The following is a 72,089-nucleotide window of genomic DNA, read 5'->3' as shown; positions in this document are numbered from 1 at the left end:
TTGTCTTTTCTGCAGGAAGTTTACCTTCCAAAGTGTTTGCATTGCCATCGGAACCAATAACCACAGAATTCTTCACTGCTCATTCAGATGGTGAGGATGAAGAACTATTACATAGAGGAATACATACATCTAGCTGAAATAAGGTACCTCTCCTAGTACCCCTTGCAAGCACTATCGATCCTCTCATCATCTTGCATCCTTCTTTCGAAAAAAACAACTTGCACACCTACATCATTCAACATACTTATAGATAATAGGTTTCGTGTCAAACCTGGAATGTGCATAACTCCATTGATTCCCTTTACTCATCCATCAGGAAATTTGATAGTGACCCTTCCACGTCCAACTATCTTTAGGTGAGAATCATCACCCAAGTACACCTTTCCACCATCGAACTCTTCATATTTTGAGAACCAGTTTTGATGAGAGGTCATGTGAAAAGATGCACCTGATTCAACCAACCACACATCATTAGATGCATGGGCAACCAAAGCTATGATGAGTGCATCACCATCTTCTTGAGATCTTTCCGAAGCTGAAGCTGAACCTTTCTTCTTCTTCTTTGGCTCTTTGCAATATTTACGGAAGTGCCCAGGTTTATCACAGTTCCAACATTTTTCCTTGGACTTATTGGAAGTCTTTGACTTCCCACATGATTTGGATCTACCCTTATTGTCATACTTATTGTCATTTTTCTTTCCTCTTTCCGTGGATCTCCCATGAACAACAAAGGCTTTTTTTTTGAAACAAAAGCCTTTCTTCGCATCTCCTCTGATAGCAGCAAAGACACCACATCATCCATTTTGAAAGTGACTAACGTGCTTCTGAGAGCCATCACAAGATGGTCCCATGAATCTGGTAAAGAACACAAAAGTGTGTAGCAATGATCCTCCTCCTCTAACTTGACACCAGCTGATGTCAATTGTGTAACCAATAGATTAAATGCATTTAAATGATCTGTTAAGGATCCACCTTCCTCCATTCATAGAGAGTACAACTTCTTCCTCAAGAACAACTTGGTCACCAAATATTTGGCCTGATACACGGCCCCAAGTCTTTCCCACAAACTATATGTAATTTTCTCATCTAGAACATTCAGAAGAACTGCATCGGTTAAACAGAGTCTTATGAGACCCTTAGCTTTACAGTCTTTGATATCCTAGTCTGCTTGAGCTATAGTTTCTGGTCTTGTAGCACTTGAAGTCGCTTCCCATAGGTCACGATCTTCCAACATGTCTTCCATCTTGAGTTTCCACAACTCAAAATTAGTGCCATTAAATTCCTCCACCTCCATTCTTCCATATGATGAACTTGCCATCTCAATCTGCAAATAAGATTCAGGATGCTCTGCACAAGACTCCCACTCAACTTGAGATTAGCTCAAAAAACCCTACCCAACAACTAGGATCAAAAGTTGATCAGGCTCTGATACCACTTGTAAGAAAATTTAGGTGCGAAAACAGCTTCCTACACTAATCTCTTAAGAGAAGTATGGTGCAAATCCTATTAAAATCTTTTACACTTACATATTCAATATCATGTAAACAACAATGTTTCAGCCAACCAAGCATAAAGAAAATATATAGAGAAAGAAACACATAACACAAAGATTTGCCGGTGGGGAAAAACCTTTCAGTAAAACAACCCCACCCCTCAAGAACCTGCACAATATATTATCTTCAACACAAGGTTACAATATACTTGCAATGCAAGTTCAACAGCGACAACATAAGACTTCAGTAGCAACTCACAGTACCAACAATACACTTTCTCGCATCACTTCTCTTCGCAACCCTAAAAACACTTATAAGATGTGCTTCACTTTAGGGCTACTCCCAAAGGTAACCGTATTAGGGTTTTACCATTCTTCGAGAAAATAGGAACCCCAAAATTTTTTTTTGGGGCGCCCATTATTACGGTAGAGTGTACAGTACTCAAATTTATTAGTTGCCACATGTCTTCACCTGTCATTGAATCTTCCTAGCATAGCTCTTACGTGTCATAGGAATCCATCATAATTGTTTTAGTGATGATCTCCTTATACACAATTCAAGATGTTGACACATCAACATTATTTGCAAGAAATACATTTTACAAAATAAATAATAAGAATAGGAATTATCCAAGGTTGAGACACCTTATTCCTAACAAGGATCACTAGAGGAGAAAGGAGGGGGGAAATAGGCAACAAATACACACAACCATTATCTAACCAATAATCAACCACAAAGATACCAAATCTATCTTTACAAGAGCTTTTCTACACAACCATCTCCCTAGAGTTGACAAGTTTCACACCTAAAATCCATTCATCTTCCCAAAATTTGACTAAAGTGCCTCTATCGAGTTTCTATTAAAAACTAAGAGTCATAGTCCCTCTAGCTTTAAGGACTCCAAATAGCTAGCCCATTTGGAATTTGGGGAGGGAAGAGAAAAACTTGAAGAGGAAGATCATGAAAAATATATTTGGAACCAAGAATATCTCTCCACTCACCAACACGTTTGAATATCCTCCAAAATTCCTTAGCATGAATAAATCGATTGAAGACCTTAATCTTTCTTAGGCCAAAGCCCCCTCTATTCTTCAAAAAATACACTTTTTCCTAAGAAATGGGAGGAAGATGTTTTCTCTCTTCAGTACCAAAACAAAGGAAACACTTTTAAATTGTTTCAATCACTTCAACAAATTTGGCAAGAATGACAAAAAGGCTTAGAACATAAGTATGTAATTTTTAGGGAGTGGACCATAGAATTTGAAGCTTGCTCGCTTGGCTAAAAGAATGCCCTTCCAACCTGCTATCTTTTTGTGGACCTTATTAACAAGACTGCTATAGAAAGAGTTAGGGGGTTTGGAGAAAAGAGGAATGTGAAGATAGGTAGTTGGAAAAACAAAAATATGTGAAGACTTTAGTTGTGATTGATAATTTAACTTAGATTGATTACAAAGTTAACAAGGTTGGTTGCTTTGTCAACAAATTAGATTTATTTTTTGAGAGAATATATTGATTAATAATAGAATGGATGAGTGAGTTGATTGAATTTCAAATTGATTTCTAAGGGAGGAATTAGTCAAAATTGTGATTGATGAGTGAGCTAAAAGTTAGTATGAGTTAGCTTAGGAAAAATGATTATGATAAATAAATAACGGATTATTTTCACTTGCACATTTGAGAATTATAAATAAATAATTACTTATTTTCTTTATAAGAGAACAATAAATAATTTGATTAATTAAATATAACTTATTTAATTATGAATGTGGAAGTGATTTAATTATCACATAAATGTAATAATAAGAAACATGGAATAATGAGGCAAGAGCATACAACACATTAGTAAATTGTACGCCTCTCATCGGGGAGGTCTTGGGTTCAAATTTACTCAAGATTAATACATAATAATAATTAATCTTAACAATAATAATAAAATGAATAATAAATAATCTAGGCTTCAATCGATTACCTATTAGTGAAAACATGGAATAATGGCCCATTAACGGGATTTTGAGGGATATTCCTCTTTTAATTGATAAAGTGAAGATTTAGTGGGGCCCAATGGATCTAGGATGGATTAAGATCAATTTTGATGATGCTTTAAAAGGAAATTATGGTCCCTTGGGAGTCAAAGTAGTTGCTAGGAGTGAGGATGGTAGTATCTTGGTTATGGTGATAAAAACAGTACCATATGGAACAAAAAAATCAAGTCAAATGCCTTGTTGCAGTTGAAAAATCATTTCTTGGTCTTAAATTAGAGGGCCACAAGGTTCACCTTGAAGGGGACTCATAATTGGTAGTAAAAAATCTTGCTAAAGGAGATATGGACACTTGGTATTTGAATAAGCACATCAAATAGATTCAATGTTTGTTGGAAAACATTGAAGAGTTTAGCATTTCTCATGTTCCTAGGGTAGCAAACAAGCTAGAAGATAAATTGTTGAATGTGGTAGTAAAAGGATCCTTGATTAAAAAAATTAATTTTTTTTAAGACTTTTGGGATATTATCCCATTAGAAAACTCACGGTACAACACCCCCCCCACACACCCCCCTACCTCTCCCCCCCACCCCCCCATAATCAAATGGAGGCAGATGTTACAAAGGATGCATATCGTATTGAAAATTTGGCATTTATATTGTGCTAAGCCAAGTCTAAGTAATGATGAAGTTAAAATTGGAAAGTGAGCCATCTTGAGGCTTCACTAGAGTTGTTTTAAAACTATTTTGGCTCCCATTTTGAACTTGCAGAGAAATAAGTGATTGGAAACTTTAGAGGTTAAGGTTTGGGATAATGGAGGCAAATTTTACACTATGTATAACATGACAAATTCTTTTTTTCAAAGGTCTGATTATGGTGGAGCAAATGCAAAATATTTTCAAGTTTGATGATGAGATCTTTTGGGAGCTTGTCAAAATAAATTTTGGAGAGGATTATTTGGTGTATGATTGGAGGCCTTGGTTGAACTTTGACATAGCATCCCTATTTTTTGTAGTGGACTTAATGGTGGAAAATGTAAAGGTTCAAATCTTGGATGCAACAAGTGAGTGTTTGGAGCTGAAGTGGGGTGTGGGCTTAGAGGATGTCATGAATAGAGTTGAAATTGGGTTTGGGTTGCACATGGGACAACACCTGTGGTGACTCATTGGTGGTGGTATGGGTGAATAGCAACCCCTCCCAGTATGGTCTTCAAGCACTCCAACAAAGGTTCATATGCCATTGGTTAGAATGGGGTGGTGCAAGTTGCTATTTTATTTGCAGTTGTGTGTGTAGGTTCATGCCTTAGGAGGTGGTCAAGTGTAAAGAAAGAAAAAGGTTACTCCAGTGAATTCATCAACACCAATGGGAGAATGTGTTCATTCATTGGTTTGTTGACAACTCCAAAAAAATAACATAAGAAAGGATTGTGGTGGCTCTACTTTGAGCATGGGAGGTATTGTGTCAGGTGTAAATGTAGCATTGCTTCTAGACCATAAGGGTGTGACTAGTAGAGTGAATGGTAGGGGTGGAGTTTATGTTCTTGGCGTGCAGGAGGATGATGAAATCCCCAATTTCTCCCACGAGGAGGTTGTCAGGTGGTTCAAGTGATGCTTTGGTATGGACATGGTCTAGTTTTTCGTGTTTGGGGGATGTTTTAGTTTTTTGATGCTATCTAACATAATTTCTTGTAGTGACATTGAAAGGGTACAGGTAGCAAGCGAGTTTTGGTGGTGTTTGTCATTACCACATTTTGGAAAGCAACCTATATGTAATCTTTATTTTTTATCAATACAAAAATTTGAATTACCGAACAAGAAAAAGGAAACATAGAATAATATTAATTAAATATGAATATTTAATTAATATAATGAGATAAGGTATAACTTAATAATATAAATTATTTAATTATATTATCGAAGAATAAATGATGAAATAATAGATTGGGATTTCAATAATAAAAGTAATTAATTAAAATCACTTAATTATGAAATTAAAGACACATGATGAATTTAAATATAGGGTACAATAAAATGAAACAAATTGATCAAATAATAAAGATTATTTGATAAGTTAAGAGAAATGTTAGTACAATTATTGTGTTAGAACAATTAGCTAATTTTAGGTGTTTACACCATCTTTAACCACTCCCTTTCTCCCTTTGAAATATTTGCTATGATACAAACCCTAGTTGTAGCCTCCTAATTAGTATTGCATTTTCCCCCACAAGAGGGAAAATTTTTTGACCATCTAGATTTATTTGGGTTGCTTTGAAGTAGCAAATATTCCTACTTTTCTCTATGCAACATTGTGCTCATTTTTTATTATAATATATATATTCTTGTAAATAAAATGTTTTACCATGTTATATCATTATTTCTATTATTACAAATATACATATTTTATTATTTTTTAGTAGTAACATGATTGATTATATTAATATGTGAAAAAAAGTTACAAATAAGTGATAACCAACTAGTGACAACTCTGAAAAAGCACCAAAAGTCCTATTACTACCCATGCAACTGATACAAACATCTAGTTACATTGACAAAAACACCAAATCCAACCCAACATAAAAAGATCATGACAACCATCCACATCACTTAAACCAGGTACACACCTCATCTTGGGAGAAATTAATAAATTCTTGAACCCCTTAACCACCAACAGACCAATAACCACCAGTGGCCAAATTCCTATAGGCACCGCCATGGTCAAATAAGAGAGAAACATCCACCTTAACATTACCTTTCCTAGCTCCATACTAACAACACTACTTGAAACTGCATTCACCTTCTAATGTTTTCCACGGAGTTGATGATAAATAAGTTGATAGCCCTTCTCATTCATGGGCAGTAAGGACTTTTCTTAAGTAGATTTTTATTTTCTATGACAACCATTGAACCCTAGAGCCTCTGCTTGGTCACAAGAACATAGGTGAAAAAGAAGCTTCCACCAACCAAAGTGTTTCATTGGTAAATGCACCTCCCCTAGATTAGCACATACCACACAAGTTGAGGTTGCAACTCATCTAGTCCTCTGCTAATGAGCCTCTAAGGTTGGTTATGTTAGCATTGATGCTAATGATGTTCCTTTAGGAGAGTATCCTAAGCATTGGAGAGTATTGACATGTTGCATTCATGACTGTGTTTTTCATTGATGTTAACATAGTAGTAAGTTTGTGAAGACTGGTAGAGTAGCTGACATAGATCTTTGTTGTACATGCAAGGTTGTGATTGTTTGATGATGCATGGTCATGAACATGTTCTATACTATGTTCTAATGATGCGGTTCAATGTGTGTAAGTGAAAGACGTATGAAAGTTGTACCTAATCTACTAAGAGCAGTACATAGATAAAGTGCCTAAGAAGTGGTTTATGATGTTTGCATTATATCTTCTAATAGAGATATGATATGGTGATGTGCAGTCAGCCAGTGACATATGAAAATTTGATGATGATGTCAGAAAATGTGCAAGCCCTAGTATCACACATATGAGAAGTTATATAAAATGCGAGCTGACATTGCTATTGTAATTGTAAATTAATTAATTATCTTATTATAATTAATTGGGAAAGCCTCAAGGCCAACTCAAGGAATTATTTTGAAGATATGGTATATAAAGGAAAGTTATTTTCCTTGTTTGTAAGGGAAGAGACATGTGAAGTAATTAAGGAAGTGCAAAAAGGAGTAGAGTGTTTACTAAAAATGAGTAAGTGATCCAAGGGATTAATGGATGCGAGATTTGTGATCTGGTTACAAGATTAGAAGGAGTAAAAGTCCAGTTGACAAGATATAGAAAGAAGAAGGATAAGTACTATTTATTTCTATTATTCTGCAAGGAATAATATAGAAATCATTTGGACAATGGGTTCATTGGTCTTTGTCTTGAAGTTGTTTGGGTAGTGGGTCCAGCTATCTTCCACAACTCCTAATAGGGTTGGAATCTCCTAACAGGGATTGATATGTATTGAATGTTGTTATAGACTCCTAATAGGGTCCATCCTATAACAAGGAATATTTATATTAGTACATCATCTTGTTGGTACAATCCCCATTGGGGTTTTCCCTTCGATCAAGGGTTTCCCTAGTTAACATATCTAGTGTCAATTGTGCATGAGTATCTTGCTGTGATTTCTGATTACGTTGCTCATATGGTTTGGTTTAAGTTTATTAAGGTTGATGTTTGTGATATTATTTGTATAACTAATTCGCTCCCCCCCCACCCCCAGCTCAGTTATATTGGTGGACTATATATTCTAACAATTGGCATCAGAGCATCAGGTCCTTGAAGGAAAACCTTAACAACTTTGGGAGATCATGGTGAGAAATATTAATCCTAAGTCATTTGGAGGAAAATTTCTCCCATAAAAAATAGAGCTTCTTGGTGAATTATTAGATATGTGTAAAGGTCTAAACATTGAGTTTCCTAATCTAGAATCCTTTCGTTACATACAAAAGAATAGAAGCAAAGATAGATCCACATGCAAAGAAGACAAGAAGATCGAGGAAGGTATTCATATGCTTATGCAAGAGAACTAGAAGGTATGAAAAATTTCATTTGTTGGACATGTGAAGAGTTAGGTCATTTTTCATCTAGATGTCCTAAAAGAGTAAGAAATTATAGAAAAAGTTCACTTTCTAATAAAGATGAAGAATTTAAAGAAAGTATTGAAATATTCATGAACGACTGTGATGATATAGATAATGAGCCTGAATTGGTTAAGAAAGAGGAAGTAGTAGAAGAGATAGCTTTGGTAACTATTATTGATCCAAAGAATAACATTGAGACTAAAAATGATTTGTAGAATGATGTGCAAACTATTGAGCAAAGAGGAGAACAAAGGTTTGAACCAAGAGATGAGATAAGAGTTGAGATGGTGAATCCTACCTCTAACAAGAACATGACAAAGAATCACCCTCCAGAGTAGATAATTAGAAGCAAAGACAAAGGTATAATGACAAGAAACAAAGTTAATGAGGAATTATATCTAATTTCTCAAGTTAAACCTAAGAGTGCACATGAATCATGTAAAGATGATCATTCAATTCAAGCAATGAAGGAAGAACTAGATCAAATTGCGAAGAATGAAACATGGGAATTAGTTCCTATACCTAAAGACAAGAATGTGATAGTAACCAAATTGGTATTCAAAAAAAAGATGAATGAACAAGGTGAAGATGTGGGAAATAAGGCTAGACTTGTGTGCAAATTTTATTCACAGCAAGAAGGAGTAGATTATGAGGAGACATATGCCCCTGTAGCTAGAATGGAAGCAGTAAGAATGTTCTTGGCTTATGTAGAAAATAAGAAGTTTAAAGTATATTAGATGGATGTTAAATCAACTTTCTTGAAAGGAGAACTTGAAGAAGAGGTGTATATTGAGCATATTAAAGGTTTCCCTCTAATAACAAACAAAGACATGGTATGCAAACTAGAGAAATCCTTGTATGGTCTGAAGCAAGCGCTTAGAACCTAGTATGCAAGGTTGGATAATTATTTGACAAAGCTTGGATATGTCAAAGGTATGACACATAGTAATTTGTATTTAAGAGCAATTGAAAATGGTTTGTTGATAATAGTAATATTTGTTGATGACATAATATTTGGAGGTAATGATAAGCAAGTGATAAATTTGCTAAAGAGATGAAGAATGAGTTTGAGATGAGTATGATAGGAGAAACAAAGTTTTTCCTAGGATTATAGATTGTGTAGCATAGTGATGGTATTTTTATTAAGCTAAGTACTTGAAAGATTCGTTGAAGAGATTTGGATTGGAAAGTTGTGAGCATGTTGGTACACCTATGAAATCTAGTCACAAATTATCTAGCAATGATGAGACACCTACGATTGAGCAAAATAAGTACAGATCCATGATTGGAGGTTTGCAATATCTAACTCACACCAAACTAGATATAGAAAATGCAGTTGGGATTGTAGCTAGATTTCAAGTTGATCCTAAGGAGTATCATTATATAGTAGTAAAAAAGGTATTCATATATTTGAAAGGAACATTTGACTATGGAATATTGTATGACAGACCAAGTGATTTCACTCTATGTGCTTATACTGATGTGGATTGGGTAGGTAGTATGGATGACAAAAAGAGCACCAGTGGTGGAGCATTTTTCCTTGGAGGAAGATTGGTTTCTTGGCTAAGCAAAAAAAAAAGATTGCATTTCATAGAGTACAACTGAGGCAAAGTATGTAGCAATAGCAAAGAATTGTAATCAAGTTATGTGGATGAAGTAGATGTTGAAGGATATTGGGATTGAGTTTTCAGAACCTATTATCATATAGTGTCATAACATAAGTACAATAAGTATGTCTAAGAATCTTGTATTGCATTCTAAGACTAAGCATATATCTATTAAGTATCATATCTTGGGAGAGAAGACAACTAAAAGGAGATTATATTGGAATATGTGAGTACTAAAGAACTGAGACTGGGATTATATTGGAATATGTGAGTACTAAAGATTAGATTGTAGATATCTTTATGAATCCTTTACTTAAAGATACAATTGAGTACTTGAGAGGTATACTTGGGGTTATGCCCCTGCCTACTTCTGAGTAGATGATGCAGAGAGTGCATTAGTCTAGTGGTACAGAGCACTATTGTTAGACTAGACTGAATGTTGATGCTTCTCGTATGGGGTAGTATTTGTGATGAGCCGATTCATTGAGGACCCTTGGTATTTGGTATTGAATAGTGTCTTTGGACACTCGAACTGGTTGTAAATTGAAACAAACAATTGATACAATGAGGCCTTTGTCATTGATGTCAATGGGGGAGATATGTACATGAAAAACACCCTCTAGTTGAATAGGAGAGAGAATGATAAGAAAAGTATGAATGAGGGAGAAATCTCTACTTTGTTAGGGTGATTTAAAAAGATTCATGTAAGAATGAAAGAGAATTATCTCTATGGGGGGGATATGTAGCATAAAAGAATTCTGATGTATGGAAAGTTGTTTAATGAGAACAACTATTGTTGATCCTAAAGAAGAAGAAGAAGAAAAAATCAGTGTTCTAGAGGATTGTAGATTTGATTGATGAAGAGGCTTTGAAAAGATGAGAACAATAACAACAATAAAAGTATTATTTGGTATTCTTGGAACTTAGATGTTTTTCATCTATGTTGCCATCAATGCCAAAGGGGGAGATTGTTAGCATGAATGCTAGTCGTATTCCTTTGGGGGAGTATCCTAAGAATTGGAGAGTATTGACATGTTGCATTCATGACTATGCTTGTCATTGATGTCAACATAGTAGTAAGTGTGTGAAGATTGGTAGAGTAGCAAACATAGATCTTTGTTGTATGGACAAGGTTGTGATCGTCTGATGATGCATGGTCATGAACATGTTCTACACCATGTCCTGATGGCATAGTTCAATGTGCAACAAGTAATTGAAAGATGTACAAAAATTGTACATGATCTACTAAGAGAAGTATAGAGACAGAGTGCCTGAGAAGCAGTTTTTGATGCTTGCATTATATCTTCTAATAGAGATATAATCTGGTGATGTGTGGTCAACTAGTGACATATATGATGATGACATCGGTGAATGTGCAAGCCATAGTATCATACATATGAGAAGTTGTATAGACTATGAGCCAACAATGCTATTGTTATTGTTAATTAATTAAATATCTTATTATAATTAATTAGGAAAGCCTCAAGACTCACTCAAGGAATTATTTTGAAGATGTGGTATAAAGGAAAGTTATTTTCCTTGTTTGTAAGGGAAGAGACAAGTGAATTAATTAAAAAAGTGTGAAAAGGGGAAAAGTGTTTACTGGATGTTAGTAAGCAATCTAAGGGATTATTGGATGTGGGATTTGTGATCTAGTTACAAGATCAGTAGGAGCAGATGTATGGTTGATAGGACAAAGAAAGAGGAAGGAGCAATACTATTTATTTCTATTATTCTGCAAGGAATAATACAAAGATCAGTTGGATAGTAGGTTCATTAGTGTTAACCTTGAAGCTACATGGGTAGTGGGTCCAACTATCTTCTGCAACTCCTAATAGGAATTTAAAGTCTCCTAATAGGGACTGATATGTACTAAATGTTGTTATAGACTCTTAACAAGGTCCATCCTCTAAAAAGGAATATTTATATTAGTAGATCATCTTGTGCATACCATCCCCATTGGGGTTTTCTCTCTGATCAAGGGTTTCCCTAGTTAACATATATCTGGTGTTAATTGTGCATGAGTATCTTGTTGTGGTTTCTGATTACATTGCTCATATGGTTAAAGTTTATTAAGGTTTATGTTTGTAATATTAGTTGAATAACTGATTCACCCCCCGTCTTAGTTATATTTGTGGACTATATATTCTAATAGGTTACCCATATGCAACCCGACTCCTAGCTCAACCTTGCTCACAACTTACTCTAAACCCACACCCCATTTGGGTTTCAAACATTTCCTCTCCACACTCACAACTTCTAGTTTTGAATCCACCACCATCAAGGGTAGATCCATAAATAAGGATGAGATGTCAAGATTGGACCATGATCTCCAATCCTTCCCCTAATATTCTTGGCCAAAGATCAATTTCAAAAACTCCCAAAATGCCTTATCATCTAGTTTGAAAACATTTTGAATTCATTTTACATAGGTCACTCCTTCAAAGGAGGGGATTTTCCCCATATTTTTCAATGATAAATAGCCTCCATGCTGTTAAAACTACTCACAACACAAAAACTAGCATTGATGACCACTTCTAATGCAAAAAATGTAAATTGTGACCTGTTCTAAACCAAAATCTTATGTCTCTAGAATGGCACCGCTCCGAAGTATGCTCCATCATTACTTGAAAATACCCAGAAGCTCACACATGCCAAACTCACTTTCATCACAATGTGCAATACAAACCGACCCCCATTTCATTATAAGTTGACACCTTATGATCTTCCAATGAGTTGATAGATTGAGATCCGATGGGTATATGCCCCTATAGCCTTCAAAAAGTTTGAATTTGTTATCTAGTGATCCCTTTACTTGAACATTTGGCATTTAAGTATCTGCTAGGGTATTAGCTTCCCTAGGTACATGCATGATTATGAACTTTTCCACACTTTCCAACAAATCTCAAATTTGTTTGATGTATTTATCCAAATACCATGTGTCCATCCTTCCCTTGGCTATCCCATTTACAACTAGTTGTGAGTCTCCTCCAATGTGTAATTTGCTAGACCTAACTTGAGCCCAACTAGAGTTGCTTCTATGACGACCAAACAATATGCTTGGTTGTTTGTTCCATCCACAACTCACTTAGCCACTAGCGTGATAATACTACCATCTTCATTTCAGGCGATGACTCCAATTCCGAAGGGACCCAAATTACCTTTTTATGCCCCGTCAAAATTAATCTTTATCCATCCCAAATTTGGTGGTACCTAGTTCACCTTCTTTGCTCTAATTTGAAGAGGTTATTATATTTTATGATTAACTCTATATAAAATAAATAATAAAGATAAGTTAATGAAGTCCATGTCATAAGGGTTGAAATTTTATCTAATATAAAAACAACAAATTATAAAGATTTTAATGATGTAAAATAAAAATATAATTAAATATATATTATAAATACGTACAATTCTATAATTTTTCTTTTATATTAAAAATATTCTAAAAATTTCATAATAGATAAGATTATAATATATAATAACATATTATAATTTTTATAATAAAATGACATATACATAAATATTAAATTATAAATATATTTATCTCTTCAATCTCAATATACCCCCCTCTCCCCTCTCTCCCCTCTCTCTCTCTCTCTCTCCCCCCTCTCCCTCCTATCTTTCTATCTCTCCTCAAATCAATCTTCATCTCCATTTCTAGATCTTTAGTCCTCTCTCTTCATTTCATTCCCATCTCTTCCACTCTCTTCATATCATCTTCCTCTCCCTATCTCAATATCCCTCCCCATATCTATCATCTCTATTTCGATAATATTTAGTTCTCTCTCTCTTTATCTCATCCATATATATAAGACTACTTGTTTTCTACTTTATCTCTCCTCCTTTGTCTACTCTCTAGTTCTTACTATTATATCACTTCTTATCTTATTCAAAAGCTTTATTTCAATTATCTTTTGGATCCTTATAATTCAATGTACTTGTTTTGAAGATATCACTTATAATTGTAACTTTTATTACATAACACCAACATTGTCTAAATGTTCTACTAATTGATCTCTTGTCCTAACCAAATATAAGAATAAACAAACCATTTTTTTTTTCCTAATTGATCCTTCAAACCTCTTCTATATACCCATAACACACCAAAATACAAATGCTAGTCATTATAACTATATATATAAGAATATTTTTGTTTACTTAACTAAGCCACCCCTAATTTAAGACTTCTTTCCTAATTGACACACCTCTTCTATATACTCGTTGCACGCCAAAACAGAGGTGCCAGCCACCGTAGCTATATCTATTCCGTTCCTTGGCCCCTCTTCCCAAGCAACGCGAGCATGTGACCGAAGCCTTTAAGCCCCCCGTACATTAAGCCTTGCTAGAGCAAAAGTTGATAGAACAGAGGTTGACAACGACCGAGATTGTGAAGGGCATTACAGAATAGAATGGCTTCGGCAGTAGCATCCACAGCAGCCGCCCCTTTCTGGAGGACAGCGGGAATGACCTATGTAGCGTATGCTAATGTATGTGCTACAATGCTTAGAAATTGCCTTAAAGAGCCCTATAAATCCGAGTCTGTTGCTCGTGAGAGGGTTCACTACTCTGTGAGCAAATGGGTCGACAGCAAACAGGAAAAACCAGGTAACGAATATATCTTTCTCTAAAATAATGTTTTGGATTGTCCTAATCCACGCCTACACTCAATTATAATACACGATTGCACTGCGATTTTATGCTCTTTTTCCCGTGAAAAACCAAACGGGAACAACCAAGTACCCAATGCATTTATCTCTATCAGTGTGTTATCTGCTTTCCTAATCCGTTCATACAAGAATCTAATGCATAATCAGAACACCGTGTTTTCCCGTTTCTTTGTTTTCTGGTTAAACTACCCTTAACCTAACCACAAATCCCCGTTGAACTCTTGGCACTTTTGTGATATTTAGGTGCTATCCTATAGGAAAAGTCATGACGCCCATCAATGGCACTACATCATTAATATTGTTGTTTATCTGACAAAGGATCTTACAGGAAGAAATTTCCTGATATTTGATACTGATGATATAATGCTTATTGAAATTCACGGAAAACTCATTGTCCCTGTGATGATGACATAAACAATGGAATGATTTATAAAATTAAAGAATGTAAGATTCATTTCGTGGGGAAAGGAGTGCCACTATAAAATTCATTAGTGAGTCTTCATATCTCGTTGCCTTTATAAATTATACCTAGTGAGTTTTCAACTTTGATTTTACGTTTTTCTCTGCAAAACAACTCCTAAGTATTGTGGAGGAAAATTATCACAAAGCAATTAGATCTACAAAATGGATTCGGGAGGATTTCAGCGTACACTCTTCTCAGCGCCCTATAGATCTCAGTCCTAAAGTTCTATATTCCAATTTTTGCCTATCTTTCCGAGTTGACCGATATATCAGATGATTTGGTGTATGGATATTGGAGCGGGAGTATTTTATGAAATTATGGTCCATGAGACCATCCGAGGTCGATAGATTGGTGTAGTTTTAACCTCTGTCATGAGCTAATGTCTACACACATGGGAATGTTTTCCATTAATGTGTGAATAGTGTAAAACTTGTACTATCTACAAGGAAATTCATTATGTTCAGCTTGCATGCTTATAATCTAAGGTTGGACCTTCTCCAGTGCTGAAATTGCTAGAAAGTCCTAATAGGAGTTAAACGCACAAACAGGATATAATTTAAACATGTTAGCATTAATGCGTTTATACTAATGTATTAGAGGTATATGCACATGAAAAATATTGATGTAAGCATTAAATTTATACCAGCAGGATAAACTACAGCACATGCTATCATCTATACACAAAAATGCTTGCGCTAATTTTCATCTAACAAGTTTTGGATTCTATCACAGCACTGCAAAGGACCCATGGCCTTCCACTCTTATTTTTGACTGGTTTTGTGTAATAACTGTTAAATTGTTTATATTATGACAGTATAAGAATATTGAGTCACCTGACTTTAATACTTCGTGCATACTAATTCACTGATAATGAACATTTTAATAAAAAGAGATTACTGAAAACTTGAGCAAATCCCTAATACCAGATTATAAAAGAGACAATGAGCTGTGCTTTCTAGCAGATGTAAAGCTTAGGAGTGTACAAATAGTATACAAGTTAGTTTTATTAATAAGAATCTACTCAGCCAAGTATGCTTGTACGTTTGTAACCCATCTTTCCAATGTGGGTTCAATCATAATTATTCCTGTTGCTTCACATAATTTCCATCTTGCTCTATGCTAAAATGATGTAATTTTGATATCTATGCTAGAATAGGTTATATCTTATTGTGTTATATCTCGCCCTCTTGGATGGTTAGAATTTAATTTAAACTGTTTATTAGTTCAAGATCAAAATGAGAACCTGCAAATTTGGGGTAAGAGGGATTAGGGAAAATACTTCAAGCTATGACTTGCATTTCTACAGATGGTTGTCTGAAGAGTTATAACTTATTTATATCATATTAGGTAAAGTGATGATGCAAAACAAGGTTTGTGTGGAGATAGCAGTGTGCCCTTGACTCAGTTTCAATAGATGGAACCTTCGAGTTTATAGTTATTATATCTTTATCAGAAAATTGGTGAAGCATATTCTAAGCCAGATAACAGATGGTGCCCTTAAATATTAGGGCATCTATAACTACTCAGCTACAGAGGCAAGTGCCCTTAAATATTAGGGCATCTATAACTACTCAGCTACAGAGGCAAGTACAGTTTTAATAGTTTGAAGGATGGTTTTAGGTTACATTGATGGAATTTATGTATCAGTACAAACATGGCACTTTGAGGCTAAGCCAAAAACATACGATCATCCTCCACAACTATCTCGTTATCATGCTGAAGGGTTATTAGACAGCTGATATTATATTCTGTTATGTTATTAATAACGGTTTCAAAGTCTCTTGTATTAGAATGCCACCAAAAGAATAGAGTTTTTGACACAAGCTTCAGCTAGTTGTAAGCTGGAGGAAAGCCCCGATCCAGACACTCTACAATGATTGCTATTGAACACATGCATCTAATAAATAAAGGCTTATGCTTGAGTCTTAAGCCTCTTGAAATCAAGCATCTAGATCCACCCACACGAGTATGCAATTATTTTGTCATCATTGTTGATTAACGATCAAATAAATTATTATTTTTCTTCTTATTATAGGCAGAGTATTATTTTTCTTGTTGATTAACGATCAAATAAATTGCAGAGTATAGTTTGTTCTCTGCTATTTTCCTTAGACACTTGGTCTAAAGTGATCCAGTCTTGAAGAGCAATCTTGGGGGATGCACTATAACCAACAAACAGAATGAAAATGTAAAACCAATCATATACTATGCACACATAAAAAACCAATATTATTCAAAGTGGTGAAGGTTTTTATTAGCCGATAGGCTTATTCATGGGGGAATCCCCGCTGGAATTGTCTCACCCTACCAGTGAAGTTATTTTTTTGGCAGATGGAAACGGTCATCAGTTGTCGCAAAAGGTGACTGATATTTAGAGTGAATATTATATGAGAACCGGTCCTCCATCCTTGTCAGAAATGTTTGTTGGACAAACATGACTGTCAATTCGTGCAGCATGTTCCAGCAGAGAAATTCTGTTAAAATATAACGATCAACAAACACCCCGGCCCCTCAATTTTTTTTTGCTTTTGTGGTCTTTAATTGGGTGTTAGTGTTCTTCCCTGGAAACAATGATAATTCAAAAATCTTGTCAGAAATGTTAGTTGGACAAACATGACTGTCAATTTGTGCAGCATGTTCCAGCAGAGAAATTCTGTTAAAATATAACGACCAACAAAAACCCGGCCCCTCAATTTTTTTTTTTTTGCAATAGTGATAATTCAATAATCTGAGAAATTAGCACTCTCAAATGCAAATGGATGTCGACAAAGAGAACCTTCAAAGCTGCAATGTTGCATTCTCAACTAGAATTCCATCATCCATGGCATCTCTCTCAATGATAATTCAAAAATCTGAGAAATTAGCACTCTCAAATGCAAATGAACGTTGACAAAGAGAACCTCCAAAGCTGCAAAGTTGCATTCTCAACTAGAATTCTATCATCCATGGCATCTCTCTCAACATTATGTCTGTTTGTATTGTAGCTATTGCCAAGGCCTGAGGAATTATCTGTATGGTGAGACAGAGTTTTCCACAGCTGTGCAAATGATGGGTTTTCCCCTAGCATGATAATCAATGACATAACTTTCTCCAGAAAAATTCTTGTAGCACTGCTGGTCTTTTAGGCTCAGATGACCTGCTGTTAAGCTCAAACTTTCTTGGTTATGATAAGACATGGACAACAACAGATTCTGGAGCATTATATGGGATGATATAATGGCTTCCTTGAAGTGCACACGATTATACTGAGAGGGAGGGGTGAATTAGTATGATAAAAACTTTGCCAATTTAAGACTTTTATCCAAATAATAACTTCAAATACTGAAATAAACAATTATGCACTTGAACACAATAACACAAGATTAATATGGAATCCCAATGGTGGAGCAAACCATGGCAAATTAATGCTTTCCTATATAAACTGTTCTTTTACAATGTTTTGTAGGCTACAACCTACTCCAACCCCTATGTTTATGAGCACCAACTCACTGGAAGCTCCAAACTCCCACTCTTCGCAGGCAACGACCTACCAGAAACACCAACCCCCATTGCTTGTCTGTGTGAGCACCAACCCACTGCACATAAACTTCTTTTCCATCTTGATGATGTTGCTTGCTCATTTGATGGTGGACATTTTACTTTGCACAATTTTTCTTCTTTCAATCTGGTAATTATATCTGGATGGATTCTTCTTTCAGCACATACACAATCCTCTCTCCCGTAGAAATCAGCCTTCAACAATGAAATATCTTGATTTACAATATTCTTCTTGATATACACACGCACACACAGATTCTTGTAAATACTTTTCTATTTCTGAATATATATATTTCTTTTATTTCTGCATTATTCCTCTTGTATTCTTTTTATGTCTGCTCTTCTCATTCATTCTTTTTCTCCATATTATAATCTTCCTTCACATTTTCGTCTCTCCCACATTCTTCTCTGCTACTTTTTACAAGTAAATGAATATTTATATCTTTCAAATAGAAGTCATGCCTCTTGCCAAAAGAGAAGTCTCATGTAAACAGAATATCTTTTCATTTTAATTAATTTCTTTTCATTACAATTAATTTCACCTTAATGTCTTTATTATTTTTATGATCATTGCTCATAATATATAAATTCCACCATGGGCTGATCGTATCTTTATTTTAATCATTTTATTGAAGGCATCCCAGATGACTTTGTATGCCGCAAGCTATTAATGTTATTTTCTATTGATATAATCCGGTACCCATAATAGCATATTCCAGGCAGATCATAACCGCAGAGTTTATATTTTTTGTTTGGCTGGGACCTGGACACCCAATAAAGGCCTCTGTGCTGATCTTTCACCTTGATCATATAGGCCAAAACAAGAAATGATGGTGGGACGTGTGCTATAGCCTATAATGATGACTATGTAATATATTCCATGCTTTCAATAGTCTTGCAGCACATTTCTTAATTGACTCTGCGTAGATTTTCTCAAGCCAGCTAACAACAAAATGATGGGAACTTAAGATAGAAATGGTTTAAAATTTAAATCTTGTTGGTAAACAGATTTGTCACTGTGAAGTTTTCTTTGAAAGTTGATCCTGTTCATCCTGTGAAAAGTGACAACTGTGCCAACCGCTGGAGAGACTACAACCGATCATTATCAGATTGCAATCTTCCTGTATGTTTGAAAGGGGCAATTCCCTTGTATGATGTGGGTATATGGGATTTTTGCATACTTTTCACCTAAAAGCATGAAAAGGAGAAAAACATAAAACTGAACAAGATGATCAACAAAAATCCCCGATGATAGGCATCAAATAGGATCTCACAGAGGATAACCATTACAAAGGGATTTGAGCACATAAAGGTACTGATGACAAAATGAGAATAGCAGATCTTGACATACGAAAAGATAAGTCATTCTAATATATTCACTTCAAGATATCAAGAAAATGAATCCATTTTTGCTAAACCAATCACATAAATTAGAAAGACTATTGGAGTCCGACAACACATAAAGAGATTACTAAATTGACATACAAAAGCTCAGTAATATTAAATCGCGAACACATTTGAGAGATTCGATTAAATGCGTTCTTCATTATATCTTTGAAGATGTACAAATTCAAAGACACTTTGTACATAATAAAACTCCAAAAGTCTTTGAAGAAAATTGTACGTAGTTTTCTCCTTTGTCAAAAATTTCTCCCCCTATTACATTTACAAAGCCCTGTATTTATAGGCTCTAGAAGGTAACTACCTAGAAGCTTCCCCTTTGAGTTTGTAACCACCTAAAAAGTTAAGAGTTTGAAATTTTGAAAACCATTTTATAACTAACTTGAACCTTTTGCCAACTCATAACTTTTGAAGCCTAAAATTAACTAAGGAAAAATTAAGATCCTAGCTTATGAGTTACAATAAGTGACATAAGTTACATTTATAAATAAGGTATTTTGGAGCATTTAACTTCGATGAAAAATCGAGACATGAATCATGACGAAATACTTTGTGCATCTCTTCCCACTTCCCTGTAGATGCCTTTTGAAGTTCTTCTTGAAACTGGCCATCATCTAAATTTCTCGACTTTGTTGTATAGCAAGAATGTGATTGGTCAATGATGACAAAGAATTTGTTTCAAGACAACTTATGTATCATCTAAGTAAATACATTTAGAGGGAATTTTGTTACTAACTCAACCCTCAAGAAAATAAATTCCTGCTTCATTTGGTAGGCATTTCTCTTTTCAATGAGCTGAGATTTCTCACATGCATTCTAGTAACCAAGACAGAGGGGTTGTCTATGGTTCCACATGTACAGTGCTCATAACTCAAAATATGATAATAATTTTTTCCAAATTTTTGCAATACTTTCTTGAGAAATGTCTAAGCAACATTAGAACGAACCCGTCCACTTTCTCATCTTTCAACCATTCATTTGCAACCCGAAGCTTACATAAATGATTTGAAGTTGAATGTACCATGCTATCCCCATTTGTCAAACCAATCTTCTGTAGCACTTATAACTGTTTGTTCATTATCTCAAAGCTCTTATTCTGTGGTACACAAGGCTCAGAATTTCATGCCCAACAGAGGAGATGCCAGAGAGGTTTGCCGAACTTGGCTTTACACCCGACAATTGAGTACAAGTTTCAAATGATTTTTCTTTATATATCTATCTTGTGCGTATCAGACATCTATGACATGGCATCTCTTTCAAACTCTGTGAAAGCAATTGAGTTGTGCGTAATTAATTACTTTCTGTTAATTTGCATGCATGTCTGCTTGAGCATCACTACAACTGACACTTTGTCAGGCATTTGACATCTTTTCTTTGTTCGTTGACATCACACCCTGTATGCTGTGGTTGTGCTTTTACATCTTGGTACAGAATGAACGTTCCTGCAACACAAGATCTATGAGGTCATTGCAAGCGTCTCATTATGTGCTGCCATACACTTTACATTTTGCATAGATCTCAATGTGGGGATTTTGACTATAACATTTGACTGATCCAATTCTGATACAATTTGATTGATGTCCACTTATTATCCAAAAGCCTCTATTTCAACCTGATTGAAGAGAAATGATGATGCACATTCATTGGCAAATTCATGTTGGCTTTTGATGATCTAGCATAAAACTCTCTTTTCGGTGGTAGATACTGACTTATCATTATGTCAAACAATTTGGGTGCATCATCCATACCCTGATTTCTTTTCCCTTTATCAGTTGTGCTCTGTGAGACGACATTTATCTGAGAATTTCTGTCAAACAGTTCATGATACACCTTACTACATTTTCTTGCTTTGCAGGGGCATGAAATGAAATTCTGTGGATTATTTTATCAAACAGTTCGGAGCATTGTACATGTGTTTCTGCATCTTACATGCCTGTCGATGGTCGGATATTGCATGCTTTTGATAGAGGCTCATGCTATTTTGAAAGCTCCCACTTTGGCATGTTGGTATAAAGCTGAGGATGCAAGTTGCATCTTTAAAGTTATGAAGATCTTCTCAGTATATGCATTTTCAGCAGAGCCCTATAAGTTGCATCCCATAACGTGACATCTATTACAACCAATCTAATAGCATACACGAAATATTCTTTACCCAAAGTCTTCTTGCTCCTGCACATATGGTGATCCTTATCTTTCTTGAAATGCCATTGCTTTGGCATTTGAATGAAATTTTAGACAACGTTTTATCAGATTTCATGGTGGCATTCATTTGAGACTTTATGTCAAGTGCTGTAGCAGAGAATGTAGGTCTGAGACACCATCCCTGTGAGGTATTGAGTCAAACAGTTAAGTTGCAACTTCCATGCTTTCATGGTTTACTCATTCTCACATATCTCTTTCGACATTATGTTGAATAGTTGAGTATGCTTCAGATAATGTGGGTGTTCTATCAAATAATTTATGTGCACAGTCCATTTACAGATAATTTGGGTGTTCTATCAAATAATTTATGTGCTCAGTCCATTTACAATTGACATGCCTATTCAAACCATGATGCTTAACTCTGCTCTTAAGAATTTTATTGGCAGATATCAGAGGGCACGTGTTCCACAAGGCAATGTTTTCATTGATCCAAGTTACCGAGCTGTGTTGTATGTGTCGAACTGAGCAGAATCCCCATCTATTCCATGCGATGTTAGCTTACAACGAAGTTTCCTCAAACATTTGACGTAGCATTCGTATGATTCTCATTTGATATTGACAAAAAGAGACAAAGTTATCAATGCATTTGTGCAAGGTAGCCATATCAACAACAATATGAAGTTTGACTTCACCAAGAATATTTACACTGTTATTTGATGAATAAAATTGCCTTGGATGAAGGAGCATTGTTCAATATCATATGTATAGGCTCAATCATGTATCTGTTTGCAGTATCTGCTCAACCCACTCAATCTGCGTCGAACCCCCCAAATCTTCTATCAAATGAGACGTCGCAGGTTCTATTGAAGGCATATTCAAGAACCATATCACTCTCAAGTGGTATTTTTTCAATTCTGTGCATATCTTCTCTATCATTTGTGGGTGGCATGTAGCTTGGCAATCACCGCTGCTTCAAATGCATCAAGATCTGCCATCGAGTCGATACACATCTCCCTGTCTTTTTCCCAGATAAGAAAGTATGTATAATTCACTGCTGTTCACTTCTAGAGGATAACCAAGGAGTATTTATGTAAAGTTGGAGTCGGGGTTTTGAAATTCCCAGGTTAGGATTAGGGCATAAATTTCAACTAAAGCTCACATCCTAACTTCTAAATCTTCTGAAAGATAAGGTTTGGATGAAAACCAAAATATTGAGAATGTGTCATTAACTTATTCATTTTTGCCTTCATGTAATCCATACTCCAACCATTAATCATTAACTTTTCCAAAAGTTATGGTTTGGGAGAGAGGGAATGTTGACTGGGATGAGGAAAAGCTGACCATCAATCATTAACCTTTTTTAAGTTAAGGTCCTAACCTTTTAGTTAAGACATTAACCTTTATATTAACCCATATGTGTGTTAAGCAAATGAAAGATACCACTTCAACTTCAAACCCACATAACTATTACCCCGGGACTATGACTTTGGAAATTCAAAATGTGACATAGAGATGGCAAGGAGTCAGAGGATTTGGAGAGATGAAACTCTCAGGAATCCCATGAAGTATTGGGGCTTTTGAAGCTCAAAGTTAGATGTTCTTTGCCCATTTTAACTAATTTTCTTGAAATCTGGTTATGGTAAATACCAGGGCAACAACTGGCTCTGATTGGGGACAAGGACTGCAAAGGATGTAGGATGAATTTAGCAATTTGAAAACTAGTGCATTATCATAGGGTCAAAGGGTCAACAAGGGGACTACGTTGGAATTGACAGGAGAAACTGGAGACAAGCCAAAAATGAGACCAACACAAGAAAACTTCTAACATATTTACATGGTAGGAAACCCCCACCTCTGATAGCTCCAGAAAAGTTATGCAAACGCATTGAAAAAGGGAAACATCATTTTCACATTTGCAAAGGAGAAGAGCAACAAGAGGAGGAGCAGATGGTCAATGAGTTCACAATAGTTGAAAGAGGAGGTTATGGCATCAAATCTACTTTGTTTAAACTCTTAGACCTACCATCTACTGATAAATTAATTATGTTACATGTATGAATATTTATGCTTCAAGAATTGTCATTTGTAGGAGAGGGATCAAGGGGCCAGGCATTGAGACAGGGTTTTAACTATTCTCAGAAGATGTCATTTGAAACTTCTATATATTGTTTGGTTTATGTTGTCACTTAGGTTTGCACCCTTGTCCAAGGCCTATGCACGAGGACAACCTAGTGAAACATGGAAACAACCTCCAAGCTGTGGGACTTGAACTGTGAGGTTGAGTCTCCGGAGAAGGCCGGCTTCCTCTTACTATCAGGGTGCACCTAACTACTCTTGGAGAGGAAAAGGGAGAAGGAGAGCATGAAAGCAAATCTACCTAGTCTAATCTAAAGAGGTGATGCACCAAAATAGAGTGTTCAGACCAATCCCTGCCCATATATGCACTACTAAACCAGAATGAAACTAAGGATATACACATCCAGACTTGCTTTGATCTAATAACCACATGCAGATCAGAAAACCAAGATGAATGACACAAGGAAAGAGGTTCACTTATATATCATTCACAGGCCAGCAGAGATATAGTCATGCAGATTACAGATTTTCACAAAACAATGGCGAAGGCAAAGAGTTCTTGCACTTTCATACCAATGGCTGAAGGAGATAAGTGGAGAATCATACAGTTCAGAGGCACAGGGGAATTTACACTGGAATTGCAGAGCAACAGCAGAGAAAAGTCAGAGAAAGGTCGACCAACAAAATTTTACAAAAGTTGCCTTTATAGTTCAGGCATAACTGGGATTTTTTGCTCTGCAATTACTGCTCAACAACTCTCATTAAGCCTCGCCCACTGAAAATCTGATCGAGGCATGGGTCTTTGGTACAACACAATCTGATATCTCACTAAAAGAGCCTTGAGAAGACAGAACGGCGCCGATGAATAACTTCTGATCAGGTAGATGGATTCGCCATGATGATAGAATGTCCCTTCTACATTTATCACTCATTTTGGAGTAGCTGAGCATTGATCACAAGATCAAATTTTGTGGCAAACTCGACTTCTTCTGTTTCTGGTTCACGAATCAGCAGGTTGAAAAGTCAACAAGGTCCCACAAGCCAACTGGGCCACGCGGGCCAATCACCTCCCTTCGTTTTGCCACCTGGGAAGTCTTTTTGCGGTTGACCACCTTCCTTTTATTGACTGGGCGCTATGTCGCTATGGGCGAAATACTCGAAATTCGTGATAGCGCCATAGTGCCTAGTGGTGAACTTCTATTCAACTAACTGCGCCACCCTTTAAACTGTTAACGTTAACTGTGACGTCTCCAAACCTGACTGCAACATTAACTGTCAGCCGTTAACTGTCAACCTTGGCCGAGCTAGCAAGACACGTGTCATCAAGGCGCTATGTCGCTATGGTATCCACCGTGCAACTTTCGATGGCGAGATAGCGCTAACCATCGATCTTTCTGAAATCTGACGATCGTGAAGACTCGTCATAATACTGTGCTTGTTCTTACCCGAGCCCATCATACTTGGCGCCATCTCGACAACTGCACCACACTTAGAATGACACCTGGCAATCCTTGGCACATACACCTTGGCGAGACTTGGCCCCCTGATCCACGTGGCGAAAGGGCGCTATGTCGCTATGGTTAAAATTCTCGCAGTTCTCCATAGCGAGATAGCGCCTGCCGTAGATCTGCCTTAGATCTACGGTGCTCCATAAAACTGTACAACTACATCTTGAACTGGCCGAAAGGACCAATGAGAAAATGCCACTGTATTCTGATCCATCTGACAACTGCCATGGAAGACAAGCCACCTGTATTCTCTAGCAGCCCACAAGACGAAAACGGACCCACCTGCCACGCGTCACCGAGGCGCTATGTCGCTATGGTATCCACCGTGCAACTTCTCATGGCGAGATAGCGCCCATCGTTGATTTGAACTGATTTAACGACGAGCACCCTTGTCTAGACTTCTCAGTGCATAGCCAATAAGAACCGGGCACGTGCCAACTGTTTGACAAATCCTCGTTGATATTTGACGGAGCACACCTGGGACTCACCGGACACACGACAGAAGGGCGCTATGTCGCTAACGTATTCACCGTGCAATTTCTCATGGCGAGATAGCGCCAACCGTCGATCTGCCTTAGATCTACGATGGAAGGCTTGCGGGCCGCAGAACGTATTATAAGGTTTGATCGGGTATTAAAATAATACTAACTCTGTACACTAGCCGTTGGCGGGTAAACATTTAAAATTTGAATCCTGGCGGGGCATAAAAAATGATAACATTTCTGGCGACTCACAGGGGACACAAGCCTGCTATGTGTATGACCAGTGGCCTTATGTATCCATTGGGCTATGGAGTCAAAAAATGGGTCCTGTGCATACTGTGAAACCCTAACCCTACTTGTGAGAGGTCAAAACATGAAAACCCTGAAAAACTCTGCAACCGCAACTGGAACCAGAAACAAAACTTCCTTTGCAACTTGAAACACCTCAAAATCTACTACCTCACAGGAAAACAGCTGTGCCCGTGCACTTCTTGAAAAGCAGGAAACATCAAAAGGAAACTAAACTACTTATATACAGGAACTCGACCTTCATCAGAAGCAAGCTTTAAGATAAATCCCATTGATTGGAATGGGCAAAACTTCACCATTTGGCCTGCTCAATTGAAACGCATTGGCTTGCTTGCAACTGGCAATCAGATTGGGGCCACTCCATAATGCATCAAATTTCGAGTGTCTTCCTGGTTTTGCCCTATCTGCATCCCACTTTAGAACTAAATCTCCTTCTCTGAAGATTCTGACCCTAGCCTTCTTATCAAAGTTCCTCTTCATCTGCTGCTGATGTATCTCTAGGGTCTGCATAGCGTTATTTCTTTTTTCTTCTAGCTCCATCAGCTCTGCCATTCTTACTGTCATAGCATCATTTTCAATTAGTTCCAACTGATGAGCTAACTCCAGGGTTGGGAACTCCAATGAAATTGGAAGCCTTGCCTCTCTACCATATACCAGTACAAATGGAGAGTTCCCCAATGATCTTTTAGGTGTTATCCTGTCCGCCCATAGTGCAGTCTTCAGCTTCTTATGCCAACATCTTTGGTTATCTTCTATTTTCCTTTTCATGATCTTGATCAGGTTCTTGTTGGATGACTCAGCTAGGCCATTACCCTGGGGGTAATAATTTGAGGATGTACTCAAATAGATATTGTGATCCACTGCCCATGCACAAATCTGAGCTCCAACAAAAGACTTTGCATTATCTGAAATAATGGTTGAAGGGGCACCAAACTTGGTCACAATTCCATCAAGGAACTCAACAACTGAAGATTCAGTGGCATCCTTCAATGCAACTGCCTTTGTCCATCTGGTGAAGTAATCTGTAGCAGCTAAAATCCACTTGTGACCAGAACTGGAAGAAGGATTGATAGGACTTATGAAATCCAATCCCCATCGAGCACAAGGTTGATCTACCTGGATAGGATGGAGGGGAAGAGCTGCAAGCTTCTGTTTACCAGAGAAGAAGGCACATTTTTCACACTTCCTCACACGTCTATGGCAATCATGGAACAGAGATGGTCAATAATAACCAGCCCTCGTGATCTTCATTGCAGTTGTCCTTGCTGAGAAGTGACCACCATCAGGGCCATCATGAAGCTCTTTGACTATTCTTTCAGCTTGGTCTGTTTCAATGCATCTTAGCAGGGCTCCATTAAAATCTCTCCTAAATAGGATACCATCAATCATGACATAAGGGATTGACTGTAATCTATATTGTCTCCTTTTAGTTCTGTCCAATCCATGAGGGTATCCATTCCCTAATAAGAAACACCTCATGTCATCTATCCAGCTCCTTGGATCATCCTTTCTTACCTCTTGCTGTTCTGTTAACACCATAGCAGCCTCTTCATCAGATTCCTGGCATGATAACATCTGTTTGCACAACCCCTTTCCCCTTACCAGCTTGGTAATCTGGATGTCAACGTCATATTCCATCACTTTAGTAATCCAGCCAGCTCTCTTTTCACTAATATCCTTGTTTAGCAGGAAATCCTTTACACTGGCATGGGGTACTAACAAATGGATTTTATTATGGGATAGGAGGTGTCTGAACTTTTTAAAGGCTCTGATGATTGCAAGGGCTTGCTTCTCTACAAAGTTGTATTTATCTTCATATTCTTTAAGCCCTTCACTGAAGAAAGCTATGGGCTGCTCTTCATCCTTATCGTTTGTTTGAGTCAAAACAGCAGAGATGCTCGACTTACCACCTAGGGTATAGAGGATGAAATCCTTTTCAAAATTTGGGTTCATGAGAGTAGGGGCTGAGGCTATGGCTGCCTTGATCTCTTCAAAAATTTCCTTCCCTTCCTTGGTCCATGCAAAGACCATACCCTTCTTGAGCATAGCTGTAAGAGGTTTCACCATGGTAGCAAGATTGGGAATAAATCTTCTTACAAAATTTATTCTACCAAGGAAACTTTGTAGCCCTTTCTTGTGTTTAGGAAGAGGGAGGGCAAGTATTGCTTTTGTCCTTTCCGGATCAATGGTCAGACCGTCCTGAGATACAATGTGTCCCAATAGTTTCCCTTGATTGGTGGCAAAGACACACTTGCTTGGGTTAAGGGACACCCCAAACTCTCTACATCTTAGGAATACCTGTCTTAGATGATCAAAATGATCTTCTGCATTCTTAGAATACACTGTAATATCATCAAAGTAGACTAAGACAAACTTGTCAATCAATTTTTTGAAGGCCATCTCCATTGCCTTCTGAAATGTAGCACCTGCATTGGTTAGCCCAAATGGCATCTTGCAATAAGCATAGGTGCCCCATTTAGTGGTAAATGCAGTCTTATATTTATCAGATTCTTTAACCAGCACTTGATTATAACCAGAGAATCCATCAAGAAAAGAGAATCTCCTTGAACCATTGACCTTGGACAGAATTTGCTCCATGGAAGGGAGAGGATGGTGATCTTTAAGGGAAGCCTGATTAAGGTCCCTAAAGTCCACACACAGTCCGATTTCTCCATTCTTCTTCCTAACAGGGACTAGGTTGGCTACCCATGATGAGTGCTTGATGGGAAAAATTATATTAGCCTCAATCAACTTGGATAGCTCTTTTCTCATTAAGGGTTCAATTTTAGGATTCACTGGTCTTTGTTTTTGTCTTACTGGTTTTACATCATCAACTAGATCTATGGTATGCTGAAATAACCTTGGGCCAAAACCCTTTAAATCATCATATGTCCAAGCAAATACATCGTTAAATTCTTGACATAGATGAATAAAATTTTCCTGCTCAATTTCAGAACATACCTTTCCCATATTTAAGGATCTTCCATCAGCAATCGTGACTGGAGTGTGATCATTTCCATCAGCAGCTAGGTTTATGCCTCTACCTCTGGTTTGGTCATCAGGATTAAAGACACTCTCCAAGGTAATGAGACCTTTAGGCAACTTATTGGAATTGAGGTTGATGATCTGATCGCCATACTGGTCTTGCAGTCTTGACTGGTTTCTATCTGAGAAATCTGCCTCATTTTGCAAAAAACTCACAATTTGCTCATCATACTCAAACACTTGCCAATGAGTGTTGTTGTCAGGGATGGCAGGCCTCACTACCACCTTGATTTGCTGCTTCTTCTCCTCCTCAAGATTCCCTGGCACATCATAGGATGCACCTATTGCTGCAAGTCTATCAGCATGTCTATTTTCTTTCCTAGGGATGCTTTGAATATTAAATGCATTGAAACCTTCAAGCAAATCCCATACTCTATGTTTATAAGATTTGAGCAGACCATTCTTGGTAATGTTCTGATTTCTCACTCGGTTAACTACCAACTCACTATCTCCATATACTTTCAAGGCTTGAATTCCTCTCTTTTGGGCAAGTAGGAGACCTTGAATCAAGGATTCATATTCGGCCACATTGTTGGTGCAACTGAACTGGAGCCTAAATGAGAAGTAGTATCTTATTTGTGCAGGAGAGATCAACATAATACCAGCCCCTGATCCATTTCTATTCCTTGAGCCATCAAAGTACATACTCCATATTCCACTCATATCTCCATTAGTCCCTACAAGATTGGGGACTACATCATCCTTTTCTAAAATACAGTATGTACTAAGGCCTGTCTCAAGAGTTTCTGACATAGGCTCAAACTGATATGCATTTGCCCACTCATCCAAGAAAAAGTCAGGTATCTCTGCTAGGGAAGTGGTGGGCTCATTCACTATGTCATTTTCATCCATCTCTAGGATTGGGTAATTCATGTTGATGGGATTAGGGGTGTAAGTTTCAGTATGATGGAGGGCTTGAGGCTCTGCTCTGATTGAAGCATTGGCTCCATATCTTGTTTTAAAAGACATATATGACCAATCAGAAGATATGAAACCACCTATTTGGGCAGTGAAGTCTCTTGACAAACAGATGGCAAAATATGGCTTGACTTCAGCAATAGAGATATCTTGGATTACAGTACAACCAGGGCATGCATGTAGGGCCATCTCCACATTCCTAAGGATCCCTACAGTCTTGACAATACTATCGTCCAACTGTAATACATCCCTAACAATGGGCTCATATTTCATTCCCAAAGCATCAGCAACACACCTAGGTATTACTGAACTACTGGCCCCTGAATCAATCATGCAATTATGGACTAGTTTGCCTCCTATAATTAGGGAAACATAGAATGGAGGAGGTCTAACCTTTTTGCTTGTTTCTACTTCCCTTGATGGTTGTACTAAGCTTGTGGCACTTTCCATACTAGGTGTCTGATCCTTTGGTTCAATTCTTTCTAACTCTACTTGCAGCAACCTCCTTTGCATTGGTATAGTAGCAACAACATCCCACATGGAGATATTCACATTTGTCTTCTTCATTTGCTCTACCACACTAAATGGCATAGCAAATGTTTTGGTAGAAACCTTGGGGGCTGCAACTGTATGAGGTTTTGATGGAATAACCTGAGGATCACTTGTATCTTTTCTGCCCTGATTTTGTCTTTGCTGCTGAAAGGCACTTGATTGATTGTTTTCTGTTTGCTCATGAGATATTGCATTTAAAGTTGAGGCCTGATTGGGAGGAGGAGGGATAACATCTTCCATAGCTCTTCTTTTGCTTTTAGTGTTATGAGCAATGGAATCCTGGTTTACATTACAATGCTCCTCCATCTGATGATTCATAAAAGAGCAATCACCTTGTCTTTGCATATCTGAGGCATCCTTAAATTGTTCCTCCTTGTATTCTTGCTCATGAGATGCTGCAGTTTCTTGGACTGTCAAGGCCATAAAAGATTTAGCCTTCTGACACATGCAATAGGCATAGGAGTAATTGCAGGAGGGACAAAAATCTTGATCCTGAGCCATATTGTTTTGAGGGACTATGGCTTTACTTTGGTTTACATTTGAGGTTGAAGTATGGCCACCCTGCCTATTTTGATCGAAAGAATTGTTCCAATGATTAGGATTTGGGAGCCTACCACTATTTGGAGTTTGATATTCCAATTGATGAGGTTTACTGCCTTGAGCCTGCTGCGTTTCTAAAGTCACCACCTTGTTGCTCACTTTTTGCATCATAGAGAAATTATCCTCCAGCCTCTTTCCTTGATCTTCTAACTTCCTCCCTTTATCTTGCAGTTTTTTATCAAGGTTCTTCTCTCTTTTGTCCATGTTCTGCATCAGAGATTGCATCATTTCTTTGATTTCATCTATCCCATTTGAAGATGTGGAAGCTTGAGGGACTGGAGTAAGAGATTGTGATGTGGAAGTTGTGTGAAGAGGAGCCATTGCTGGTTGGTGATTTGGGATATCAGGAAAGAAGGGCATAGGAGGCCTTGGAGCTAGTTTGCCTCCTTGTATTAGGATGATCTCTGATTTTATTGCTATATCATAAGCATTAGGCAAGGTATCTCCTTCCATAGTTTGGATTGTAGTGGCAATATCACTGTTAAAAGCTCTAAGGTAATGCAAGAAGGCATTACCAGGGGTAGGTTTCACCGAAGTAGGTATTCTATCCCATGTCTTTTGAAATCTATAGTTAAAATCAGTCATACATTCATGGGGGGCTCTTTTAATAGTAGTCAACTGCTCTAAAAGTGATAAATAGTCACTTTTATCCTCAAAATGTTTGCATAATCCTGCTCCTAATCCATCCCAATCTGTTATAGAACCATGAGCTAAACCTCTATACCATTGCAGTGCTTTTCCTTTCAAGGATGAGGCTAGGAGCCTAACTGCAATATCATCCTCTGTAATACCATGGATATTGCAGACGTTTGCAACCTCTTGAATGTGCTCTGAGGGAGAGATAGAAGTTTCACTAGTAAACTCTGGTATACTCTTGAGTGCAGCTATTGGTATGTCATGTCTTTGGGCTAACAAGAGAGGGCTCCCACCATTAAAGGTGGCAAAAGTATGAGCTCTAGGCAATGCCATATAGACAAGTGGTCTATTGATATGTATTGATGGCAGTCTAGGTTGAGATCTAACAGCAGGAGGAGTAGAGATAGATCTTGTAGGAGTATTTGTTATTGTTGCGCTCCTAACTGGTGATAAGGATATTCTAGTCTTCCTTCTTCTAGGGTTTGATAATGAAAGCTCTTGGTAATGAAACTTACCTCTAGAAGATGCCCTTGTCTCAGCTCTGGGCATGAATCACTGCAACTTTGGTCTGGAACCATATATATATTTGAAGCTCAGAGTCGCCAAGTACTTTGAAGAATGAGCCTCTTGAAGGCTTGAATACTAAAGCCAGTACTATCTCTTCAGTATTAGTTTTGAAATCTTCTTTTGACACCAGTAGACTTTAAATCTTTGATGGTTTGTCCCACCGAGCGTGCCAAAAACTGTTGTCACTTAGGTTTGCACCCTTGTCCAAGGCCTATGCACGAGGACAACCTAGTGAAACATGGAAAGTTGGAAACAACCTCCAAGCTGTGGGACTTGAAATGTGAGGTTGAGTCTCCGGAGAAGGCCGGCTGCCTCTTACTATCAGGGTGCACCTAACTACTCTTGGAGAGGAAAAGGGAGAAGGAGAGCATGAAAGAAAATCTACCTAGTCTAATCTAAAGAGGTGATGCACCAAAATAGAGTGTTCAGACCAATCCCTGCCCATATATGCACTACTGAACCAGAATGAAACTAAGGATATACACATCCAGACTTGCTTTGATCTAATAACCACATGCAGATCAGAAAACCAAGATGAATGACAAAGAGGTTCACTTATATATCATTCACAAGCCAATAGAGATACAGTTATGCGGATTACAGATTTTCACAAAACAATGGCGAAGGTAAAGAGTTCTTGCACTTTCATACCAATGGCTGAAGGAGATAAGTGGAGAATCATACAGTTCAGAGGCACAGGGGAATTTACACTGGAATTGCAGAGCAACAGCAGAGAAAAGTCAGAGAAAGGTCGACCAACAAAATTTTACAAAAGTTGCCTTTATAGTTCAGGCATAACTGGGATTTTTTGCTCTGCAATTACTACTCAACAACTGTCATTAAGCCTCGCCCACTGAAAATCTGATCGAGGCATGGGTCTTTGGTACAACACAATCTGATATCTCACTGAAAGAGCCTTGAGAAGACAGAACGGCGCCGATGAATAACTTCTGATCAGGTAGATGAATTTGCCATGATGATAGAATGTTCCATCTACGTTTATCACTCATTCTGGAGTAGCTGAGCATTGATCACAAGATCAAATTTTGCGGCAAACTGTACTTCTTCTATTTCTGGTTCATGAATCAGCAGGTCGAAAAGTCAACAAGGTCCCACAAGCCAGCTGGGCCACGCGGGCCAATCACCTCCCTTCGTTTTGCCACTTGGGAAGTCTTTCTACGGTTGACCACCTTCCTTTTATTGACTGGGCGCTATGTCACTATGGGCGAATACTCGAAATTCGTGATAGCGCCATAGCGCCCAGTGGTGAACTTCTATTCAACTAACCGTGCCACCCTTTAAACTGTTAACGTTAACTGTGACGTCTCCAAACCTGATCGCAACATTAACTGTCAGCCGTTAACTGTCAACCTTGGCCGAGCCAGCAAGACACGTGTCATCAAGGCGGTATGTCGCTATGGTATCCACCGTGCAACTTTCGATGGCGAGATAGCGCTAACCATCGATCTTCCTGAAATTTGACGATCGTGAAGACTCGTCATAATACTGTGCTTGTTCTTACCCGGGCCCATCATACCTGGCGCCATCTCGGCAACTGCACCACACTTCGAATGACACCTGGCAATCCTTGGCACATGCACCTTGGCGAGACTTGGCCCCCTGATCCACGTGGCGAAAGGGCGCTATGTCGCTATGGTTAAAATTCTCGCAGTTCTCCATAGCGAGATAGCGCCTGCCGTAGATCTGCCTTAGATCTACGGTGCTCCATAAAACTGTACAACTGCATCTTGAACTGGTCGAAAGGACCAATGAGAAAATGCCATCGTATTCTGATCCATCTGACAACTGCCATGGAAGACAAGCCACCTGTATTTTCCAACAACCCACAAGACGAAAACGGACCCACCTGCCACGCGTCACTGAGGCGCTATGTCGCTATGGTATCCACCATGCAACTTCTCATGGCGAGATAGCGCCCATCGTTGATCTGAACTGATCTAACGGCGAGCACCCTTGTCCAGACTTCTCAGTGCATAGCCAATAAGAACTGGCCACATGCCAACTGTTTGACGAATCCTCGCTGATATCTGACGGGGCACACCTGGGACTCACCGGACACGCGACAGAAGGGCGCTATGTCGCTAACGTATTCACCGTGCAATTTCTCATGGCGCGATAGCGCCAACCGTCGATCTGCCTTAGATCTACGATGGAAGGCTTGCGGGCCGCAGAACGTATTATAAGGTTTGATCGGGTATTAAAATAATACTAACTCTGCACACTAGCCGTTGGCGGGTAAACATTTAAAATTTGAATCCTGGCAGGGCATAAAAAATGATAACAGTTTACTAACCTGTCATCCCTTGTATTTTGTTAATGAAAACTTTGAATTTGAAAACAAAAGCTGGGGGAAAACACAGTTGTTAGACAGACTTACCAAGAATACTACCGTAGCTGTAATGTTGCTTTTAAGCTATCCAATAAGAGAATGCTATTCAACTGTAGAATTGTGTATGGTTGAAATACTCATTAAATGCTGTGGTTGATCCATGGATATCTGTAGGAGTTTGCGGGCAGGGGACACTTCCCCATGTTTCCCTGTAAAATAACCTTTGATTTAGAATTTCACAGACATGTTTTTCCCCCTTTTAACCCATTTAGCCCAGTGCTTAAATGGCAAAGCTGTTTCTTTGTCTCTTTTCTATGCACTGTAAGTATTTGCCTGCTCTATAAAAGAATATAGGATGTAATGCACATCAAATATTAGCATTTCAAATTTTCAACTAAATAACAAATTTTTTAATTTTCAACTAAATATCAGCATGTTTATTTAGAATGGCAAGACAGTTTGGTATTTTTAATGTTCCACATCATTTGCTATATTGGTTTCTGAATATACAATGATAAATCTTGAAATTCATGCACCTAGGCCCTAGAGTATGACTTTTATTCTTATTTTTTTTTCATTTAAGCATTTTATGTTTTCAGAGTAAGATTTATCTGGTAAATCTGACTGCTACATTTGTTCTGTTGTGATGCAGTCCTCCGACAGGTTCCATCTGATGAATGAAGATCCATTTTTGGTGCAAGTTAATCAGTGCCATTGTTTTGAGTCTTTCTTTAGATTGTCTTAGACTATTTGACTCTGTTTTATGCACTTCACAGAATGTTGCATTGATTAATCCTTAATATCGGAGTAAACACTTGGTTAGATTATATAAGTGGCCACAAGCCTATATGTGGACACAAATAATAAGATTGATACAATGCAGACTTCAATTTTTTTAATCTGCATTTGTGATGGTGAGATGTGGTTCAGGACAGGCCCTCTTGTTCTTGCTTGGACATGAAAGAACCCTTTTCAGGATATTTTTGTTTTTATTCTTTGGGTTTCACATTTATGATTTACTTTAGGTGTTGGCTTTCATGCAGTTACAGGTACCTTTTGTTTTGAATGTGGCATATGCCTTCACTTATTTTAAACGTTCTAATACTTCTGTGTTGTTTTGTTAACCTTTTTTTCTGACTGTTGCATCCCTATTCTTGGTGCCACCTGACCTTGTTAGAATCGAGTAATTTCTGCATCTGTTAATGTTCCTTTCCATTGAACCTTCTCCCAGTTCAGAGTCTTTGAATGGTCATTATTTTGTGGGCACAGTTGTGTCATAATAGTTGAGATTAGCACATACCTTTATAAGCAGAAAAATGTAGTTGTATTGAAGACCAAACATCCTTACATAACTTGGGTAGGACCTTTTTCAGAGACCTAGTGGCACTTGAAATGTATTTAGTCTAGAAACGTATTACTAAATATTTGGGACCCTCTTCACTTGTCCCCTACGCTCGCAAATATTGGGTGATAGATAATGTTATCTGAACTCTCTCACACATAATCCATATGAGATAAATCATCTGGAATTCCAGGCTTACGATCTACAACATAACACAAGCACAAGAAGTTTGTATCATTGTATCTTATTTTAATGTTTCACAATCAAATATAAGCTATACACATACTATGAAACTTTGTTAATATTGCTAATCTCATAGTTTTTCCCGTGTAACATTTTCGAGGGGAGGTAGTTGTGACTCCCTTTTATGTGGCATTTACTCGATGATGAGTGAGTAATATGGTGCATTTTTTACATAAGTTTAAAATCAGTTTTTTTCTTGTTAGTCCCTGCCTTATATATAAGGGCAGGGAACTAATGTTTTCTTTTTAACCCCTCCTATTAATTTTTTTCTGGTAACAAATGTTATAGACCAAAGTTTCCAACGTCAGATTTTATAAATCAATTATGCTATGTTTTTTCTTAATTTCTGATTGGCTTAAATGAATTTGCTGGGGTTTTTGCATATTTTCGTTAGTTGAAAAATCAGAAAAAATAAACACTATGGTGGTGGTCTGAAAGCGAATTTATTACAGCCGGAATTAATGTGACCTTATCCTGGCCAGGTTGGCATTATACAGTTTTCATCGGTTGCAGCGTCAAAATGAGGATCCAAATAACCCAGAGTTCCCCGCACAGCCATTGTGACGTGCGTTTTCCCCATCGGCACCAGACTAGACACTCCAAAATCTGCAACTTTTGGACTCTAATCATTGTCCAGCAGAATGTTTGAATATTTCACGCCTCTGAACAATCGGGATCGATGTTGAAGAGTGCATGTATAAATGTTTACTGTCTGTGGTGGATCTCAACGCTACAGCAGTCCCAAAATGATAAGGGAAGGATCAGATTAGATCCGATAAAAATGGTCAGCGTGTGCAGGTTAGGCGTTTGGCGCAACCGACCCAAAAAAGGGGAAACAAAAGAAAAAGAATTCTATAAATTGCCTGCATATTTTATGTTATTTTTTTCAGCATGCATTCGTTTTATTCCCACCTCCTCTTTCTTCTTCTTAATCTTACCTAACAATGGCAAAATTTTACCATTCCAAAGATTAGCTGCCAAATAATCTCTGAATATTCTGTCTATTGCTCTACTCTCGCTGCCAATCAAAGCCTTCCACCTGGCTTTACTGCATTTTGCTTTAACGTGCCGTGTTCAAAACCCGCTAGCCTAGCTACCCATCGGGCGCAGCTATTACTCACACACAGTCTGAGTTGGCCTAGTGGTGGAGAACTTGTACTCTTGAAAGAGAGGTCACAAGTTCAAATCCCACTGGGGGGTAGGGTATGTACGCCTCGTTTGTAGTGCCAAGCACCTTTCGAAAAAGAGTACGAGGTAGTCCCATATCACTGTCACCATATGTAAACCCAAAAACTATGGCATAGTGTCGTGGACTATAAAACCACCTTTCCTTTCCTTTTATGCCCCTGCTTTCCGTGCAGTCATCGTGGGCTGTCAGCAGCCGATGCTCAGTAAACTCCTTTATCACCGATTGACACGTTATTCGCTTTTTTAAATTCTGGATTCTTCCAGTCTTCATTGTTCATCGTGTTTTGTCTTTATCGTTTTGTACTATTTAACCTGCTTAGGATAGTGGTACATACAAATGTCTACATTGCTTTCACCCATGAATATTACCTGGCTTTAAGCACTCCATCTTGGCCACTCAGTATTTGGCCATTCTACTTTCCAGGTCTATAAATGATTTATGATGGCGGTGGGACAAACAAGATAATATAAAATATATAAACAAATCAAACATAAATATCATGCGTAGAATCTAGATTTAATAGTCTTATTAAAAACATGATTTTTATCTTCTAGCATTATTATTATTATTATTATTATTAAATAAAGGTTGGGGAAGGGCTTTTTTTCTTGATAAATTTTCATTATTGTTTTGACAAGAAATACTTTTTAGTTTTATTTTTATTTTATAAAAAAATATAATTTATCTTTTATTTTTGTTTGTTTATTTAAAAAAATTAATTATATTTTCAAATTCTAATTATTAATAGAATGTTTTTATTATTGAATTACACTTTATATCTATTATTAAAATATGTCAAATATAAATATTTTGTTTTCTTATTTCTTCTAAAATATCATTTTTTTAAGGAATATTTCATTTTATTTTTACTTGCTTAAACTTAATTTAATTTATTTTTTAAAATTTTACATATAGCTTTTTTTTTTTCATATTTTATTTGTGCACTTTATTAATTTTAATAAATTAGACTGTATTCTTTATTTGGTTCAACACTCTTATATTTGTTGTTCACAAAGGTTGCATCACATAAATTTATTAGTGTGTTCAATATCCATGTAGTCATATTTGATTTTGCATTGGGTTTCATGTACCCAATCATTGATAAAACTCAAACAGTAACCAAGTGTAATCACAAGAATTCTATGCACAAAAATCCTTAGTTAAATTAGTTGAATTTTTTTAAAAAAATTTTGATCAAGAAAATTAACTCATTGAAACATTAATTAATGCAAAGTCCTAATTTAAAATTTTATAAATCAAATATTCTTATACTAAAAAAAAGCTTTTTAATCTAATAGTCAATTATGTTTTACAACATAACATACATTTTAGTTCTCCTAAACTTGAAAAGTACATAAATTTTAAATTATATTTATTTTCAAACAATTATCAAATAAACTATTGTTTTTTATTTAGAATTACTATTTTAGTTAAAATTTATAAATTATACATTTATGAAATCAATCTAACATTTTCACCAGCTATTTTATCCTGCATTCTCAACAATTGGTGACTGCTATAATCCCCACTATGAGTCCAAAAGGCAGGGACTCCAGCTCGCAAAGAGCTCTTGTTTCTATTTCTACACATCTTAAATTTTTTAATTGCTTGCTAAAATTCGCAGTCATTGTTCAAACTTGTGATGTAGAAATCACTCATTGTTTTTGTGTGTGGATTTTTGATCTTACAATTCTGATTTTACTAAATTGAGCCCATGTATCACCTTTTATTTTTTTATTTTTTTTAAAAGAGGGGTAAATGCTTTTGTCCTGGAGCTATGAACCAGTGAGGCCACAAACGGGGGACCTCATCCCCATGAGATTTGAACCTTGATGGCAAGGATAACAACACAACAACTTAACCATCACAACATGCCACTATTGGCAACCCATGTATCACCTATTTATTAGCCATTAGTGCACAAATTATTTTAAGTTGATTTGATTTAAGCATAAAACATTATTAGTTTGATTATTTTCGAGTACCCTTTATTAATCACTAATTTGTTTTGAGTTTATTTTAGTTTAATATTATTACTAGTCCCAACTCCTTTGTATCATTTAGAAGTTACTAAGCATATCTATAAATTGGTTTCAAGAATACCAAAAGTTAAATGAATGTATGAACGATTTAGTCTTACATGAGTTTCTACGTGTTGTGGGGTGGGGAATTTCTCTTTACAAGGTGTTGTGAAGTTCCAAACGAATTTGCTGGTCGCTCATCCATCTTCGGTAGCTTAAAAAAGGTCTGCAAGGGGTCTTTTGAAGCTGTTTATGGGGGTGTGGAGGGCGTTGTGGACAATTTTGTGTGTGGAGGGTGCTACGTTGTGTGAGGGGTGGTTGTTTTCTTGGTTGCTCATCCGTCTTCGGTAGCTTAAAAAAGATCTGCAAGGGGTCTTTTGAAGCTGTTTATGGGGGGCAACATGGTGTGGAGGGCATTGTGTGGACAATTTTGTGTGTGGAGGGTGCTACATTGTGTGAGGGGTGGTTGTTTTGTTGGTTGCTCATCCGTCTTTGGTAGCTTAAAAAAGGTTTGCAAGGGGTCTTTTGAAGCTGTTTATGGGGGCAACACGGTGTGGAGGGCATTGTGTGGATAATATTGTGTGGAGGGTGTTACGTTGTGTGAAGGGTTGTTGTTTCATCGTATTTTTGATCTTGATGGGGTAGAGTCAGGGATCCGTTAGTCTGGTGGTGGTTTTCTTTACGACGCCTCTTGGATGTTCTGTAGAGATGAGTGGCAAAGCAATTCGGATCCTTTTATGCTCAGATAGATCTAAATTAAGAGAACAAGAAATTGTTGTCTTCCTTGAAGCCATAACTGTCCATATATTAATTTGCAATGTTCTTGGGATTTGTAGCTCTTTGTAGGCACTCGAGGCATGGATTTTTCATTCAAAGCAAGTTGAAGGAGATATGGTAGAGTGGAATCATACTAGTTGCAATTTAATGACATGGTAGATCAGAATCAGGTTTTTGAGAGAAGTCTATTTTTCAAAAAAATAAATTTTATATCTGGGTTTCGTTTGTCAAACTACGAAATGCAAGAATTAATTTAGTGAAAGAATTAGCTTCCAAGGTTCTTGTGTGGGTTCATTTGTCACGACTCCTTGAGTTTTGGTAAGAAGATATTTTCAAATAGATTGATGCTTTGCTTGGGAACTCAACAAACTTGATAAAAACTTAGTATCTTTTGCTTGTATATATGTTGAGATTGATTTAAACAAGGGATGCACGCATCAAAGTTTGTGCCTATTGTGTTGTGTCATGGTAAAAAATATGGTGAGATAGAGGAAAAATTGGACATAAGTTTTATTAAAGAGACGGTTTGAGAGAGCAAGGTTATTTGAGTAAATTGTGAAGGATGGAAGCAAGTATGAAGAGAATGTGCTAGCAACAACATTTTGAGAGCATTGTTGATGTTGTTGAACTAGTGAGAATTTGTCTCTAGTTTGCTATGCATGTTTATTGAAAGCACAATATTTCCTTGAATAATCAACATGCCCATCAACTAACATTACGAGTAGTAGCAATGTCATTAGGAATTCCCTTCATTAAATCATTTGAAAAGTAGTGTAAGTGCATTTATCCCACCAATCATCAACTCTTCTAAGCCTACGGAATCTTCAATTTCCTTTCTTTAAATTATAATTTTTAGAAGTAGGTAGGTGAGAATTGAAGTTTGATTATTTCATAGGTGAACATTTTGAAAACTATATATGAATTCCACAACATTTTGTCATGTTGTAATTGCAAATAGGATCGAGATATCTATTACAAAAGAAGGTGATGTTCTACCATTATACTCTAATATAAATAGTGGTTAGAGTGATCTAACTACTTTTTTAATAGATAAGTCCCCTCCTGTTAAATACTGTTTAGGAATTTATAATTCTAAAGTGAAATTTATTTAAGTGAATATTATTTATAAATATTGAAACGAGAATAATAATTGATGCCATTTATTTTATTTTATTTTTTTGATCGGTAAACGACCAAGGCATGGTAATATATTAATAATAATAAAATAATTACAATAGCATTCCTCTATTCAAACGAGCATTGGTAGGAGAGAATGGGGAAAGAAAACCTCTAGTCTAGCCCGAGACCGTAGTCCTTTATTATTACAACTTAAAAGGGGCATACCCCAGTCCAAATATCTAAAAAAACAATATATACCAAATCAATTGATGCTGAACATTTAAAAAAAATTAGTCCTTAAAATCCTCATTCACCTTTTGATGAGGTATTAGAGTTTATCTTCAATCCGAAATCTTGATCATAATGTCCTTGTCTAATTACTCCATTGAACCGTTAGTGAAACACCAACATATAAAAAACCTTTAAGATCTAAATGAGGTAATCAGAATCCTAAATGAGATGTTAAGAAGACTCCAAAAACAGAATCATCCTATCCTTCAAACATTTTAACAAACCTGATCATAGAAGGAAAATAAATACTTAACTAGTAATTCTTGTATAAATTGAAAGCTATGACAAAAATTTGATAAAGCACCTTCGTACTACAATAGGAGCCTGAAACATGTTTTCAATAAAGACCTAGTCTTTTGCATTAAAATGATCCTCCTCACTGACATATTAACTAATTGAAGTGACTATCACCTCTGATGCTACCCTTCGACTAAAATACGATATTGCACTATTAACCCAACTGACGCTGATCAAATTGGTAATAAAACTGAGTGAGGTGGACAAATTACTGCAAACCTACATTAATAAACTATGAGAAGAGCTTGAAATACAAAACCCATGCCAACATATACTTCTTCACTCCATACCATAAAGAAAATCGTGCCCCGACAGAGATAGAGATACCCCTTCTCATAATAAACTAATCTGCTCCTATCATCCATCTCTAAAAATATGCAAAAAATTCAAAGGAGCCACAGAGTATTCCAATCTGATTCTCCTTCATCTCAATCCAGACCAAAATAAAGAAGAATTAAAATACCTAATCTGTATTCTCATAATTTGAGTAGTTTGAAGCCAGTCATGTTCTGTTGAACTAGTTCAACAATTTAGCGTTAAAACCATATACCATATCAAGGAAGCGGTTCATAAGCTAGAATTTATGCAAATTCACAATCCTTAATGAAATGAAATATAAAACCAACAGATATATAGAAATTTACACCATTGAAATATCATTATATTATTAATCATTTTTTAGAAGGTTGATACAAAATGAAGGAGCTGTAAAATCTCCTTAAACAATAGAGATGAAAACATATACCACAAACTATGTATAACTTTACATGATGAACTATACTATTCAAAACCCATAATACAGAAATTTACACCATCAAAATATCATTATATTATTAATCATTTTTCAGAATGTTGATACAAAATGAAGGAGCTGTAAAATCTCCTTAAACAATAGAGACGAAAACATATACCACAAACTATGTATAACTTTACATGACAAACTATAATATTTAGAGCCCAAAATACATAACCCATGCCAACATATACTTCTTCACTACATATCATAAAAAAAATCGTGCCCCGACAGAGATAGAGATACCTGTTCTCATAATAAACTAATTTGCTCCTATCATCCATCTCTAAAAATATGCAGAAAATTCAAAGGAGCCACAGAGTAATCCAATCTGGTTCTCCTTCAGCTCAATCCAGACCAAAATAAAGTAGAATTAAAATACCTAATATGTATTCTCATAATCTGAGTAGTTTGAAGCTAGTCATGTTTCGCTGAACTAGTTCAACAATTTAGCATTGAAACCATATACCATATCAAGGAAGCGGCCTGTAAGCCAGAATTTATGCAAATTCACAATCCTTAATGAAACGAAATATAAAACCAATAGATATATATAAATTTACACCATCGAAATATCATTATATTATTAATCATTTTTTAGAAGGTTGATACAAAATGAAGGAGGTGTAAAATCTCCTTAAACAATAGAGATGAAAACATATACCACAAACTATGTATAACTTTACATGAAAAACTATACTATTCACAGAAATATCATTATATTATTAATAAGTTTTCTGAAGGCTGATACAAAATGAAGGAATTGTAAAATCTCCTTAAACAACAGAGATGTAAACATACACCAACAACGATAAATAACTTTATATGACAAATTATACTACTCACAAACTCGAGTACACTAGACATAGCTATAATTGCTAACCATGACCTATTACTACTAAAAACATCCTGCCCTTTCCTATCCACAATATGTATAAACTGACATGATTCCACTTGTCTTCGATACACTATAATAACTTAAGCAACTTCTTTGGGGTTTTCCACCTAAAAATTTGGGGGGAATTCAAAGTCGAACTTTGCCCTACTTGACTTCTCTGTACTGGGCATAATGAAGTTGAGGGCATCCAAATCTTTGAAGGTAACACCTGTTTCGATATAAGCGTTGTAGGCATTGAGATAATTCGTTAGTCATAATTTGTTTTCATCTGCCACTATCCCCATCCATCCAAGTAGGAAGTGGATGTTGGCCTTCATCCTTGGCCATTCTTTGTAAAAGGCATAATTTCCTTGACAACCAGCGGGGGATGACAAAACACAACCTCCAACTCTAGAGAGTTAGGGAGAAGTTCCATGTACCTTTTAGGCAGTGAAATTCGTAATTTTCCATCAATGCTTCTGACGGCCTGCTCAATCCCCTTCCTCCATGTAGGGTTGAAAGTGTTGCTGCAAATTTGGATAATAACTCCAGGTTCAATTCTGGCTCTGGCCGTGCATCCTATAAAGGAGCCGATGATGTCGCTGATTATCTTCCACGTGTAACTATAGTCGAAGACACCTTCCCCAATGACCCTACTCACTGCTATCCTGCCCATGTCATCCAGTGGGTTCAGAATTCTATTCCACCTCTCAGACTTGACATTCCTGTAGAAAGCCATGGTACGAATCTCTGATGTATGGAAGACATAAATATTTGAATCCATTTTTACAGAGGTAGGGCTAACCTAGGGCGACGACAGTGATAGTATAAAAAGACCAGCTCACAAGATCTAGAAACCTCTCGGCATGACCTCATACTTTGATGATGCAAGCAATTCAAGTCACGGGTTGAATGCATTAGATGAGGTAGGAAGATAACAAAATATGATGATCTGCTGCCTAGATGTCAGATCGACAGGTTTTCAATTATTTCAATGATTATCTAAGATGGTGGACAAAAGCTAAGGGTGGTTTAGGATTACTAAAGACTAACTAAGGGCTACTTCGAGTAATTGATGCCAATCTTAACTCATTATATATTTTATTTTATTTTAACAATTTTCAAAACATTTGAAAATAAATTAAATGAAATTAATTAAAAAATTGAATCAAAATTCAAAACTTTCTTTTGTTGTGATGTCATGATAGATAGATAGAAAGCCTTACCATATTTTAGTAACAATTTGTATTTTTAATTTAATACCCTCCTTACTTCAATAAACTTTTGTTCCTAACAATACAAATTTTTAAAATAATTTCTAACACTATACAATATTTTATAAAATTACTAATAAAATTATGTCATTATTACTTATCGCTTAAATCAATTTCGTCCACAGTCTGCACGAACATTAGGCGTTCGAATCGCAGGCTGATAGAAGCTGGAGGTCTCCACATCTAGCGAAGTTACTGCATTTAATGACTATATTTCAAAGCAATATTGGTCCAATTTATAAGATTTTGAATAACATGCCACTTGTTATTTGGAGCTATATACGCGGCTCACTATCTACTTACAGTTTGCATACAACACACTGGTGTTGCCTTGGCTTCAACAAGTTTATTTGAAGAAGAAATATGACCAAAAACATTGGCAGTTGGGGAAAATTAAGAGATACTTTACACATTGCCTTTTGCGAGAGCTCCCATTTGTCCTAAATAAAATTGGCAATATCAAGATTTAAAGGCTCTAGAAATTTTAATATTTGTAGCCAAGCATTTTCCAACGCTAAAGGGAATGATTGGAATATTGAAATTCAGAGTTGCTTAGAAGTGGACTTGCCCAGAAAAGGGTAGCCACAACCATAGATAAACTGCTCTATGAATTGCTTCTCTGGACTACCATCTTGGATATAGAGAGAACCAATTCAAGATTTGGCCTTCGATAAAATATACCAAGTCCTTGAGTGCACCAAAAAGTTCAGGTAAAAGAGATGGAACACGTCGAACTTCTAGAGTTGAGTTAAAAAATGAACAATCTACAGGCATAGGACCCAAAATATTCTCTAATAAAAGTTCATATTTTTGGCTTCTTGATGTTCTCAGTGAAAGCTCACGACAAAGGCTTAGTAGGGAGAAAAAGCTGAGACTAAAGGAAGCACTTGTGATAGTTGAAGCATTTTGGTATCAAGCTATTCTTCATTAGCTCTGATTCATTGTAAACACTAAATCAAGCTAGCTCCACACATTCTTCGATGCATTTCTTTGTATTTGGGTCTTCTTTGTTTTTGCTTCTTGTATCCGAGTGCATTTGAAAAGAGTAGTTTTGTGAATTCCAGATTTATATTTTAGTTTATTTTAGTTTCATTAGATAAAGATAAAGACAAAGATATTAATGTCCAACAAGAGACCACAATGCAGGTCTATGGGACTAGGAGCTTACAACTAGGAAGATAACACAAAACAGAGCACCAAACGGTGTCGACAAAAGAGAAAGTATAAACCTAAAAAAGTAGACGAAGAAGAGAGCAAGAGTCATCTCGAATAGGATTAGGGATCCTTCCTTGAAGAGTAGGACAACACTGAATGAGATGAACAAGGGAAACTAGGGGCTCTGTTCTGTCGCTGAGTGCTACAAGAGGGGTGTCATTGGCGAAGATGAGCACTACTAGGTTTCACTGATCTGGAGTGGCCGGTGTCAGGGAAATTGTGTGGTTGCTTCATTCCTCGGGCAAGAAGGTCACAATAAGTTGTACTTGGGTTTGATTCGTGGGGAAAGATAGCTGCAAAGTGCGGTTGCAAAGTTGTACGAATTCACAAAAATAGAGCACAAGACAACATTGATCTATGTACCTGAAGAAGTTCGAGAGGGATCTACACTCTCTAAACAAACAATAGAATCTCTCTCTGATCTCATAGTATATGGGGCATCTGAAAAGGAAATGGGTCTCAGACTTTGCATTCGCCATGATACAAAGTCTACAAACCCGATCCTCTCTATCAATAGGCCAGCCTTAAACATCACACACTAAGGAAGAAATTGAGCCTAAAAAAGTAAGTCAAACTTTGACTATTTAACACTTTTGCACTAGGAATCAAGCCTTAGTGTGTGATGTTTAAGCCGTTCACTATCGATATGGTGGTCGATCTAGATCCGAAGTCGGTGAGAGCCCACCTTGAAGAAGCCAAGAGAGATACGTAAGGGATGGGTCCACTCTCTACATAAGTAGTCAGGGCATCAAATGATCCTATCTCAAATATCCAAAAAGTGTTTGACATAGAATGCTATCCTTGAGGGTAAAACCCTTAGAAGATCAACCTAGATCCGGCTAATATACTATCTGTAGATGTCAAGTCTGACATATTGGATTAAAGATTTATATAAGTTGATTTGATTTTTATAGTCTATAAATTTATAACAATAGTTCATCTAGAAGAGAGATATTTCAAACTTCTTGCAATACAATTAGTTTTGTAATCTCATGGGTTTCTACAGATTATTTCATTTTAATAATTACTAATGTTTTTCCTAAATTTTTCCCTTCTGCAGTGAATATTTTGATATGATTCTTCCATTTGATTCATAGTCTACAACAAATAAACAAATTCTAAATAAGATTATTGTATTCAAACATTTGTATGGAAATTTTTCCTTCCTAAAATTTTGCTTGAGTATATTATCATCTGATATTTTGAACTAAATTTTAATGGTCCTCTGCAAGCGTTGCAAAATTTCTCACTATTTTGTCATAGTCTTCATTGATTTCATTATTCTACAAATAGATGAAGGTAGAGATCTCACAACAAAATTAAAAAGAAGTGGTGATCAATCAGGGCTAAGCAATAGTACTTTCAAGTAGCCTAAAACATAGGCTTCTATAAGTGCTCTGATGAAGGTCTCCAAATCGATGAAGTTCTGCAGCTTCGAATTCATAACACTTCCTCGAACTTAATAATAGCCTGAGTTAACTCCTTAAAAGGCTTAGAGTTCTTAGGAAGCCAACAGTTCTTGAAGCCCTTGTTGCCATTAACAGTCATGTGGACGTTGTTATGGTATTTATCATTCGTAGCTGGGTTTCAACAAACTTAGAAGAGGCCAAATTGTTACAGGTGCAGTAAAATTGTACATATGAAAGTAAGCAGGTGGAGCAAGAGTCGAATAATGACCCCGACCAAGGGGGGATTGTGACGATTCAAAGGCTTTTCAGCGAAAGAGTGCATTCAAGCGACTTAGACGAAAAAGTAGGTGGAAGCTTTAGCTGAATCTGGTGTTGAATAGGAAGCTTCCAGGACAAGCATGATAAAGTATTGATACCATCTAAAAATTGTGATGTGAATATTAGGATTTATCTGTGTGATTTTTGAGTCAAATTCATTGACCCATGTTTCATGAGTAGTGATTCAACATGAATCCATCTCTCATGAGAATAAATGGAACACTTAGCACTCATTGGATCTAGGTGATTACACAAAGTTAAAGTCAATAATTTTTTTTTGTCTAATTTTTTAATTCAAGCTTCATTTTCTTCTTTTCTTTTTTTCTGTTCTACAGAATAAAAATTCTAAATAATTGACAATTTCTAAAATTGAAAAATATGTAAAAAAGTTAGAACTATATAACAAAGTTATTATAATGAAAAATACTTTGTTCTTATTGGTTAGGTCTTTATTTTGTAGATTATAGCATTTACATCTATAGGACTTCCTTTTTATAGTGCTTCTCAAGCCTCCATTGGATTTGACACATCTATAATTTCCAGTCCAATTCATGCATTTGAAATACTATGGTTTGAAGTTCAATTACTGCATTTCAATTATAGATGCCTAAAAATTATAAATCATGCATTATTTAACAATAAATCTTCTATAAATACAATTATTAAGGGGTTTTCTCTTAAGTTAGCTGAGTTATCCCATCAAAGTTTTTGTTTTGAAGGTTTTAGTCTTTGTTTTAGAATCTTTGAATTACAATTTGTGGAAATAAGAATAACTGAGTTTGCATCCCAAAAAAATACTAAAATATAACAAACCATATTATTGTCACCTTAGGTGCACAATGTAGAAAATGCTATGAAACAAATTACAAGAAAAAATGAAAAAACTAGCTTGGACATATAGATTTTTCATAGTGGAAGGCAACATGAGGTTCATCTCTAGGCGTGGCTTGCATTTCTTCAGCTATTTGTATAAGGCATTCCCAACCTCAAACACAAATATGCTTCGAACATTCTTTCGGAACCTTCTGGAGTTGGGAAGTCAAGATTGGCTTCCATAGAGAATGAAGAAATTTCTAGAGAATGCTTTGAGAATTATGAATACAAGCTTTCAAGTTGACACATTTAATGCTATAGTTATTTTCTAATTTTGACTTCAAAGTTCATTTTTTGTCATTGCTTTTTATTAGTAAGAGCTAATAAAAGTTTAGATAAATAATTATTTACAAATTTAAAAATGTAACAAAATAACAAACTATCTATAAAGCTTTCATGATAGATTAAATCTGAAATTCTATAGGTTTAAAATCAATTAGTTTGAGAACCAAATGATTCCAATAGTATTCTTTCTGTAGGCAGGGACTAATAATTTATTGCTAGATTCTTTGGAAATTTGTTTGGGATCTTCATCATGGATTCAACAACTTGATTTCGAGTCCCTCCCTTCTTGGTTGTCAAGTATGTCATGAGTATGACCATCTCTAATGTGAATGTCTTCGAATAAAGAAGTGTGTCAATTCTTTTGTTAATGAATCTCCTTCTCCTTCATATCCAAAGGTGGATAAAGAGGATAAGGGTCCCCTATGAAGGATAATGGCCTAGATAAGGAGGTTTTCATTTTTGTTAAGCATTGAGCTAGGGGGAGAGATAAAAAAAAGATTCTTTAAGGACATGCAACTTAATTACTTTAATTGTTTTGATGTGTTGGACTCTTTGGCCTTGGAGAAAGGGATTCTAGTTAATGCTTCTTCTAGGGCAAGTATGGCGAGTATGGATATTACACATGATAAAAAAATTATCAGTTTTGAGTAAGCTTGTTAGGCCTAAATAGGATGACAATTCTTCTATCCTTATGTTCGAGAATCCTAATGATCCCATTTACTTACAAGATGACATTCTTTTGATTGATTTAGTTAAGGTGGTGTAGTCGGCAAAGATGAGGCTACTTGTTGGGATTATGCTTGCAACAATGCCCTTAAAAGAAAGCTTCATAATACACTTTTTCTAAAAGTGGCTGTAAAAAAGACCACAAGAAGATTAAACTTGTAAGATATTTGTTGGTGAAATCTAGGGTTGTCAAGTCTATTGATATTCTTCTATCTTCTCAAAGATTTTTCTCTTGGAATGTTAGGGGGTTGAACATCATCCCTTGAGAAAAAACTAGCCATGATTTGGTTGTTGCTCATTATTTGATTTTTTTTCCCATCTTCAAGAGATAACTTCTAGTTGATTCCATGCTTTAGTGTGATTCTATTGTTTGTGGGTTTGGCCAATGTTAATATATTATAGTTGTGGGTGCTTTTGGAAGGTTGGCCCTATTTTGGGATCCAAGGAAGATTGTTCTATAGTGGTAGATCTCTAGTCCTTTTGTTCTCTTTGGTTGCTACTAGTTTGTAGTTGGGTGAATGTATTTTGGTTACAACTGTGTATGCCCCAACAAATTTCAAGGGAAAAGCCTTGCTTTGATCCCATATTCTGTATGCTCAAGACATTGTTCTTCTTTCTTGGGTCGTGGCAAGATATTACAAGTCAATTTTTATCTCTACAAGTGATAATGTAGACTACATGGATTTTAATTGGTACTGAACCATCAAATGGTATCTTTACTTGGAATAATAGGAGTGGTGTAAAGACCATCTCTGAGAGGTTGGACTACTTTTTTGTTTCCTATGTATCAGTTGGTGGTAACCTCAGAACATTTTATGAAATTCTTGATTGGAAAGGCTCTAATCATTGGCCCATCAAACTTGTAGCTTCCATCATTGTTTCTAGAAGTTCTTTTAGGTTTCAACTTATGTGGTTGTATGACCCTTCCCTTCATGATTTAATGGCCCAGTTGTGGAGAGATGAAGCCTTGCTTATGATACCACTATGTATTGCTTTTTTAAGATATTGTAATTGGTCAAGAGACATCTTAAAAAGTGAAACATGATTTGGTTTAGCAAATTTCATGTTATAAAGAGGAATGTAATGCCCCACTTGAAGATCCTTGGAAATAAGGATAAAAATAGACTAACATTTTTTTTTGTTAAGATAAAACTTAAAATACAAGCATCAAATCATATAAGAGATTGCAATAGAAGACAACTAACCAAACAACCAAAGATCCCCAAATGTTTATCACTTATAAATGCATACAATACCAACTACATTAATTAAAGATACAAGCTAACATTCTTATGATATTCATTTTAAGAACTAAAGAACAAATTCCTAAATGATTAAACATACAAATTCATTCTAATTGACATGATGGAAATCCCAAAGACAATTTCCCAAAAATACCCAAGATCAAATCTATTATGATCTAGGAAGATGCAAGAACCAAAAGGGTATCCAAAAGTATAAATTATATCTTCCTAAAGTACGCAAAAAATTCATTATTTTTCAAATGACAAATTAGGCCAAATGATCATACAAGCCAGGATTGACTCTCATAGGAGAATTCTCCACAAGTTGGGAAAATTGATGTTAGACTTGTACAAGCTCATGAAATACTTGTATGAGTTGTTGCATGTCCATGTGATATGCTACCTTTGTCGCACGAGATATTGCATTGTCGTATGAGACATTGCTCTCCCATAGAACATTAGGAGGACACCAACACAATTTTTTTTAACAAGAGCTAGAAATGAGGAATAACTTTCACACTAGGCAGTACCATAACCACAAAAATTGAGGAGTGAACACCCATGAGCGTCTATTAAAGATTAATAAGCTTGTCATGCTAAATCATACACATATTCCTACTCTAAGCCAATATATATAATGTCAAGACAAAGCCAAAAGCCACCAAGTACAACATGTGCATCAAGAGTACCTAAATCCCAAGTGATCCATAAGCATCAAGCAATATTATCAAGGACATCTAACATGCTATTCTACTGACACATCTCTAGTTTAGTCCATAACAATGATAATAAGATATCCATATAAAGTAACTGCATATGCAGGAAAGTACAACTACTCATCTAATACATATACAACATCACAATGAAGAAACATCACCATAAGATACATCATCTAAACATGATATTAAAGAATTAAAGAAATAACATAAATCATAAGGAAACATACACCAGAAGGCCAAAGAATCCAAGTGAACATCAAGCTCCATCCTCAAAACTAGAAGAAAATCATCTCTATACACTAGTCCTCAATAGTGGTATAGGTAGCCACACCTCCCAACCATGTGGTACCTTAGACCCACACTTGCCATGCTAATGGATGTAGTAACCTGACCAAAATCATAGAAGACAATCACTCATGTCTTACATACAAGCCGATCAAGTATGATGCCAACATCTATATGCTCATGAAGACAATGCAATACATTACATCACTTGTTAGATCCACTATAGGATAACTATGTAGGGACCCTAGTGGAGTGTAAGTCACTTGGCATCAAAAAGTCCAAGCTGTGTATGGTATGAATCAACTCCCCTCAAGAGTACCTAGTGTGGTAACATGCTCCCATAGGAGGCCCAACACTGTGCCTTCCAAATGGCTTCTATAGAAGTATGCAAAATGTACATACACCACATCTTTGCACTGGCTCCGTCACACTTGGAGAATGTACATGAGTGTACTTATCTTTCCTTGATTTTTATTATACATTAGTTAATTTGGTTATCACTTGTAGGAACCTCCTCACTTTACATTGTCAAACCTTTTGGATTGGGGTACATGAGAAAAGACACTCCATAAGTCTACTCATCACATCATGAGTTCCCAAAGAAAATGCAAGTTCTCAACCCAACCCCTAAATGAAGAATCACTCTCTCGACCTATATCTAGGAGTTCGAGTCTTGTAAGATATTGTCATATGCACACACACACACACACACATGTGCTCATGTGTGGGCACAATCAACTTTATGAATATAATCACATAATACCAATGCAAGTGTTGGATATGAGAAATGTAGCAAATGATACAAGTATAATAGAATCACTCAGTTGACTTATATCTAGGAGTACGAATTTGATACAAATCTCAAAAATGCAATAAATCACCAAGTATCATGAACTCACTTAACCAACCTAAATTTGAGAGTATGGATTTTCTATGAATCTCAATGTCCATGATGTAAAAACATAATATGGAAAAACATGGAATATAATTCATTTCCACAAAATCAAATGCCACCACAATCCCAACAAACTATTGGTGACATGTAAGATGAGGCAAGAGAAAACACCCAAAATTGAAACTTCTCAGAAATCAATAAAACTGAAAATTCATCTCTAGAAGGTCACAATGGAAATGTCACTACTTGAAGCTTAAGCATTTGAATCTTTCAAAGAGTTAGCCTAATGCGCTCTCTAGTTTTTTTTTTCCCTTTCTTTGTTTTGTTAGTTGTTGTCTCTAAGAAAATTTCTTCTTCATTTATCTTATGGGTAGCATTTTGTCTTGGGGTCCACTTGGCCTTTGTTGGTTGTTTGATAATAACTAGTTATCCTTTTTCTTTTTCCTTTTTCCTGTTAAAGGGTTTTGTTGTGGTTTCACAATGCACACCCCATTTCTTGATAGGAAATGGGGACCCCTACCTTTTCTAGGTTTTTGGACCCTTAAAATAGGGAGCCTAATCATCTTGAGGCCCCCCATGAGCCCCTAATTCATGTATGGATCATGTCAAAAAATCTTGAAGGTCGGAAAATCAAAAAAATCAGCAAAAAAGGCTAAGTAATGAGGGTTTTTGTGCACTAAATGCACCCCACAAGGTGCGCTAGTGTGCCTAAAAGGGAGGACATGCTTTAAAGCGTAGCTACGCCAAAATAATGTAGTGGCTATATATTGGGGTGGGGGGTCTCCTCCCTCCTCACTTTGTTTCTTTCATTTTCACACTTTTATAACTTTTTGCCATAGCTCCGCTCCTAATTTGGTCCGCTTTCCTGGCTTCCAGCACACCTATCATGCTTGCTAATGCACAGTATTGCACCTGCTTAGGTGTGCCCTCCACATTTCCTTCTACCTGCACGCAATCACAAAGAGTTCCTTAGTTGAGGTGCACTATAGCGCACCTCCCCCTTTGCAAAATATAATCAACACACCAAACAAGATGCGCACTAGCACACCTAACCTAGTGTGCTAGTGCGCACCCATAATTAGAACATAAAACAAAAAATAACAAGGTGTGCACTAGCACACCTAATCGGGTGCACTAGTGCACACCTTGTGTATTAAAAGTGTGGCTTCAAGATTGCGCATTTGGCACACCTAATCTGGTGTGCCAGTTGTACCAATAGGTTTTTGTTTAAAAATAAGATTTTTCTAGTGATTTTTTATTTTTGAGGCATCAAAATTTTGGGGTTTTGTGTGAGTTAAGTTTAGGGGATAATGCTATTGTTTCTTATACAACCTCAGACTAATGGGCGTTCTTCTCTTTTGTGTAGATATAATGGCATCTTCGTTAGGTGAGAAAATGACATTAAAACTCGTTGTATTCAAATTCCAAGGCGTGCCATTGAAATCAAGGTTCCAAGATGACTACTCAGAGATTAAGGACATAGATTTGGGACACACTGATTTGGGGGAGTTCCTAAGGATTTGCAAAAAACCCATTGAGAGATTGACTATGGTTTCTGCATTAATCTGATCAAGGTTGGTAAATGTATCTTCACATCCAATGTTAGTGCAATATTCAAAACTTGTTATGACTTGCACAACACTTTGTTCCAGAGGAAAGGGCGGTGAAGAGTGTGACTGGAGAAATTGTCCTTGATCTCTGACCCAATAAAATTGAAAGGGTATTCCATCTTCCAAGGGTAGATCAATTTATTAGACTAACCTTTGAGGCAGCAGAAAGGTGGTACAAAGAGCATTTGAAAGAGGCTTCTGAGATCATCTAGTCCTCTTATCTTATAGAGAAGACTCCTCTAGGGAAGGTAACCGATAAGGTGGATATGACAAGGGGATATATGAAAGAAGATATTGGATACTCAATCATACTTTTGAGTAGAGTAATGGGTCAGCCGGTGATTGGAAACCTAAATATCTTCATGGTGCACTTTATCGAGATCATCAAGACAACAAAGATACTAGTTGATTGGGCCACTACCTTGAGTGAAAATTTGTGTGAACAATTGGAGGCAATTAAGGACAAAAAGAAGTTCTATATGACGTCCTACCTAATGTATTTATTAGCCGCAAGGGCAATAGACTACTCAAGGCTATACAAGAGGGGAAACATGCAGGATCCCAATGCTTGGCCATATATTGTTTATCCACAATTGGTGAAGAAGAGACTCTCGGGGCAGAGCAAGGAATACATAATTTTCAATGATGCCTTCATATTCACCATAATCATATTCATGGAAGGAGATTATGCAAAGAGTTTATCAGATGATGTAGTGGCACAGGTAACAACACTTGTTGCCTACTATATTCAATTTAGAACATTCACATATCTGAGGGTAGCTAGTGCCACTATCAATCCGAGGAAGCTCCCAAGATATCCTAGTGATAGACTTGTTCTTTTGGAGATTGCTCAACAAGTTGAGTCTGCCTATGATAGAGTTAGGAAACAACGTAGACCATGTTAGACATGGCCTCTAATCATAGAACCTTATCAAGTAAAGCGAAATCAAGATATTCCTTCTTTTGAATGGGAATGAGATTAATATCCCCTAGAAGAGTACAATTCTCTAAGGAAGTGCTTTGATAATATTGGGAGAGTCTAGTGTCCGGTAGGCAAGGAATTTCAACATGAAGAAGTGATTGAAGACCATTGGATGAATGCAACAAATGACTACAGTGTCTGTATCAAGGGTTATTGTAGGATGACTTTGTATTTGGTAGAAAAGGCTCTAAATATAAAGATTCTATTGGAGATATTGCAACAAGACTCAGGGAAGCTGCTCGACCCTTTGTTTAATGAAGATAAAATTGGGGAACAACCCATTATGAATGCAGAAGTTGACAGGGAAGAGAATGATGATATTAATCATCAGGTGAGGCACATCATCAAAATGATGTAGGATTGGATCAAGAAACCATTTAAAATTGATCCAATACCTGAGATAGTGGTTTTCCATGAATAGGCCTGCCCAACCAAAGGTAGAGGGAAGAAGGTCACTATCCCTACCTTTGCAACTCAGTCACCCATTAGGCTTGAAATGGTATACCAACTACATAGACCAATTGGATACTATCACCCCCAGGAGAAAAAGGGAAAGGGAAAAAGAAAGAGGAATTCTCCTCAAAGAGCTGAACGAGAAGAGGGTGAAATCCTGGCACCTCTGTGGCAACAAGAAGAAAATGTGCCAGGGCCAGAAGATACTAGAGCTTCCCAAGTCCAAGTAGACCCTCAAGTGCCACTGGCTATGCCTAGCCAAGTAGAAACAAATGATGAAATCCAACAAGTCTCTCCTCCTTTGCAGGCAAAACAAGCATCCCCTTCCAACCCTAAAAAATGGAGAAAGATAAAGACCCCCATTAAGAAAAGGAAAAAGGTGATTAGAAGGATGGTTCCTTTTCCATCTGTCTCAGACCCCATTCCTAAAGAGGAAGAAGAAGAAGAGGAAGATGAGGAGGATAATGTGTCGTTGCAAAGAAGAACTTAGTTAGCAAGACCCATAGAGTAGGAAAGGAGAAGAAGTTCCATTGTTACACCACCATTAGTCCTAGAAGAATATCTAGAAATAACTACTTTAGAGGATGAAGTAAAAAATTGGGTTGATGAGCAGGATGTAGAGGGCACTGACATATTCAAGATGTCAGATTTTGATTTTATACCCATAGGGATGGATACCTCGACAAGTGAGCCCGAACATGAAGACTAGATGCAGATGTCGCTAGAATCACAGGGTCCTAATCTTACTCCTCGATCCCCAGTGCAAGTCACAGTGGTGGATAAAGGCTCTGTTACTCCTCTACCTCCAAGTATCAAAGAAGAATAGATTCAAAAGGAGCAGGAAGAAGAGCCACAAAAAAAAGCAATCGATGAAGTGTCTGAAGAGGGACAAATGGTGATGGGGACACAACCCAAGAACAAAATGGACACAACAAAAAAGGGAAAATTATATTAACTAAGAAAATAAGCTAGTACAACAGTACAGGAAAATAAACTTCAAAACATGCCCTAAGGGCTTACAATAGCATAAATCTGGAGATAATTTCTCCTTTCAGTACATCCTCTCAAACTCCACTCCGAACTGCCTTTTACAATGCCAGAAATCTCCTTAAATAGACCCCAGAGGGTTAAGGACTAGGAGTACATTCTAGAAAGTGCTAGTAGGCATCCACCGACCAAATAGAAGGTTCCAAAAGCTGCGTTAGAAGTTGGTGCAAATCTAGAAGAATCCAGAAACGGTAACCAAACTTTCGGGAGGCATAACTTTTGAACCGTAGCTTCAATTGACGAATCGTTTACATTTTTGGAAAGATCTCAAAGCGCTCTATAGCCCTATGGATCAGCTTCGCTCATCCCCCATTTTTTGGCCCTTTTTGAGGTCATTTAATGCCCCTAACCTGACTTTGAAGCATTCTTAGGAGGTCTCCAAAATCTGAAAAATTGCAATAACTTTCAAACCGTGGGGCCTTTTGACCTGATTCTTTTTTTGGAATGCTCTAAATCAAAATTGCATTCATTTGGCCAATTCACACCTTCTAGGTCACCAAAATAATGGCCAAATTGCATGCTCCTATTTTTTTGAGATTTTTTAGCACACTGATAGCTGAACTGTGAGAGTTGGAACCTTTATTTGACCCAAATGGGTATCCAAAAATGAAAAGACATGAAACAGAAACTAAGTCTAAGTACATTTTTTTTTGGGTGACATAGGATTTCCCTTATACCTCTGGATGCTCCTGCATGAGACACCCAGGATAGATTGAAAAGTGACCCTGTCACTTTATGAATGGTAGAGGAAATTCCAAATGGGAAACCTCAGCTACTAAAATCAAAGTTGAGTCCTCGATTGATCGTCCTTTCCATTTGACCAAATACTCTTCATACTACCTGTTTCTAGTACTCCTACCCACATGATGACCTAGAATGTCTTCTATCTCCTTCTTCTTAGAAGCAGGAATTGGACATGGCTCTAACACCTCATCTGCACCATCATCATGATACTCTGTTAAATCTGCAATGTTGAAAATGGGAGAAATCTGAATACCATCTGGCAACTCCACTTCAAATGCATTTCCTGAGTCATGTTTCTTCAAAATTTTGCAGGGGCCAAATTTCTTCATTTTCAGCTTGTTGTAAGTACCGGTTGGAGATCTTTCTTTTCGTAAGTGCACCATGACTAAATCTCCTACTTGGAATTCCTTATGTCTTCTCCTTTGATCAGCCCTAGCTTTATACTCTTGATTCATCTTGGTAATGTGTGCTTGAACCTCCTCATGTAGACGCTTGATATGTTCAGCAAATTCCTCAGCTTCAACACTTGTCCTCTCCCCTTGTTCTATCTTCCTCAGCTCTGGTGCAGTCCTTGGGTTACTCCCATATACAATTTGGAATGGTGATTTTCCAGTACTCCTATTTACAGAGTTGTTATAAGAAAACTCTGCCTATGGTAGAATCAAATCCCATCCCTTGGGCTTATCCCCAACTAAACATCTCAGCAAATTGCCTAGACTTCTGTTTACTACTTCTGTTTGGCCATCAGTTTGTGGGTGATGCGTGGAACTAAATTTCAAGTCTATTCTCAACTTTTTCCACAATGTCCTCCAGAAATACCCCACAAATTTAGTATCTCTATCAGAAACTATACTCCTTGGAAGACCATGTAGTCTTACCACCTCTTTGAAAAACAAGTCTGCAATATGGACAACATCATGAATTTTGTGGCATGGAATGAAATGTGCCATTTTGGAGAACCTATCAACCACCACGAATACTGAGTCATCACCCCTTTGTTTCCTTGGCAATCCAAGAACAAAATCCATACTTATGTCCTCCCATGGCCTTGATGGAACATACAATGGCTGATATAGGCCAGTATTGTGACTAAACCCCTTGGCAACTTGACAAACCTGGAAACTCTGTACAAACTTCTTCACATCCTATGAAATTTGGGGCCAAAAATAATGTTCCCTACGAATGGAAATGGTCTTATCTCAACCAAAATGTCCTACCATCCCTCCATTGTGTTTCTCCTTAATCAGATTTTCCCTCATGGAACTCCTTGGAATGCACAATTGAGTACCCTTGAACAACATGCCATCCTGAATCAAATAGTCTAACCACTTGGTTCTATCTACAGCAACAGGTTCTTTACAAGCTTTCCATGCTTCAACAAAATCAGGATCCTCAAGGTACAAATTCTTGAGTTCCTCAAACCCAACTACTTCAACCTGCATTATTGTAAGCAGTGACTGTCTCCTACTTAGTGCATCTACAACCCTGTTAGATTTTCCACTTCTATGCTTCAACACAAATGTATAACTCTGCAAGAATTCTACCCACTTCATATGCCTCTGATTCAATTTACCTTGGCTATTTAGGTACTGTAATGCCTGATGATCAGTATAAAAAACAAATTCCTTTGGCAATAAATAATGCCTCCATTTCTTTAAGGCCTGAACTATTGCATAGAACTCTTGATCATAAACATAATACTTCTCCTTTGCATCATTCAAATTTTCACTAAAATATGCAATAGGCTTACCTTCTTGGCTTAATACAGCCCTAATAGCGCTGCCACTAGCATCACAATCCACCTAGAACACTTTTCTAAAATCTGGAAGTGCCAACACAGGCTGTTCTATCACCTTCTTCTTCAGCAATTCAAAACTTCTCGCAGCTGCTGCAGTCCATTTGAACTCTTTTCTATCCCCTCTTATTGTATCAGTTAGGGGTGCACATATGCCACTGAAATTCTTAATAAACTTCCTATAAAAACTAACCAGACCATGAAATGATCTTACCTCAGTAGCAGACCTTGGAGTAGGCCATTCCAAGATGGCTTTTACCTTCTCTGGATCCATTTTGAGACCTTCGGGTGATATAACAAACCCCAAATAGACTAACTCCCTTTTTGCAAAGACACACTTCTTTAGATTAATTAACAGTTTCTCTTCCCTTATCCTTTCAAGGACACTACAAATATGCAGTAAATGTTCTTCCAAAGTCTTGCTGAAAATTAAAATATCATCCAAATAGACAATAACAAATTTTCCCAAGAACTTCTTAAGTACCTCATTCATGAGCCGCATGAAGGTGCTTGGGGCATTCGTCAATCCAAAGGGCATGACTAACCACTCATTAAGACCCTCCTTGGTCTTGAAGGCTATTTTCCACTCATCTCCTTCTCGAATCTGTATCTAATGATAGCCACTCTTCAGATCTATCTTTGTGAAGTACTGAGCTCCACTCAAGTAGAACATAAGATCATCCATCCTTGGCAAAGGAAACTGGTACTTGATGGTTATCCTATTTATAGCTCGAGAATCTGTACACATCCTCCACTCTCCATCCTTCTTTGGTGTGAGTACTGCAGGTACTGCACATGGACTCAGGCTCTCTGGAATCAAGCCCTTCCTCAATAGCTCTTGAACCTGTCTATTTAGCTCCTCTATTTCAGTAGGAGTCATCCTGTGAGCAGCCTTGTTAGGCAAACTAGCTCCTCGAATCAGATCTATCTGATGACTGATTTGCCTTACTGGTGGCAATCCATCTAGAACATTATCAAAGATAATATCTCCAAACTCCCCTAGTAAATCTGAAACTTCAAATGGTATTTCACTACTACCTTCTTTATCTTTCCTAGGAATCAAAGCATAGCACATATGCTGATGTTTCATGCCATCTAAAAACTTCCTTCCATCAACAAGACAAATCCTAGCACTGTTACATACCTTTTCACCTTCCTTTTTCATGGGCTTCAATTTGTGGCAAACTCCATCATTTGTCAGAGAGTATGTGTTTGCATGTCTGTCATGTATTGCATGTCTATCAAACTGCCATGGTCTACCCAACAATAGATGGCAAACATCCATCGAAATAACATCACAGAGAACTTCATCATGGTAACTCCAAATTTTGAATTTTACTAAACATTGTTCACTTACCATGACCTTATGATCATCTTTTACCCAAGCAATCCGATAGGGCTGGGGATGTTTCTCCCTCTTGAGCTTTAGCTTAGAGACCATCTCTTCTGATACCAAGTTATTAGTGCTACCACCATCAATGATCACGTCACAACACTTATCCTCACACTTGCATTTGGTACAGAAAAAACTCCTCCATTGTCCTGGTTCAATCTCACCACTTAGTAGGACTCTTTTATTTAGCAAGGTCTCTCCTCTTTCTGCATCCTCTCAATGTGATGATTGTGCATCCTCATCCACATGAGCAACCCTAGCTTGGCTCTCAGCTCTCCTATCTGTCCTTCCTTGTCATTGAGGGCATTCAAAGGCACGATGACCTTCTTCATTGCAATGGAAATAGGTACCACAGAAGCCTCCTCTTCCTTGTCCACGTCCTCTACCTCTTCCTCTCTGATTTCCAAAGTCTTGATCACGGGAGCAGTTGAAACCCTCATTCCTCTGGTTCCTGCTAGTACCCTCATCTTCATTTTTCTTTTGGGTTTCATTGCGGCCTCCAGATGACCTACTACTTCCCCTTCCTCCTTGACCACACCCTCTTTGTCTTCCTTCAAACCTTTTATTCAGCTTCTCTTCAACTCGTAGGGAAAACTGGTATGCCTCTTCAACGTTGGTCATTCTTACCAGACTTAATTCCTCCTGGATGCTAGGTCGCAACCCACTGATATAATGAGCAACCTTCTCCTTATTTGCTTCTGCATGCCCCACTCTAATCAAGAGTTGATAAAATTACTCTGTATATTCTTGGACTGATCTTCCTGCTTGCTTTAACCCATGCATCTTCTTATACAAATCAAGCTCATAGTCCACAAGAATGAATTGCTTCTTCAATTTGTCCACCATGCGATCCCATCTTGTGATCTTCTCCTTTCCTCTTCTGTTTCTTTTCGATTGGACCTCTTGCCACCAGATTTTGGCATGGCCCTTTAGTTTGGTCTTTGCAAACTTAACCCTATCTGGGTCCCTGATATCCTCATACTCAAAGTATTCTTCCAGTTCATTGATCCAATCGATCAACTCATCTGGTTTCAGATTTCCTGAAAATATACCCACTATAATTGTGGGTCTTTTCCCAAACTTAGTAATGGCCCTAAAAAGCCTTTCCTCTGCATGATTTAGAACTTCCTCGTCAAATTCCTCTTCTGGTCCCATTACTTCTTCTTCATTGTCATCCTCACTGTTGTCACCTGCAGCAACATTTGCTCCTCTACGAAGCTCCTCTTGCAATGCCTGCACCTGCCTTTGGAGGGCTCTAACCTCCTCAGGATTAATAGCTTTGGCCCTTCCACCATGCTCTCTTTGTGGAGGCATCTTCTTAACTCAAACCCACAACCACACAGTCCTGGTGCAAACTGCCTCACAGTCGGTGTTCTGTCTACACACTCAGGAAAACCAACTCTGATACCACTTGATGGGGACACAACCCAAGAACAAAATGGACACAATAGAAAAGGGAAAATTATATTAACTAAGAAAATAAACTAGTACAACAGTACAGGAAAATAAACTTCAAAACATGCCCTAAGGGCTTACAATAGCATAAATCTGGAGATAATTTCTCCTTTCAGTACCTCCTCTCAAACTCCACTCCGAACTGCCTTTTACAATGCCATAAATCTCCTTAAATAGACCTCGGAGGGTTAAGGACTAGGAGTACATTCTAGAAAGTGCTAGTAGGCATCCACCAACCAAATAGAAGGTTCCAAAAGCTGCGTTAGAAGTCAGTGCAAATCTAGAAGAATCCAGAAACAGTGACTGAACTTTCGGGAGGCATAACTTTTGAACCGTAGCTCCGATTGACGAACCGTTTACATTTTTGGAAAGCTCTCAAAGTGCTCTATAGTCCTATGGACCAGCTTCACTCATCCCCCATTTTTTGGCCCTTTTCAAGGTCATTTAATGTCCCTAACCTGACTTTGAAGCATTCTTAGGAGGTCTCCAAAATCTGAAAAACTGCAATAACTTTCAAACCATGGGGCCTTTTGACCTGATTCTTTTTCTGGAATGCTCTAAATCAAAATTACATTCATCTGGCCAATTCACACCTTCTAGGTCACCAAAATGATGGCCAAATTGCATGCTCCTATTTTTTCAGGATTTTTTAGCACACTGATAGCTGAACTGTGAGAGTTGGAACCTTTATTTGACCCAAATGGGTATCCAAAAATGAAAAGACATGAAACAAAAACTAAGTCTAAGTACATTTTTTTGGGTGACACAGGATTGCCCTTATACATCTGGATGCTCCTGCATCAAATGGTTGAATATCCTCAGTAAGCCTCCCAAGACATTGAGGTACAAACTATAGGCTCCTCGGAAATAGAGACCATTGAGGGGGAGCCTTCATCCTCAAGTGGTGGCCCTTCAACATAACAAGTCCTGAGGTGGTTTGGAAAGGAAATAATAAGAAATAAGAAGCCACAATTCAATGCCAATGAAGAGGATGTGATTGAGTTGGTCAAGGTTCTGAGCAAACTCGAGTTCCCACTAGAGGAAGCAAGAGCCTTAAAATTTATCAACAATACTTGAAATCAAGATTTATTTGTAGAAGTGGCTATCCCTCCTCCTGATCCAAACGTAGAAAGCTTAGGCCCACAAGACTATCAAATCAGAGAGGTTATGCTTGGCATGTCCACATTGGATACCACTAGGTTGATGATCACAATGGAGCTAAAGGAGGTCTTCAAAAGCTTAGAGCAAGAAGGGGTAGAACTCAAAACACTTCGTAGGAAAAATAAAATCCTAAGAGGATATTTAGCCAATTTTTTTGGTCCCTTAGATCTTGACCACCTTGAGGAGACTCTAAATGCTGCACTTAGAGATGGGGGAGGTGTACATTTGGATCCATTTTTGAAAGCCTGTCAACAGTGGTGGAAAAGTATTGAGGAAAAGGGTGCCCTAATCATCCAAGGAAATTTGAAGCTACTGCATGCTACATAGGAAAATGTAGACAAAATGGTAGTAATTTTGAAGCAAGATTTCAATATCATGGATGAAGTATGTGCTTGGAGTAAAGATTTACAAGTATTACAGGCCATAAAAGGGCAGAGGTATAGGATTCTAGTAGATGTATATACAACAAAAGAGTTAGATTTGATTGATGATTGGATTGGGAAGATAGTGGATAGTAATAAATTAATGGAAACATTACATGCAAAGATCCATCAGCTCAAGGATCAAGCTCGAGAGCAAATTTTGGAGGCACAGAAACATTATAATGATGTGTGTCTAGATATTTTTGAGGATGTTGAATGAGAGAAATTAATGCCCATAGAGATAGTGGTAGAAAAGTTTTGGAAGATTTTTGAAGAAGCTTCTAGTGATGAGGACATCCAACAGGCCTTTAGAATAGAAGAAGCCTTGATACCCATATTGAAGTAGAAAACTACAAATAAAAGGTCAAAGATAAGTATGATGCTTTAGATTTACTAGATGCAGCTAAGATTAGTGAGATTATTGAGAAATTCAAGGGCAAACATCCAGACATAGCTCTGGTATGAAGGGTGACAAAACCCAAAAGTTGAAATTTTAGTTTTGACACTCAGTAAATTTTAATGATTTTGGATCTTTTGAGGTGTGCTGATGCATAGGTGTGTAGGTGAGCTGGTGCGCTTTTCCAAAGGTGCACCAATAGTTAATTACTAGTTCCAAAAATAGAGCTTTTCATGCATTGGAAACACATTCTAACAACAGTTTAATTCTGACAGACGCCCAATGAAGGATTAGCTTCTATTTTTTGACACTTCTAGACACTTTTACTTTGACTAAAGGCTTTCTTATTCTTTTTCTCTCATAAATTCTTTGTTCTATGACACGTAAAGGCTCATGCATCCAATTAATGAATATAAAAATGGATATAGTCCTACTAAGCACCAATTAGATTGTTAGTTTGTATATAACTAGTTTGTTTTATTAAATAAAAAGCATATTATTGCATGAAGATATCTCTCACTCTCAACAAAAATTAAGGAGATGATTTCTTCTAAATACTCCATTGTAATATGTAATTGAGGCCACCATTATTTTGTAATAATATTATGCTTTTGGTGTTCGCATTTGGAGTCTAGTGATTCTTGCCTGAATGTGTCATATTTTTTGTGAATTTATGTTCATAGAATTGTGATTGAGCTAAAAGTTTATTGCATTTTTTTTGGTTGTGCGATCTATTAATTCTGGTGTTTGTTACGATTTTATGAATTCTGCTGAGTATTTAGCTCGAGAAGAAATCATCAAATTGTACCTACATAACTCTTTGTCTCGCATGAGCGCACTTTCCATGGCCTTGCAATTCGATGGAGAGTGAAGCATCATACAATTATTGAGTTTCCCATTGAAAATTGCATCAATGGAATCAAGGAAGTGCTGCTTCTTCTTTCATTGGTTACCCACTGATTTCTTTGAAAGCTTAACTCGCAGACATGTTGTTTCTGTAGCTTATGTCCTTTAGGATTTTAATTTCATGTTATTTGCTTTAAAGTTCTCATTATTTTCTTTATTAATCCCTTTGTTAGAATAGGAATTCATACTAGTTGCATTGTTAGATTGCATTCATGAAAAATATAAAAATATAAAAACATAGTTCTTTTTGTGTGTTTATTTTGAAGTAGTGAACAGATTCTTCATCTTTATCTAAAAACAGTTGAACCAACAAAGGCCTTCTCATAAAAAAAAACATTTATCTTCAACTAAGCAGATTCCAATAGGTCACAAGATCACCCGGAGCCTTGAAGTTGATTCACAAGATTGACTTTTCAAGAGAGGAGTTTGAAAGGATTCTTGCCGTTTAGCATCATGCATAATGATAGCTCAACAGGTTTCACAACCCTTTATGGTTTTACCATAATCAAAAAGAAATTTGAATATTTTTATTCATGAATATTCATTCTCAAAATTAAATTTCACATCAACACAAAGTTGTGAAACAATCTTATTTTAAAAGATTGACATAGAAAATGTAAAGATGAAAATAAAAGTATAATTAAGTCTATTTTTAATAAACAAAAAATACATGTTTAGATAATTCTATTTAAGTGGTATAATGTAATTTATTATAGCATGTCTTGCTTAAACTATGAATTTCATTAATTATCATATATTTTTCTTCTCTCTTTAATTTCATTTTGATTTTATATTTATTTTAGCTTCTTTATTATTTTACTTAATTTTAAAATTATTTAAACAATATAATTGTAAAACTAACAAAATCATATATATCATTATAAGAACTTAAAGTTTAAAATATAAAAAACAATTAGACTACAAGAGCTCTGAATGAGCTAGAGTCCTTGCCTATTGGAAGAAAGAGAAGGTTGATTTTTATTCCTTTGGTTGGAGCATAGTGATTGAATGCAAAAGGGGGAACTTGACCCTTTGCCATCGTGGGTGGTGATTCACAGACTTGAAATTTCTATATGAATTCTAGAAAATAAGAGTGAGAGATAGGTAAATCATAGAAAATAAATCACCAAATTCAAGGATTGTTGGTTTTCCATTAGAGGTTATATTATTGGGATAAGGTGACTCAGCCTTACCATGATTTATTGTTTTATTTGTGCTTTCTTGGAAAGTTGCCAAATGAAGCTTGATTCTTCCACAAGAAAAGACTTGGAGTAAAAAAATATAAAGCTTATGTTTTTTAGTGATTTATTCTCTTATGCTTTGTTTTTATGCAAGGGTTGTATATAAGGAATTTTCTAAAATAATTTGTAGATATGTTCAATGTAGATGCTTTAGAAATAGTTTTCTCTTGTACGAAAACTCTATAAGTACAAGGCATTGTTGTAGATATTTTATTGAGAGATGAGAAGTTATTCACATAGGGTTATGTTGTCGGATATTCTGTAGAATTGAGCAAGATGTAAATCTCCATGTGAAGGCTGAAAATGTATTGTAACTTGTTATTGAATAATACATTAGCTTGATGGTTTGGAGGGTGGGGTTTTTTACGTGGGAAGATTTTTTTCCACGTATATATGTGCTCGCTATTCTATCTCATTCTTCTAGTTTCATGATTTTAGAATAATAATCTGTATGTCGTAATGCTGCTGAAATCTATTTAGATCAGTAAATTGAAATCATTTACCTTTTAAGGTTTTAATAGTGGGAAATCAACTTTGCTTGTTTCCGCTTTTATAACATAGTAGTATGCACTTGTATTTTCTTATTAGAAGCTATTCAAGGAACAATTATATACAAGATGTGCATACTAATCTTAGATGACTTTTTGGGGTGCTCTCATTTCCCTTCAATTGGTATTAGAGATCAATTTTTTGAATTGTATATTGCTGCATGTGAGGATTCACACTATGTCTGGTTCTGGGTATTTCTTATGTTAAGATTTCTTAGCTTACAGAGCTTCAAGATGTTTGTTTTGAAGAAATTGATTAATAATTAATCTTTTGATCAGTGGAAGTCTTATAGTTGATTTATTTTTCTAGGAGAGATTAGACACTTCTTGAAGGATGGTGAAGATAGAGAAAATAGAGTTGGTCATGTTGAAATGACATTGATATGGAGCTCTTGGTTGATAGTAGAATAATTCATGATGCATGGGTATTGGAAGGTGTCTCTTTTTGTTACCTATTATGCATAGAGGCTATGGATTTGATCATTAGATGATATGGAAACTTTTGGATAGCCTATCTCTCTTAGATGTATGTGCTAGTAGTGGTTGTGGAGTTGGTCTACAAGTTGACCTCAAGTTCTTGTACTATGTTTTCTCTCTTTGTTGTACTATGTACTATTTATTGTACTTGTTTTTTTTTTGGACATCGTTTGGTGCTCTATTTTTTTGCTTTCTTCTTGATGTAAACTTCTACTTCCATAGACCCACATTGTGGTCTTTTGTTGGACATTAATATAATTATCTTATCTTATCTTATCTTGGATGATTGTACTTTCATGTCTCGGATTATTTCTCATTGGATCTAAGGAGTTTATAGAATTTCCTTTAAAATCTATGATGATGCTAATCTATGATAATCCATTATTTAGGGTTCAGTTATTTGGTGTTTTCAAGTTTTTTTGAATCTTCAAGATGAGAAGTTGGTGTGGATGTGCATGGGTGTTCTTAAACACAATGTTTTTTCAAGTTGTTCATGCTAAAATAAAAACTTCTAATTTTTTGTGGATCTATTGAAGAGCTATTTTCTAGACTCTAGTTCCTTTAGGGTGTTGCTAGATGAGATAGTTTTAGTTCTACACACATGCATTCTTTATGCATGGTGAGAAGAGGTGTGTTTCTTTCTCTTCATGGAGAAGTTGGTATATGATCAGTCAATCAACATTTCTATGGTGATGTTTTGTAGGATTCCTAGACTATGATGCTCGACGTGACATAATTGGAAAATTAGATTTATGATTGATTTGATGTTTGAGTCATATTGTCTACATGATTATTCTCTTTGATCTCATTTTTACATATAACTAATGTGATAATGGGTTTTCATTTTACAATGATTGGATCTACAAGTTATAAAATAGTTAGGTGGCTAGGCCACCGATTTAATTGCAATGGGATAACCAGGATGTGGATGTTGAGATTTGATTGAAAAGATCATTGCTAAAAGAGATTATTGAAAGAGGGAGATTGTTGAAGTAGAAAATGTGTTTCAATCATTGTTTTTTCATTGATCTCAAACTTGCTATTTTTCTAGTAAGACAATTTCTTATAAGATACAAGTACTATCACTTAGTTGATTGATGAAGAGGATTTGATCAATAAAAATTTAACAATAGCACCTAGATAAAAGTTTGAGTTATGGTTATGTAATGAATTACAAGGAATAGTTAAGATAATGATGAAAATATGTATTGATAATCTACTTAAGGTTACAAAGGCTGGCTACACTTAGAAACTTTGGATGATTAAGTTACACAAAGACTATCTACCAAGCTTGACCAAGTTGATAGTAGGTGCTAAGAAAAGTTACTGCAAGCCAAGTAGAAAATTAGTTGGAGCTACGTAAAAGAAAATTCTAGAGTATGTCAAGTAAAATATTTGATGCCAAGCAAAACATTATGTGCTGAGTATTAGTAAAATTTAGTTGATGCTGAGTGAACTGACAATTGATGCCAAGTAATACACTATGTGTTGAGCATTAGAAGATTGATAATGCTGAGCTACTGCATTATTAGAAAAGTCCAAGATTCATTGAATCTGAGCCGACAAGTTTGTTTTCTTGAAGTATATGAACAAGGTGGAAGATAAGGTTGATCAGTTGGTGGCACATAATTTGAGGTAAACTATTTCTAGGTGAATTCAAATGGATTCCAAGAGAAGTTTCTAAATAAAGATGGAATATGAGGTAGATACATTATATCCTACCTAATTTGTCCAAATCCTAAAATGGACGATGGAAAACAACAAAGTATCTTAATTTCCTATTTATAGGAATGTTTAGTCATGAAGCATAGAGAGAGGAGAAGATCAGAAAGATAAGTAAAGAACAAATAAAATAAGGAGGACAGGAAGTCAAGGGCTTTGTTTCATCAAGTGACCAATAGGTGATTGCATTGGTGTCGTGAGAAAGAAGGCTTAAGGAGATGTATGCTTGAAGGGTGAACAAGCTATCAGAATTGAAAAGGTTGAAAGCCAAGCAAAATTGAGGACTAAACTATGATTTGAAATTTGCAAGAGAAGTTGTAAGTTGTATAAGATCAAAGCTCTATTATTAATCTCTAAAAATTGTATATGTTAGGGTAAAATCCTTTGGACTAAGGTTGACTTAACAGTCAATTGAAAATCCTTTAACAGGGTGGCATTCCAAGTGAATGGCCTAAAGTCCTCTAACAAGGCTCACTTCTAATAGGGTGATTGAAATCTCTTAACTAGGTCACATTTAACAATGTGTGTTGTAACCTTTAGTAGGGTTGTTCTTTCATAGGGCATCACTTTAAAAGAGTGAAAAAGGAGTAGCATGTTACTGGTGGTTTTTCCCAAATTGGGTTTCCACGTTAAATCACTAGGTCAAGTGTGTTGACGAATCTTTAAGTTTCATGTTTATATTGCTACAAGTTGATTTTATAGTAACCTGTAAGTTTTAATGATAAGCTTGGATGCATGCACATATATGAATGTTTAATGGGTTTACTAAGCTAAGTGAAAAGTTTTATTTGTACATCTAGACCTTGAATAATTGATTCACCCCCCTCTTAGTTATTCTAAAGAATTCTAACAATTGATTGTCTATGTCTACCAAATTTGATTAAGTTTTGGTGCAGACTTGTTAGTTGGCCTTGTTTGTGGTCACTTGTGCATTCGTGTGGTTGCTTTGGGATGAGAGGATGGATGATATTGAGTACTTGGATAGTTAGTTATGGAGTCCTATAGCATGGTGAATTTTATTAGTGTAAAGATCTTGGTTTCTCTCAATGTCATGTGTGGACCTGGATGATTTTCAAATTTGGAAGATGTTGTGTCATATGTTTAGATAGCTTTGTATCGCGTTTCAATGGGAGCTTTAGTAGTGACTGTATTTTTCCATCACATGGTGATCGATGATCTTCTTCAGTGCTGCAGATGTTGAAGGATGCCTTAGATGTTGTTGTTGTAGAAGGGTCTTTCATATTTATTGGTTCACTAATTGGAGATGGTATCTTTGCGTGATTGGAGATGTTGACATCTTTAAGATTCAAGGGGTCCTTGGTGGAGATGTTTTTTAATACTTTTATTTGATATGTTATCATGGTGGCTTTTATGTCATGGTTTTCTATTTATTACTAGTTTAGAGTTGTGACATGATACAATTATTTGATATGATCACGTGGAGCATGTTATTTCTTTGGAGGAGATGGTTTAGATCATGATGTCATGTTTATGTTGCTGATTCCATGGTCAGAGCTTTGAAATTGATCTTGGTTTAGTTTCTTGGTATTGAGTACTTTGATCATTTGCTTGATACTTTATGACAATGCTATGTTATAGTGGAGTTTTGCATGGAGTGATTGATTATAGGTGCTTGTGTATACATGGAGAGTTAGGTGATGCTAGAGTTCTCTTGATATTTGTTGAGATGTATACTTTTGATGAGATTTCAGTAGAAAGTTTGAGGAGCCTACACCTTTGTTGGACGTGAGTTCAATAGAGACCTATTAGGAGATTGTTCTTGGATAATTCGTGGGGTGACTTGCATACCTTGGAGGCATTATCATTCTCCGCTCTTGGTCTACTTGGTAGTTTATCACTTGAGAGGTATTTCCCAATGTCACTTTTAGGTGCTTTATGTATTTTTTTTATATTCATGGATCTTGAGATACAGTTAGATGGTTCTGGAAGATTCACTATTAGAGATGGGTAACATGATTATCTCCTTGAGGTGTATTTTGATTTATGATGATAGTAGGAGATGGTAGTGGGCTCATTTTTTGAAATGGAAAATGGAGTTGTTTGGATCTTGTTTGAGAGGCTTGCATCCATATAGAGTCATGATATCATGTTACATTTTATCTCTTGAGGTTGAACAATTTTGGATGTTGTTGTGACTTTTCTCTTAGGGTTGTGAAGGAGATTATACTTTTACATAGCTGAAATTTAGAAGTGCTTTTAGGAGGTCATGCTATATGCTTATGATTGGCAAGTTCCCTCTTTGGTCTTGGTTATCTTCTTAGATGTTTGGGTTCACATAACATTGTATTTTGAGATTTATTGGAGCTAAGGTGGTAATTTTTTATGGTAATTTGTTATCACTCATACTTCATTATTTTTTGTGATGACAAGATGGCTCCTTTATCTCTTTTGTTTGTTGGATGTGGAGAACATGGGAGAGTTGTGGAGACTACATGAGAGAGATGTTTCTTGCAGTGTTTTTTCTAAAAGATTTGAATATCTTTGTGGATGGTCCTCGGTACTATATAGTTACACTTTCTTTGTGTTGTTAGCAATAGACTTTGTATGCCTTTGATTTTTCAGATTTGACATTACCCATGTAGTAGGAATTCTTGT

At 36.6% G+C, this 72,089-nt stretch overlaps 1 protein-coding gene across 1 annotated transcript; it reads left to right on the top strand.

The window, feature by feature from the left end:
* The first annotated feature begins 13,916 nt into the window (after positions 1-13,916).
* LOC149560797 (ATP synthase subunit epsilon, mitochondrial-like) lies at positions 13,917-35,964 on the top strand. Its single transcript, XM_089824820.1, has 2 exons — positions 13,917-14,280; positions 35,581-35,964. The coding sequence occupies exons 1-2, from the start codon at positions 14,085-14,087 to the stop codon at positions 35,607-35,609; spliced, it is 225 nt and encodes a 74-aa protein (XP_089680946.1). The 5' UTR covers positions 13,917-14,084; the 3' UTR covers positions 35,610-35,964.
* Positions 35,965-72,089: the final 36,125 nt, after the last annotated feature.

Source organism: Cupressus sempervirens, chromosome 4 (genome assembly GCF_028749045.1).
Source record: "Cupressus sempervirens isolate cs-2001-9-10 chromosome 4, ASM2874904v1, whole genome shotgun sequence".
NCBI lineage: Eukaryota > Viridiplantae > Streptophyta > Pinopsida > Cupressales > Cupressaceae > Cupressus > Cupressus sempervirens.
The sequence above is the reverse complement of the archived record's forward strand: the minus strand, read 5'-3'. Positions and strand labels throughout refer to the sequence as shown.

Coding starts and splice junctions, on each gene's coding strand:
- LOC149560797 (XM_089824820.1), top strand. CDS start 14,085: ATGGCTTCGGCAGTAGCATCCACAGCAGCCGCCCCTTTCTGGAGGACA. Junction 14,281..35,580: donor CAGCAAACAGGAAAAACCAG/GTAACGAATATA, acceptor GTTGTGATGCAG/TCCTCCGACAGGTTCCATCT.